We start from the raw sequence: 71,505 nt of genomic DNA, 5'->3' as shown, positions 1-71,505 counted from the left end.
TTCAAATACAATTTTACTCACACCGCTCGTGGCATAGTTGTTTTGACCTATATCTTCTATATCATATATATCACTTCAATGCTTAACCTCAACGGACTTTTGGGTTTCTGCATATACCCCGGCGAGGGGGGGGGGCGATTACGACCCCTCTCGTCTTTTCGCCCCTAATTGAGCTAGCGCCTTGCGGATAAAACTGAGCGCGTGCATCGTATGGAGCAGCAGCTGGTGCCCGAGTTGAATGTCTCAGGTCAACCAAACTCTGAGGTCAGTATAAGTGCTCCAAGTCGCGGGATCGGTTTGGTAAACAACTTCACCATAGTGGATACAGAGCCAAGGTAATGGCACCATCGCGTTTGCATGCTCAAGCGCATCGAATAATATACGCTTTGTTTTTGTTGAGGTCAATTTAAGGTGTTCACTTCAGGTCATGATCAGGCAGAGCCACTCAGTCACGAAGCTGGCCCAAGGAGGTCATATCGCTTATTCGATTCGGTAGTCCTCACAAGTCCTTTGGTGGCTTCCCGACTCGCTAGCTCAATTTGATCGGGACTTTTTGGTGAAAACTCCTGTGACTTTAGTGACGTCATAAATGAAGTCGCCTAAGATCAAGAATGCAAAAGGAAATGCTGGGGCTCGCAAAGATTGTATAATATCACGAATTAATGCGCTTGAGACAGCTTTAAGGCCGCCCCACACTGGACCTCGCATGCGGGTTGCGAATTTTGGGTTTTCGGGTTTCTTCAAAATCAAACAATACAATCTAAGCTGAGTGACCCACACTACCATCTAACAGGCGAGTGTGCATGTTTTTAGCTTGCGAGCGACCTTGCATCGCGTTCCAAAAGTTGGTTTTGAGTCAACTTTCGAATTTCCTCGCTGCGAGGTCTGCGAGTTCTGCGAGGTTTGCGGGTTTTTGTTAGAGTCGAATTTTGGTTCGTTGCGTTGCCTATTGCGATATATGTAAGTTTCTGAAGGTGCACTGGCTTCACTGCATTCATGAAGTTACCATAAGGGAGCGATCTAATCAATCTATGAATTAGCATTATGTCCGCAAACTCAAAAACCCGCAAACTCGCAACCCGCATGCGAGTTCCAGTGTGGGCGGCCTTAGACGGCTCCCGGCGCCAAATAACGTTTTCATAGTTCCCCATTGATAAATAATCGTGAGGTTGCGTGACCGCAACCTTCAGGAAAATACGAGATAACTACATACAAGTTGTGAGGCCTCTAGGTAGGAGATAGCAAGATTACTTTACTACTCAGGTTGGTTCACTAGGGAAATAAAGGCGCCGTAGTTACGTCACGAATTTGGTAGCAACCTGGTAGCAATTTTTGCAGACATCAATGGCGCACGTGTTGTTTGATCGTCGCCAATACTATTTACTGCATATTTTGTTATTTCACTGCAATGCATTGTACATTACATTTGAAAATAAAATAAAGAAATATTCGTAACCCAGCAAGTCAGTTATTCTTTGAGGCAGCACTCTGTCAGCATTGAGCCTTCAGAATGTGTCATTTGATAGACTTTCCCACATTTTCTACTCTTGTGGAAAACTTTCTTAGTCATCAAATGTATGCACTATGAATAATTAGAACTTCATTTTCAAAGTTTTATAGAAATAAGATTTCACATTACATTATCATAAGGCTACCTGTCCATTTCGTCCAACCAATTAAATATTCATCCAGCAGAAGGCAGGTACCTCTGAGAAGGTACTGATATCTCTTATCTACACCAATATTTCAGGAAAATGACTGAGAATGAGACTGAGACTGAAAATGAGAATGAAAATGAGAATGAAAATGAGACTGAGAAGCTATTAAAACTTCAGCGTATGAAAGGGATGTTATGGCTTATCCACATTGAAAAACATCAGATAATGCTTTTGAACCATCTCATTCACCAGCACACATCAATCCGGCTCCTGGTTCTGTCAAGGAAACATTCCAAAATAATGCATTATTTTATTTCATTGACCACCTTGCAAAAGACAAAAGCAAACACATCACCACCAAAACAAAAATAGTCAACAAGTAGGTACCAGCTGATCTAGCCATGCTGTGTCATGTGCCTTTGAAAAACTTGAGCAGTCAGGGTTGAATAAATACCCCAAACTTAGCCATTCATGCATGAACAAGTGCAAATTCTGGTCGGGCATTTTATTAAAAATGAACTAACAGCATTGTACCTAGGTTACAATTATAAAAAAACAATTACAAAAAAAAACAGCAGAGCTTACTCGACAAGGCATAACCATTAATTTTATAACTGATATCCAATTCGCATCTCCGAAGTTTAACCCACCTACCAGCCACCTGCACATTTCTGCGCACATGTGCTGCGCAATGTGCACAGTCACTACACATTACACAATAATGAGAATTAAAATAGTTTTAAACAATCAAGCAAGTCAGGACTGGTATGCAGATTCACAAGTTCTCTCAACATCTTCAATTACAACATCAAGAGCACCTTGTGATCTCAGTAACTCCGCAGATCCATCTTCTGTTTTTCCATTTTCAGTTTCAATTGAATTATAAGTTCCATCTGGGGACAAATGTTGCATCATTATGAAAACAATTATTATGCTTGAACTTTGGTTTTTCATGTGAACTTCACTTCAAAAGTTGATTCAATTTTAAAGTTGATATAATTTGTATAATGCTACGATCACGGCGCACCAAATCACAGATAACTTGAAAATAACCAAGCAAAAGCACATTCTTCAGCAAACAATGAGAGCTATCTGATCCATGCTGCGTTGAAATAATTGAAAATCGCCAAAATCAGTCAAAATATGACAATTAAATTAATATAAACTTCACAAAACTCTTATTTGTGTGGCAATGCGCAACAGAAATGCGAGGGAATATGGTAGTAATCTGGTAGCAATTATGAAGGATTTCCCCTGTCGCTGATAAAAAACACTTGAAAAAATTTTTCAACGCAGAGGAAATCCTTCATTATGAGTTGCAGGGACCATTTGATTGGCCCATTTTAGATAAATATAGGCCGAATGTTTCGATTTCAACCCCATTTATCGTAATGAGAAGAATCCATTGGCTTAGTGGTACGTCTTTTGAACACATGTAGGCCTTAGATTTCTCCTTAGCCCGCCTGAAACACACCATGCTTTGCATGCATTTCTATGGGTGAAGGAAAATTAATGCGCCGTGATGACGTCACGGTAAAGGAATTATGAAGCTCGTGAACGGGGGCTGGGAGAAAGTACTATGTAGATCATATAAGCTTCATTACCCAGTGAAAGGTCCCATGGCATGCGACATTTTGGGACCTTGCAGAGGTTCACTTTTGACGTCATTGGTCAACGGCCTGACCTTAACCTTCGCACTTGTAAGAGGGTGTCGAACAGACGCCCCACTCTCAGTTTTTTTTTTCGCAAATAACGGGCGCAAAAAGCGGCTGTTCGCGACGAAACTTTCAGTACTCTCGAGTTACTATCAATATTACGCCTACCCTTAAAATTTTTATGACCCTGACCCAAAAAAGGCCTTTGACTTGTGACCTGTTTTCCGAGACCATGTTTGGTTGGAATCGCGATTTAGCGTATTTTGGCTCACATTATGAGCGCGTTTATTGTCTTTTTTGTGGCTTTAAGCGATCACACATGTGAAAGGATGTTGATCCCATGGATTCTAGTGGGTGTCAAGGTCACGTGAAGGTCAGTCAGGTTACTGACCTTTGATGACCTTAGTTTACTGCTTCGAGTTCTACATGTTTCTAGGGTAGATTTTGGAGTTGATTTCGCATTTACAAATTGTTTGAACATTTACGAAGTAAGACTGAAGAGTCATGTCTTAATAGTTAATACCCAGGTAAATGCTTATTTGAAATTGTTTTAACGGACTTTCACTGGGTAGTGGGTAAAAGTTATTATTGGTCCCGGTACTCCGACTTGTATTGAAAAGTCTTCGATGGGGCACACATCAGACACTGATATACATGGGTCGCTGTCGTTCGGTGGTCGGCTGGGAATGATCGGTATGATCGGAATGATCGAACGACAGCGACCCATGTATATCAGTGTTCCATACGTCAAGGGTACCAGCGAGAGAATAGGCCGGATTTTAGCGCCGCATAACATCCGGATAGGACATAGCTCGAGGCCGACCCTGCGGGAGAGGTTGGTGAAGGCGAAGGATGCTGTCCCCAAAGAGCTAAGGAAAGGGGTGGTGTACAAGACCTCGTGCGAGTGTGGTGCAACGTACGTTGGTGAAACAGGGCCCCCAAGAACGTACGGCTCAAGGAGCACGCCGCGGATCTAAGGCATTGCAGGACTGACAGTTCCCCCTTGGCCGAACACTGGCTACAGTGTGGGCGGCAGTTCGACCCGAGGCAGGCCAGCACTGCAGCTGTGGAGCCGACATGGGGTCGCCGTGTGGTTAGAGAAGCGATCGAAATTCGAGTGTGCAATCCGTCTTTAAACCAGGGCGTGGGTAAATTCTCGCTTAGCCCCATATGGGACAGTGCTCTAAAACAGTAGTTTTCTTTGAAGAGGAAGTGTACCTATTGGCTGTGTTTTACATATGAGAATAGGCAAGTTGTGCATCACGTGCTGGATATTTAGAAATTCGATTGATGTGTTGCGAAAAATGGCTACCTGATTTTTGTCTGTTTTAAACCTATGTGTGCCCCATCGAAGACTTTCAATACAAGTCGGAGTACCGGGACCAATAATAACTTTTACCCACTACCCAGTGAAAGTCCGTTAAAACAATTTCAAATTTACGAAGTAGTTTTGGTTCCCTCGTAACATGTGACCTGACCTGACCTGACCCGACCTGGACTAAATGCACGAAAACATCATCTGTGATAAAAGTTAACTTGAAATTCGTGATCAGCACCCTCGCAAAACCTTATAACAGCCTCACTTTAAGAAGCTCTAACAGGTCCCCATTTCCCGACTTTTGAGTTATTGACCTGTCAATTTTGACAACTTTGTCATTTTAGACTTTTGACTTGTCAACCAATGACCTAGGAAGGACCTTAAAATTGGGCATCTGGCATGACTGGCATCAGTTATTGCTCAAAGGCTTGCGCTGACAAGAAACGAAATACTGATGGGTTATACCGGGTGGCCCAAAAAAAAAACGTTCCCAACTTTAAAGCGATTTCTTAAAAACTTGTATAGGTACAGCCTTTGAATCTTTATATTATTGATGGGTGGTTATTAGCATTATATGGTGTGATTTTTTAGTAAGTGAGTCGATAACTTTTCGTTAATTCGTGTTTTCATCATGTCATGTCAAAATGCTTTTTTTTGCCTTGGTGTTTATTTGAAAAGTGAGCGATGGGACCACCGTCAGCCTGCACCACAGCCCTTAGCCTTGGCTTCCACTGGCGGGTGCTTTTCTTCATCGTGGTCAGCGACACCTCCTCCCAGGCAGCCACGATAGCTGCCTTCAGTTCGGCGATGGTCGCGAACTTCTCACGCCGGACGGTACACCGGCTCGGAGAGCGCGTCCCAGACATGGTACTCGAGCGGACTCAGATCCGGCGAGTTCGGTGGCCACTCGCTCTTGTTATGAATCGGCAGTGTCTGGCCAGACACTCTTGCGTTGCCTTGCTCGTGTGTGACGGGGCTCCGTCCTGCTGAAGGATGAATCCCGATGGATGAAGTTTCTTGCAGGCCGGTAGTAGATTTTCCTGCAGAAGGCGGATGTAGGCAGCCGAGTTCACTTTGGCGTTCTCGGTTTCTAAGAAGATTTTCGTTTTACCACTGTAAAGCCCGTGTTACACTGCCGAATTTTGGTACACGAATGTGCACGAATTGCAAGTCATCCTATGTCGCGGACCGATTCGGATCTTTCCTCCAATGTCTGGCATTTCGCAGACCAGTCGGTGTCCACCGCGCGACTTTTCGGTTCGTCACGACCACCACGATATTTCACTGAAAAATGAAATTTCGTGCCGTTCGCCGAACTTATAATAAACGAACATGATCGCCAAACAGTTGCCGAGTCGCCGCCGACATTCGCTGCGTGCGCCGACTTGTTGCCAAGGTATCGCCGACTATTCGCAACAGATTCGCCATTCATTCGCGATGTTCGCCGAATCATGGATCAGCTTTGACCCGCGCACGATTAGGGGGGCCCCCACCCGTTTTCTGCAAATCGGGCTCTGTCGGCGAACTGTTCGCCTCTGTCGTTGAACTGTTCGCCGATTTCCTACACGACGTGATTCGGCGACAGGGTCGTGACCAAAATTCGGCAGTGTAACACGGCCTTAAGACACGCCAGCGCTTACCATCACTTTCTTCGAGAACCTGGACTTCTCATGGTACAGTCTTGTTGGTGGCACCTCACTCTTCTTGCCGCTCCCGTAAACGCGATTGTTTTGGGGGTTGATGGGCACTTCAAGGGTGAAGTCTTTTTCGTCCGTGAACACGACGCTCTGAACTTCAACGTTGCCTATCTTCTGGTACAGGTGCCTTGCCCGAGACTTGCGCTTTTGTTTGACTTTGTCAGACATAGGTGGAACGATGAGTCGCTTAAACGCCTTCATGTTTTTTGACTTCAGGTGACGTTGAACAGAAGATCGCGACTTTCCTAAAGTTCTGGCTATCTTCCGTTGGCTCAAATGTTGTCCCGGCCTTTCTTCTTGCGAGCAAGCTAGTGCTTCCACTTTACCCTTTTCATCTGCGGACAGGGCTGTTTTCGGACGGCCACTCCCTCGTTTTCTTCCGCAAGAACCAGTCTGTTCCAGTTTTTTTATCACCCGGTTGATGGACTGTTTAGTCCACTTGAAGTGGGGGAACTCAGAAACAAGTCGAGCGCCGCGCCATCCCTTCTGTTCGAAACAGGCCTTGATGGTGAAACGCATCTCATCCGTCAGCACCAGCTTGGCGAAATATTTGAACAATTGGCATAAATGAGGGGAAATGTTTGAATTTTGTAACGCACGTGCTGGTTCGCTTACACGAGTAAAAATTAATGATACTGTCATCCTAGTATGTTCAACCCAAATTTCATCATGTTTTAAGATCCGGCAAAAAAAGTACAAAGGTGGCATTTCGTTCAACATGGCAGTGCTGCCACGCGAAGGACGGTACGGATAAATAATTTGGCATACCGATGCGCAATGAAATGACGCACGCGTGGTGAAAGTTTCAGCCCCTTATCTGAGTTAGAACCACAGATATAGATCTTCAAAGTTGGGAACGTTTTTTTTGGGCCACCCGGTATAATCAATGAATGCATAGGTACACCACATCCATTCGGAAGTTTTTGGAATCATTAGTATTTATTACGGTCACGTAATTAATACTATTGACTGGAGACAGTTCCGAGCGCATATTTTCGAATGGATGTGGTAAATGCATGAGGTAGGTATACCCAGTAGGTATACCTATCGTGCACCTCAGCATAAAAGTCTTTGAAGCAAGAAATGATGCGCATGTGGAAGAATATATTACTGACCGGGCCGACGAAATTATTTGGAAACGAGGTTTGCAAAATTGACGTAGGCCCGAGTGCGAAGCACGAGGGCCGGAGTCAAATTTTGCAAGCCGAGTTTCCAAATAATTTCGTACGGCTGAGGTCAGTAAGATTTTTCCTACATGCCTCATAGCTAGGTTAGTTTCGACAGGTTTTGGTGACACTTTTATACAATTGTTTTGTCCATATTTTCCTAACAGTGATTGCGCTACTGCTGTGGATAAAGCCTTAAAGGAAATTTATAGAAGAAAATGCATCAAAATACCTCACTTCAAAAAGAATCGTGTCTGAAAATATCAACTCAGAATGGCACAACAATTAGATATCCAAGGAACATAATACTTGAATGATTTGCCACGACATAAGAACAAGAAGAAGGTATGATATTCCTAGTGATTAAACGTGAATTTTCCCAGTGCTCTTGCAAGAATCTTTGCTTCATTTATGTAATCGTACTTTGTTGATATGCCCTATGGCTAAACGTTCGTTAAATACATAATATTTTCCATATTTTACATGTTTGTTTCGAGGAAAGGACTACAACTGCCAAATAAAAACGCATTAACTTAGGCCCAAGGTATCAGTGGACATATCAAACGAAGATAAGACAACAAGCGATAACGGATTTCGATTAATAGGCGTACCTATATCTTACCATAATTTCGGCTTTGTAACCAATACAAAATATTTCAAAACCCTTGATAAGCAGAGCAGATATTTACCAAAAAATGTTAGTTTTCTAATTTTACGCGGCAAATATCATGCAATAATGATGTCAATTATACCTACATTCCCTGTCAATTATACCTCTGGACTAATGCGATAAACTGTAGTTTAGAGGTCATTGCCCTGGGCAGTAAACTCGGGCAGTAAACTTTTGTTTCCTGCCCGGCCTATCAAATAACATGGCATTTTGACACCGACAGTTTCTTGGTCATAGTTTTACTGCCCGGCTCGTGCTGTGCTTAAGACATACCCCGGCATGTAGGAACATGGTTTTGTGCACCGCATCAAGCCAGAAGTATAACATGCCCGTATGACGAATATTTCCTGAACATTTACCATAACAATCATGGCAGTTGCACGATCACGCAGATAATTCGAATAAATCATGATCGCCAACCAGATTAGCTTTTACAGCCCATACCTATATGTCCATCAGTTAGGTTTAAAAATACAAAGAGTTGAATTAAAGGCAACTAAATGTATTTATATAAAAAAAAACACCGACCGCAAAACATCTGCTCACATGTGCAATGTGCATGCACAGGTCTGGCCCACTTACATTGCGCGCGCAGGGGAAGGGAGGCGTCTCGACCGCGGGTATAGGCACGATTAGTGCGTCCCGCAGGCCAGAGGGGGCCTCACTCACAGCACGAACACCGCAGTTCACAGATTTCACTATTCACTGCACAAATTCACTTTTTACACATGTCTACACTTGTTTCACTTTTTAGAAGAGTGGCTAGTTTACGTGACCGACCCACGCGACAAGACAGCCATTTTTATCTACCTCGTGTCAGGTCAGAGGCAGGACGGTGTCAGTTTGCGTACCGAGCCCCACAGCTATACAACAGTGTGCCGGAACGGCTGACTACGCTCAGCACGGACGTCTTCAAGCGGAACTTATGGCGTACTCTGAAGTGAGAAGCGACTACTACTGTTAAAAGTTTTTCGCTTATAACTTTTGATCTAATTAAGATAGAGCAAAAAGAAAAGCACCAGTGAGCTCAGCACGTCAAGGCGCGTCGAATGATATACTTTTTGCTTACTTACTTGTACTGAAAATTTCCCTAATTATTAAGTAAACTTTAATTAATTAAGTTCAAGTTAACCAAATTGCATCATATCGCATAGCATTGGATTCGGCTGATCACCAGGAACACAATGACACCATTTTTAAGCTTTAGCGTCACTGTGTGCCACGTTATTGGCAAAAACGTCATTTGACCTCAGTTGACCTCATTTGACCTGACCCATGGATAAGTACACCAAATAAAGAAGGACCAAGTGACATGCTGTTAAGTACTGTGGTTTCAAAGCACAAAAGTGGTAGAACGAAGCGGATATCTCCAATATTTTCCGAATTGAATATTTTCCCATAGGCTTAGATAGATTAGATAGACGTATTTACAACACATCCACAGTGAAACGTGGCTTTTCGGTGTTGCACGTCAAACATTGGTTCATCACAATAGGTTGGTTCATCACATTGGTTCATCCCCACTCCAATCATTCGGCGAAATGACCTCATTAACATTACGACGTAATGACCTCTAACTGACCTCAGGTCAGTGACATAAAAAACGAACTATATGTTACACAACTCGGTGAACTTAGCACATCCTGAAAGTTTGAAGGAAATCAGTCCAAAACTGTGAGTTGGACAGGTGCATAAAGAAAAATGAAATTTGATCATGACCTTGTACCGGGTTTTCTGACCTGGTGACCTGACCCAAGGTCTCCGGGACCTGAAATTTTTTAGGTCAGATGTAAGAAGGCTGCCCCATAGGCTGTGCCAAATTTTGCGTTTTTTTTCACTATCTTTGAAAAACCTTAGGGGGTTGCATCACCCCCTGCCAGGGCGAGGGTTAAATTGATAAACGCGAGGGTAGTGAAAGTTTGGTCGCGATCAGCCGCTTTTTACGCGAGTTTTTCGCGGAAAACCGAGAGAAAACCGTTCGACCCCCCCCCCCCTATACGAGCGAGGGTTAAAGTATTGAATATCCCTTTACCAATTAGTCTGCGAATACCCAACCTAATGTGAATGTGAAAACTTACTCAGTACGTAAGTATAGTTGACTACAAAATGATGTTCCTTTTTTCACATGCAATTATTTGCCTGGAGTGGTAGGCTGTGCCGCATCACACGGGCTGAGTTCACAAATTATAGCTTTGTCCCTATGCTCACAATCGACACGCTTAATTAATTGCGTGATAAACGGCACAACTTAGCGCTCCGGTCAACTGATAGCTTCTGAGGAATGGAACATCATTCTGTAGTCGACTATACATGCAATTCAGTTTCCAACGCTCGGGTCTTAACGCTCCGGTAGATGCGCTGCGGTAGATGATGCCCGTCAACCAATATAAAGTATTTACGGTGATTTGCGGGCGTATGTCACTGTCGCACAGCATTTTCTGTGAGCTGACCGTGTTCTCTATCCTCCCGCCGACACAGGAAGGTCAACTAAGGACGAATGGTGAGTGAGATGTCCCGTTGGGAGTTGGTCGGGTATGTCACGGTCAATCCAAGCCTCTCCTTCGGTTTTCGCGCCCTCTCGATGGCCTGTTCGCAGCCCGTTGTGGAGCTACCTGGGTATACTACGTAGCTTTGTAGATAGACTGTCTTACCCTGTTTACATGAGTCATTCAGCCTAAACGGAAATATCCGATTAGCCAGGGAACGGAAAAATGCGATTCGGTGTCCCCGTATACATGAACAGCGCGGCGGCCTTATCGGAAAAATCCGTTCAGGAATGGATAATTACCTTCAGGCGCGCACACAGGATTTTTGAATGGGGGGGGGGGCACGACCTTCGAACTGGGCCCCCCATGCCGAAGGGCCCCCCCCAAAAAAAAAATACGGCCCACGGGGCTATATTTCGGTTGGTTTGAAGCTTGAGCAATTGGTTTGTCAATGCATGGTAAAACAATTATTTCGGTACCAGCTTAGTTTTCAAAACATATATATTTTTACGCTAGGCTGTTTTTTTTTTCTCAAATGCGACTCAGAGCCGGTACATATACCTAATCATCTAATTTATTACGTAAAACATTTCATTAATAAACATTTTTGCAGGTCCCTCAGAAATCAGCCCCGGGCAGCGACTGACTGCCGGCCGGCCGACCGGCCCCGGGTGGCTAGAAGCAGGGGCCGGTCACTGTTTGGCCCAGATGTGTAGGAGCGGGAGCAGCACTCCTTTTTCACGTATATTCGCATATTTTTTTAGGCACATGGACATGAAATGTCATTATATCTGATACGATGCGGGATCACAGACTAGAGATCCAGCTTATAACTTATATTTAATGCTTAACCAATGAATCAAATCAACAGGACTATGTACGATGCATGTCGGACACGTACCCAGAATTTCGCCCAAGAGCGGGTCACCTGCTGGTCACCTGACCCCGGGCCCGCGAGTCACCCGGGCGCCCGGGGTCAGCTCAGGCAAGGATGTACCCAGGACCTTTCGATGGGAGGAGGGAGGCACGGTGGGTCCAGTCTCACTGGCAGACGGGTCTCTTTAAAACGGTCTCTGCATGAGAAAATGTGGAAAATTGGCAAGCAAAAGTATCATTTATGCCCGAGGAGTGTCAAGTGTGCCTAATGTACACTAATGCCTAATTTACATGGTATTTTACGAGCGAGCGAACCCTCTGCTACCAACTGGCGCCGCAGGGCCCCTCGGTTTCGAAGGAACCCTAAACCCGAGAACGGGCACGTACCCCCTCGCCCCCTTGCTATGTCACTGAATCCAAGTGATGGGACCCTTTAGGTAATCAGGGGCGTTTCAGATGACCAGGGGTTTTCAATTGATCAGGGGCCCACCAGGTGACCATGGGCCCCTCTGGTAACCAGGCGCCCCTTAAGTAACCAGGGACCCCATCAATAACCAGGGCCCCTCAGTAAACGGGGGCCACTCAGGTAAGTGTAGGAGTCCCGCAGATAACCAGGGCCGGCAAGGTTTCTCAGGTCCGTTTTTTGACAAGGCTCTTATTGACTCAGGTGCGAGCCTTTGGCCATCAGCAGAGGGCCCTTTCAAGCCTTTTGAGGGCCGTTTAACGTCTCTTGAGTTCCCATTGAGGCCTTCTAAGGGCCCTTTGAGCAGTCGAGGGGCCTTTGAGGCTGTCACGGGTTTTCTATGTATTTTTACCAATACTCGGCAATTATCAAGCACCTAACACTGTTCTTCCAAAAACTCCCCCAAGCCAACATCCCTCTCCTTCCCGATTTTCTCTGGTCTAAATCTCTCGCGACACAGTTATACATCACGTGACATGCCGCTTGAGATCTTTCACCAATATAGGTTACACAGAGCGTGACATCACTCCCCCTTTCCAGAAAAAACTTGTTTTTTTATACCCATCATCACCAATCTTTGTCGACATGCTCATAACCACCACCGCCATGACCCGTAACGCGGAGATAAGACGGTGCGTTCTTCATTTCTTCATCTACCCGACTCGACCATGCTTCAGACGGCGCGACTCATGTAGTCGGCCTCCACGTTGTCCGCTCCCTTGATGGCCATGATATGCATGCGGTAGCTCTCCAGGAACAGGGCCCACCGCATAATCCGATCGTTCAGCAGTTTTGCCTTGTTGAGGAAGACCAACGGCTGGTGATCAGTCTGTAAGACAAATGGCCTCCCGTACAAATATAACTGGAACTTCCTCACGCCCCAGACCACCGCCAAACACTCTCGCTCCATCGTAGAGTACTTCCTCTCACGTTCTGATAACTTCTTACTTGCGTAAGACACCGGGAAGAGATCACCGTCATGACTCTGTAGCAGAACGGCGCCGATGCCCTTATCAGAGGCGTCCGTCCGTAAGACGAACTGCTTGTCCATTTCTGGCAGTCTTAGGATCGGCCTCGATGCTAGCAGTCCCTTTAGACCATCGAAGGCCTTGTCCTGAGCCGCTCCCCACTGCAGCACCCTTGGTGACCCCTTCCGCGTCAGGTCTGTTAATGGCACCGCCACTGCAGCGAAGTCGGGGATGTAGTTGCGGTAGAAGTTGGCCAGCCCGAGGAAAGACCTCAGCTCAGTCTTAGTCCTCGGCTTCGGCGCTTCCAGGATCCTGGAGACGTTGTCTTCAATGGCAGTGACGACCCCCCGCCCGATACGATGTCCGACGAACTCCACGCACGCCATTCCTATGACACACTTTGACGGTCTCGCCGTCAGTTCTGCTTCTTGCATGCGGTGAAGTAGGACATTCAGAGTGGACACGTGTTCCTCCCAGGTCTTGGTATGCACCAGTATGTCATCGATGTACGCAGTTATGTTGGGTAGACCTTCCAACAGCTTCCTGACCCCCCTGACTAGTGTTGCTCCCGAGTTGACCATTCCAAATGGCATGCGGAGAAACTCATATTCTCCATCAGGTGTGACGAATCCTATCTTCTGCACGTCTTCTTCCCTGACAGGGAACTGCCAGTACCCCCGGCTGAGATCGATCTTGCTGAAGTATCGATCTTTGCCTAGGTCCTGGAACACGTCTTCGATCTTGATCATCGGCTCAGGGTCTACTATCGTTACTTGATTTAGCTTACGATAGTCGACACACACGCGGTTGCTGCCATCCTTTTTCCTCACCAGTACCACGGGGGCCGCGTAAGGTGACCGAGACTGGCGTATCACTCCCATATCGAGCATGTTCCTGATGTCCTCGCGGAGGGACTCCCTCATGCTATATGGCAAGGGGTAGGGCTTGCATCGGATCGGCTGTGGGGACGTCACCTCGATCCTGTGCTCAATGAGTTTGGTGCGTCCGGGTTTGTCTGAGAACACTGCATGGTAGGTTTTGATCACCTCTTGCGCTTGCAGTCGCTCCTTCCTTGACAATCCCTCCCCGATTTGTACGTCTGCCAAAGATTCGTTGCCTCCTGGAACCACAAATTCCAGTAGGTCGTCATCCTCGATGGCTTCTTCTGGGGCTGCCTCGCTTCTCTCGATCACAGCCACTGCCACCACTTCCATGAGTGCCCCGCTGACACTGGCACTGACGTCTGACCTGTTCTCCTGAACGGTGCGGTCCATGTAGCGTTTCAACATGTTGATGTGGTAGGTTTTCACCTTTCCATTGACAATGATTCGGTAGTCACACTCATTTGTTTTTTCCTGCACGCTGTACGGACCTTGCCATTGCATGAGAAGCTTGTTGCTGGTTGATGGGAGAAGAATTAGGACTTTATCACCGGCTTCCAGCTTTCTGTTCCTCGCTTTGCGATCGTAGTTGTACTTGTATCGTGACTGGGCCTTCCCCAACTCCTTTTGCGCCAGTGCCATCGTATCCTCTAGCCGCTCACGGAGCTCAAATACATACTGGTAGCTCGTCTTCACCTCAGCCGTCTCGCTTTCGCTGGTCCAGAGCTCTCGTAATATCCTCATCGGTCCGCGCACCGTTCTGCCGTACAACAGCTCGAAAGGCGAGAACCCAGTGGATTCTTGTGGGACCTCCCTGTACGCGAACAGCAGTGCATTGATGTAGCGGTGCCACAGTCTTGGCTGCTCGCTACTGAGACGTTTCAGCATCATCTGTAGCGTGCCGTTGAACTTTTCCACTAAGCCATTACACATGGGGTGGTATGGTGTGGTTGTTAAATGGCGTATATTGAGTAGCTCAGAGACCTCTTCCATGCAGTTGGATACGAACTGTCGTCCCAGATCGGTGAGCATTTCATCGGGAACACCGAGCCTGCTATACAAGTCGATCAGAGCTTCAGCTACAGCTTCGGCAGTGCAGGTCTTCAGAGGGACTGCTTCGGGATACCGAGTTGCGTAGTCAACGAGGGTCAGGATGTACCGATGTCCCTCTTCGCTGGGCGGGTGAATCGGTCCGTTCAGGTCCAGGGCCACTCTCTGAAACGGGCGGTCGATCAGCGGCATCTTACCCAACGGCGCCTTACCAACTGATCCCTTTGGTACAGTCCGCTGGCACACATCGCACGAATGGCAGAATCGGCGCACGTCTGCTCCAAGACCTGGCCAGTAGAAGCTGGATAGAATTCTCTCAGCCGTCTTCTTAGCGCCGACGTGGCCGGCTAGCAGTGATTCATGGGCGACTTTCATGACGTGCTCGCGTAGCCCTGTTGGTAAAACTACCTGTCGGGTACTTTTCTTGGCGCTGCACCCCGAATCATCGAAGACACGGTAGAGAATGCCCCGACTTTTTTCGTACCTCACCATCTTTCCCTCTCTTTTCCTTGCCTCCCACCCATCAGTGAGTTTCTTCAGAGTTTCGTCCTCTTGTTGGAGTTTAATGAGCTCGTCTCGGGTCACAGTGGTACCGCCGATGAGGTCACTTTGTCTGAGCACCCCGCGTCCCTTTTGTGACTGAGCCCGGGTGATCGCGGCGCCTCCCGTCTGGCTTGCCGGCTCTGTCGCGCGCCACTCGGGATCCGGGTCGTTCGGAGCGCGAGCTCCAGGAACTTGGCCGATGATGAGGTCGTATACGGCGTCGGGCAAGCACAGAGCCTTGACTTTTCCTATCAGGAATGGCGTGTTTACGCATATCATGGCCACTGGTACGCGGCGCACGGTGTTGTCAATCAGGAGCATAAGCGATGTTTCTCCCGTCAGCTCCTCGTCCTTGACGAACTCCCGTTTCACCACTACGGTACTGCACCCGGTGTCTCGCAGGGTGTTCACCATGACGTCGCCAACCTGACCCTTCACAACGGGCATATTGGTACGTGCGTCCGTTCGACGACTCAAACTTGCGCCATTCACGATGGGAATCTACCTTCCATTGGCTAATTTGAGCTCATTATCGCTCAAACACTCAAGTATGTCTTCTTCTGTCGCCTTATTTCCACGGGCAATGACCGGCGTGGGTGACCGTGGGGATGATGTTAAGGCGGCGGCCGCCTCGTGCGGACCACCTTCGAGCGCCCCGTCGCCCCGATTGCCTTCATTGTCCTCTGTTTCTGACGGCAGAGCTTCAGCTGCAGCTCCCCTTGGCACCCAGCCCCTGCGATCGGAATCTGTGTTGCCCGGTCCATTGGTACCTCTCGGGACGGTCCCATTATTGTACCGCTGAGCCATTTGAGAATCACGCTGGCGGCACTCTACAGCGCGGTGCCCCAGCCGGTTGCAGTTGTAACATCGTATACGGCTCTGGTCCCGCCGATTATACACGGTACCGTATGGTCCGCCGCTACGCCCTGCACTTCCTGCTTGAGTGGTAGACTCGTCCCCCCTTGGCTGCGAAGATGCGAGTGACCGGTCGTGAGCAGCGAGATATTTGTCCGATATTTCTACCACTTGGGGAAGATCCGTCGGCGTTCGCTCTCGGAGATGCACGGCAAGGTCACGGGGACAGCTGTTCAAGTACTGTTCTCTTATCATCAAGTCTCGAATGCCAGCAAAAGTCTTTGCTGTGTCTGACAGTTCTATCCATCTGTTAAGGTATCCAGTCAGTCTCGAGATGAACTGTTTTGGGCATTCGCCCGTCTCAGGCTTTGATGAGCGGAATTTCTCCCGGAATCCATTTTCGGTCATAGCATAGCGTGTCAACAGCGCTTGTTTCAGGGCACCGTAGTCCTCAGCGTCCTCATCGGATATCCTGGAATACACTTCCAGCGCTCTTCCAGTCAGCAGTGCGCTCAACCGTGTGGCCCAGCTTTCTGTTGGCCAACATGAGCTCTTGGCGAATCGCTCGAAGCGCTGTAGGTAGCAATCGATGTCGTCTTTTCCGTCCACATATGTCGGTAGTTTCGGAACGGACACTACTTCGGATGCTGCACCCCCTTGCCTTTGATTTTCCGCTATATGTGCAGCCTGCAGCTCGATGTTTTTCATCTCCAATTCGTGTGCTCTCATTCTCTCTCGTTCTTCTCTTTCACGCTCTTCTCTTTCGCGTTCCCACTCCATCTCTTCCCTCCGTCTTGCTTCTTCCATCTCTGTCCTTCGTCTCGCTTCTTCCCTTTCCTGCATCCTCTCTTCTCTTTCTACCGCCTTTTGAATGAACTGCTGTAACTTCTCTCCTTCTAAGCCGAGCTTCTGTCCTGCTTCCAGCAATCGTTCGAAATTAGGAAGATCCATATTAATTATCTTTGTCGGCTAATCGTTCAGTTTGGTTGCGTTACGTTACTTACCCAGCAAAATTACTCATCTTTCATATCCCGGACGAGCCCCCAGTGTCACGGGTTTTCTATGTATTTTTACCAATACTCGGCAATTATCAAGCACCTAACACTGTTCTTCCAAAAACTCCCCCAAGCCAACATCCCTCTCCTTCCCGATTTTCTCTGGTCTAAATCTCTCGCGACACAGTTATACATCACGTGACATGCCGCTTGAGATCTTTCACCAATATAGGTTACACAGAGCGTGACAGAGGCCTTTTGAGGGTCTCTTGACGTCAGCTGAGGACCGTTGGACGCCAGCTGAGGATCGTTTTTGGGCCTTCTGATGGCCATTAGACGCCAATGGATGACCCTCTGACACCAACTGGGGCCCTCTGACACCAGCTAAGGGCACTTTAAGTTTGACGCTAGCCCAGGGCCCTCTGACATTAGCTGGGGGGCCCTTTGACATTAGCTGGGGGGCCCTCTGACATTAGCTGGGGGGCCCTCTGACGCTAGCTCAAGGCCCTTTGACGCTCTTTAAGGCCTTCTGAGGGCCCCTTGAGGTCTTCTAAGGGCCCCTTGAGGCTTTTTGTGGGCCGCTTGACGCCAACTGAGGACCGTTTGAGGCCTTCTGATGGCCATTTGGCGCCAGCTGGGGGCCCTCTGTCACCAGCTAAGGACCCTTTAGAGCCTTCGGAGAGCCATTTGACGCAAGGGCACGGCCCTCTGACGCCAGCTCAGGGACCTTTGACACCCTTTAAGGCCTTCTGCCGTCCGTTTGACGTTAGCTGAGGGCCCTTTGACTTGAGGCTATCTGAGGGCCCTTTAAGGCCATCTGAGAGTCATTTGAGGTCATCTGAGGGCTCCTAAAGGCCATCTGAGGGCCCTTTGACACCATCTAAGGGCCCTTTGACACCAGATGAGGGCCCTATGACGCTAACTGAGGGCCCTTCGAGGCCATCTGAGGGCATTTTGAGACCATCTGATCTGAGGGCCCTTTAAGGCCATTTGAGGGCCCGTTGTACACGGTCTTCGGTGGTCTAAGGATTAGTTAGAGGCCCATTTGAGGCGGCCTTCGGCCGCCTCAAATGGGCCCCTTCCTTCGAGTTGGGCCCCCCAACTCGAATGGGGGGGCACGGGCCCGTGTGCCCCCCCCCTTGTGTGCGCCCTTGATTACCTTTACGCCGGCAGCCCGAAAAAATACGGATATTTTGCGCATTTTTGCATGTCTGGCGCACCTCCTATCAAGCATTAGTTGTGCTTGTTTTAGGCTTAACCTACCTGATTCTTAGAAGTTTTATATGGAAAATTGGAAATAATCATGGCACAAGCCATTACTGTACCTGTGTGCCTGTAAAAGAACTGTGATTAACTGTCAGAAACAGCCGGTGCGCCTCGCGGCGTCCCGGCAGCCCGCCGCCATAGGGAAATTCATGTTTTTTGTCGTTTTTTCGCTTCTTATGGGTCACTTGATCTAATTCGAGCTTACCTAGGAACGAGGCGGATCACTGACGCATTTGGGAGTCGATTACGTTGTTTTGGTGCCAATACCTGGTAAACTCTATCCGCCCAATCCGAGTTTCTCAGAGTCTACACGCCCAAATTAACGTTGAGCACGGCTGTTTTCGGTCGGTTTTCCGCGACCTTTCGGCGAAATACCTAGGCCTTGACATCGACAGCAAACTGTCATGGGAAAAACAGGTCAGCAACATCAGTCAGTAGGAAGGCATCGAACACCCTGGCTTTTGTATTTCAGTTGAGACAAGTATAATAACACGGACTGCGCCATGACTGTACGCTAATCCTATTCCGTTTGTGATGCGAATTACCGGCCGTCGAGGAGTCAGCCCGGGTGAGCCAAACAAGATCCGTTTGACGTAGATAAAACGAATTAATCTCATGTAACCGGTGCCGTAGATACGTTTGTGGGGAGCTGATGCGCATTAGCGTAGGTAGTGCGTATTTGGAACGGATCGCTCATGTAACCCCGGTAATAGACCAGTGGTGGAATTGTCCAGCGCTTATTTTGGCCCGCAGCTGATGTGGCCAGTGCTCGCAGTGGCCAGACTCCATTTTGTAGGTATTGGCGGTAATACTCTGAGTCGGCGGCGCCATATCCAATCAGGAAGGGTGAGGCAGCGACGGCTATGAATCCTGACCAATCAGCGCTCACCACGTGCCAAGGAGCGGAGCATCGCATCCTGACCAATTAGTGCCAATGGGCGGGGCATCGAAAGCGTTCTGCGGCGACGGTGGGAAGTTCGAGCTATTGGTCTGATGAGCGGGGTCGTCTCCGCAACTCTGTCGGCGGTAAAGGCACGCTCCCTCACCAGAGCCCGGCACGGACCGGGGGAGGGGTAGTTTACACGGTGCGGCGGCGATGGTGTGATGGAAAATCACAAGACCCGTACTGGTTTTTGGTTTCGGAGACATGACCTTGTTTTTCAGGTCATGTCATGACCCAAATGACCAATTCTTAACATCTTGCAATGGCTATGGGTCTTGTGAGCTTTTGACACCTTGAGTTCGGATGTTTTTGCTAGTCTTACCTCCCACCTATCATGGTACATGTTATTCGATGATATGCAGATGTCAGGGTCAGGGTCAAGGTCAACCTAGGTCATCTAAAAACATTGCATTTTTGGCTTGCTGAATTTACTTTTCGTGAAGTTTTTTTTTACTGCATTTTTGGTAAAAGCTTCTCAGATCATGATATCATGTAAAAGGGACACACAAACCAATCGGTGCACACATCAGTATACACACAGACACACACAGACATACAAACACATCGTTGACCTTGACCTAGCTTGACCTGAAATGACCACAGTCAGTGAAAACCTAGTCGGATAGTGTGACAAAGAGCTGTTCTAGCTGGCCTGGCACCACATACGGCAGCGCCATCAGTATATGATGGGCACCGCATGTGATATTCCAACGGTGGCCCCAAACAGCAACATTTTTAGTTTGACCTGACTTGGAAGGTCAATGATTGACCTGGTGAGGTAAAATTGGGTACCATTGGATTCGTCTCTTCCCAAAAAATTTGTTGGTCCTTGCCGCAAAGCTCTATCTCCAGCAGGAACGAAATGGCGTGGGGGCGTTCTCTTGAGCGCATGTGTAGTAGTGGTGTCGATCGGTTACCAAAATTTCGGTATACTGATACCGAACCGAACTAATACCGATTCGGTATTCGGTATTATATACCAAAAGTATTTGGTATTTTGTCAGTATTATGAAAGTCAACTAGGGGAAGTTGGGGGAACGCCGAAGACTTTTTTTCTGACGCCCGTAGCACGCAAGGTAGACAACATACGCTATTCTTGTTGGCGTCATTCGAGAGGCCAGTCTTTTGCCTTTCAAACATACCAGGCGCATTTGATGAATTCGCATACCGTTAAGCGCACAAAGTAAAAATATCAAAGAAGTGACTTTTTCGGCGTTGCCCCGGACTGCGGGGAAAGCCGAAAATGGGAGAAATGATCTACGGGGAATGCCGACATTGATGTTTTGCCATTTTATCTCAAACTTTATCCAGAATTCATCAAAGCTGACACACGTTTCAAGAGCTTGAGGACGCGGTGCACACTGGAAGTTATAATTGTGTGATATAATAAGAACATGCCAGGTAAATCATTCCTTATAGGTAACAGGCCGTTGTGTCGGTTGAAAGTGTAATTTGTGTGACTAAAAATACGCGTTGCTATTCTACAGCGGTAAAGACCACGTAGCGTGCTTTTAACACGTGCGTAATCGCACGTTTTCGGCATTACCCCAGCCTGCCATACTTTCATTTGCAGGCCCATAACTTTTCAACGTGCTGTATAAATTTCAAATAGGCAGCACACTTATGCAAAGACATGCTAAAGATTACTTGACCGAATTGGCCAGACAAACGGTAGCATAATGAGTAAGAAATGCAGCTTCAAAGGCGCATGTAGTACAAGGGAAACGTACCTTGAAAACGCTCTTGGCGCCCTCACAGTCGAAGTATTCCAAATAACGACTCGTAACAAACATGCGATAATTGTAGTCACTTAAAGGAAGGGTGCCACCTTCCGAAATTTTTGTTCTATGAATCTATTTTACTTATTTGAATTTTTAGACGTGGTTAGCGCGTCCACAATATACAAAAAACCGAAACATTGCATTTAATACATTGGCCAAAAAAAGATCGTTGTTTATATCACCACTACAACTCAAGGTCGTTTGATGTGGCAGCTAGGACGGCTGGCATATCCTGTTGTCATGGCAACATATCATTCTGCCATTTGCATTGATGGCGCAACTGAGACAAAAAGATGAACAAATAAAAAGGAAGAAGATAACATGATTTGAACTAAGTTGTAGGTAACCAAGTAGGTAACTGTTGGCCATATTTGCCAACAGTTAAAGAACATCAAATAAGTCGAGTAAAGGTTTTTCCTTTACAATGCTTAAGAGATCTATGGAACCCTTCACCCTTCATGCAACTTACTAGAAAAACTTCCCAATTAAAATTTTAAAACTTAAGTGTATACCATAAAGAAAAAATATACCCTTTCAAAATGATAAAACATGCTTCAAAAGTATAACTTTTATACATACCTTTGCTGATTTCATGTTTTATAAAATACCCTTAACACGACGAGGAAATAGTGCTGAAGATTTTTGCCTGCCCGAATGCTGGCAGCAAAACTCGCAAATGATAACTTCACGTGCGGATTCAATGCTGACCGTCTCGAGCATAGGTAAGTGAAGCCGGTTTTTAGGTTCATGTGAGGCTAATCTTGTAAAAACTGCGTTGTGTCCAAAAGGTGGCACCCTTCCTTTAAGCTTCAGAGCATCACTGACAGGTGGCATCCATGTCTTACGGTTTTCGAAATATCTCGAATTTCGGCTTTGCCCCAACTCCGGCATTGCCCCAACTTCCCCTATGTACACTAACCTTTCAGGATCACTTGGGATTCGGTGAAAAGACAGATCAGGGTTTTTCTTCTTCGAGTTTTTGCAATTAATCGCGCCGCACCAAGAACTGCCGTCCGGCGTCCGCCGCCATTGTGGCACTGGTGGCCAGGGGGGGTTCATCGCCATAGGGACACACGTACAAGGAAATTGCTACCAAATGCTGCCAATGTGACGTAACTGGGATGCTCGAAAGCTGATTGGTCGCTGAGATTCGAGTAATGTAGTCAATTCTGGCGCACCGGCGCAGTGTTTTCCGACCGTTGCGTGTTATTACTTTGGTTGTTACGCAAAGTTTTAATATGTTTGTTTAATAATATAAACAGGTTTTCATGTGTTTGAAGGTCGCAAAAGCTAAACATAAGTGGCAACCACACTTTGTATTACGTTTCGTCTCATATATCATGAAGAACAACCAATTCTTAGGTGTTGTTTTTAAGAACACCTAAGAATCCAATTCGAATCCAAAGGCCCGGGGTTCGAATCCCCGTACAGCCCAAATCTTTAACGAGTTTGCAAAAGATGACGGATGTCATCACTGTCAACCGTGGAAGCCGAATGGCTACCCATCTACGCTGGAGTACGAAAAACATCATCTCACGAAGAACAACCAAGTATTTCAAGCTGGGATCATGCTGAGGAACCTCAACCAAGGTATTCATTTTGCAATGGATCTAAACATAATCTGGCGTTTTTTAAAGTTTCCATTTTTGCAATTAAGCTGGTAATAATTTTTCAGTGCTCGCAGTGCGCATAAGTACCTTGACCTAACATGTTACACTTAACAAATAAAATGGTTGGAGCAAACACGCAATGTAAACAAACTAGTGCTACAGTGGCAAATTGAAATATAAATGAGCTCTTTACTTTTTAGCATTAAAATTTAAATTGTATATAGTATGGTCACATACTGCGGGCTGGGTTCATCTCAATCTCGTTGCAATGTTATCAGAGCTGTAAAAATGAAAACAAATCAAAATGTTTTTGCATGGTATTATTGTTTATTTTCAAATTGGTCACTGAAGTTATTTCATGGGTAGGTGCTTAATCTTATTCAACATTTATTTATTAGTTGCTTTGCTTGTACTGGCAGCATGATGTTAGCCAAATTTGTTTGTGCTGAGAGTTTTCTGTTTACGGGAAAGCTGAGGCGAGGGCGAGTAGGTCCCTGAGGAGGACCACTGCAAAGAAAGGAGGTCAAGGAGATTCTGGGAGCAACCTGCCTGCGATCAACCTCTAGATCAGCCAGCAGGCACCTCTGACAAGTAAGTCTAATGGTTTATGTTTTCACTCACATTAAAAGTGTTCACAAATATCCATCAGTGTTAAAAGTTCTGGCCCGTCTTGAGCGACACCATCATTTTTATTCCCATTGTTAAAATGCATCAAAACATTCTTTTTGCCATGAGTAATGGTAAGTTTTTTGTCGGGATAAGGCCACTCAATCCAATAAGGTGATGTCTCAAGTCACATCCACTAAATGTTCTACTTCTGATAATGACCTATGCTGGTCCTAACTAGTGCTTAGAAAAAGCTGAGTTGTGTTTCAGTCTTGGTTGGTGTTTGAACATTTTTATACGCAGTGTTTTTTCTTCTTCTGAAAAAGTGTCATGCTAATCACGAGCGAATTTGAAGGGCATGCAGTCGCCAAACGAGACTTCAATAATCAATAGTAACGGGAAAATGGATTAATGCAAAGCCAAAGGGCATGAATTTTTCGTTGTCCGCGAAATCTGTCACTTTCAATGCGTAGACTAGGCTCATTTAAGTGTTATCGTTTTGTTGCACAATATTAAATTGCCAATGTCTTTCAAGTGATGTAGCGTAATACTGCTTTCACAGTGCCGCTGCCGGTGTCGACGCTGGCAGCCATGGCCGGCGCCGAACTGACGAGTTCCAACCTGGAAGCTCAGCGCGAGGGGCTGGCATTTGTTGCCGGCTTCGTGGCATACCTACAAGTGTCACCACATCGACGCCACCCTCGGTAGTCGGTCTCCTGACTTCTCGGGCGCCGCCGGAGACACTGAACACCGGACATGTGCATGGATCCGGGAAAATGGATCTGGGATCTGATCCCACGGATCCTGATCTCGGATCCGACGGGATCATAGATCCAGAGGGGTGTTCACGGGCACCGCACACTGCTGCGTGCGGTGTGCGCGGTGCGTCCAGCAGGCGTGGGGGTAGGGGATGGGTAGGCGGTTCTGACGTCACGGCTGCGTGCGGTGGACGGTCCGCTGTGGCCAGTCCCGACCGGCCACAGCGGTCGCTGTGTGCGGTGACGGAAGGCTGACGTAGGGACGCAGTGGGCGGAGCTTGGAGGTGTGTGCGGTCCGACCGCACACAGGGCCCGTGAACAGCCCTCAGCTCTGTAATTTATCGAGAGATCCGTAGGGATCACAGATCCGAGTCTCATTTTTTGCCTGAGATCCAGTGAGATCATAGATCCTCACTTATTTTTTGTCAACACATATATCCCAAAAAAGCGCTTGTTTCAACTCACAAACGTTCTGTTTTAGTGATTTTATGTGATCGCACGTCATAATCCATAGTTTTTTGTCACTTATTGGCATAGAAACCTTTTAAAACATGGTATCAAATGTGGTGCATGGTGGGATCCACTCAGAACATAGATCCATGTTCTTAGTTTATCGTCAGATCATATGAGATCATAGATCCAAGATGTATTTTTCACGCCGGATCCGGTGGGATCATAGATTCCAATCTGTACTTTGCTTCGAGATCCACTGAGATCATAGATCCAGCACTCGGATCCATGCACATGTCTGCTGAACACCCTGCCGAACAGCTGAATTGTGACGATCAGCCGAGGCCAGCTGTTTGTTCTGTCACAAGCCTGGATGGCCGCTGTGGAGGAGTTCGAGCGGAACTTCTGCCTGCTGCTGGGGGCAACTGCAGATCAGGGGCCGCGAGTCATACAGCGTCTCAAGCTGTTCATCGCCGTCAAGCAGCCTCAGCTCGGCACCCGCGTGTCCAGGAAGTTGGCGAGCACACGTCTCCACCTCCCCCTTCGGTCCCTTAGCCTGACTGGACGAGGTCCGGCAGCTGAAAAGAGCCGATAGAAAAGTTGGCCATCATGCAAGGAGCTCTAGGTGAGCTGGTAAACCGGCTCGTGTAGCGACTACGACTCAGCGTGGTGCTGTGTGACTCGGTGTGGTGCGGCCGGCTCTGTATGGGTGCTGTGCGACTCGGCATGGTGCCTCCGGCTGTGTGTAACGGCTTTGCGACTCGATGTGGTACGGCCAGCTCTGTTGGTGCCTCCGGCTGTGTGTAACGGCTGTGCCACTCGGTGTGGTACGGCCGGCTCTATGTGGGTGCTGTGCGACTCGGCATGGTGCCTCCGGCTGTGTGTAACGGCTGTGCGACTCACTGTGCGACTCGGCTTTGGGTAACGGCTGTGCGTTTCAATATTGTACCACCAGCTGTGAGTAACTGCCACCCGTAAGTGGAACTTATAATATTTAGTGGCAATGTTTATTCGATTTTTTTCAGCAATGCAATTTCAGTGCATCCGTTCTGAGCGCACTAGCAGGGCAGCGGAGTCGATGTAATTTCGGTGACTCCCGACCCCTAGTTCCAAAAACTAATTCCGACTCCTACTCCGGTCCGGGAGAACTGTCTATTATTCTGACCGATTCCGGCTCAGACTTCGCAGCCCTGCAGTCTGCGGAACCGATGAATTTTTGGTGACTTCGACTCTGACTCCTACTCCGACTTCCAAAATCGACTCCGACTCCGCTTACGGCTCCAGTTCGACTCCGACAATCCGATTCAAAAGTCCGGTCCGACTCCATAACCCTGCGCCCTGGGACCCATACAAGCCTCGCTGGTTTCGGCCCGCTCTTCCTGGACGTGACCTTATATCACTATTACACACTTTAAAATGCGACATATTTTCCATTTCTCGTGCGAAAAGTGCTCGCGAATGCTTTTTGGGCGTTATAACACGAAAAAAATGCCACCGGAAAGCCCGTAGTAATGTTCTATACATAGGCCGGCCGTGGCGGGAGCATCCCAGTGACGTCATCCGGGGCCGGTAGGGGGAACGTAAAAAATTCCCTAATGAACCTACCTGGTATATAGGGCCTTGCTGGTGGCACTGGCGAGATTCCTGTACGTCGATCTGCGCATGCGCAGTACCCGATGTCGCGAAAATCGGCGGAGTTTCCAATCCATAGTAGTAATCCATGGTTAAACTAACAAATATGACGCCCGTTTAGTAGAACGACAGCCGAACCTCCTTGCCGTGGCCGGCCGCCGCTGGCGTGACGTCGGCCATGACGTCAGAGAAGGGGCGGAGCGAAGTTGGTTAGCCAGCTGTTTTCACAGCGCGGCGGGCGGCGCAGTGCGGCGAGCGCGCGATTTTGTTTGTAAACAATCGTTGCCAAGGCCGTATTGGTATAGATGGTTGCAGCGTGATTGATTTTGATTGTTTGATTGATGTGATGCGACGAGTATCATGGATGAGGATACTTACGATAGAATAATTGGTATTTGGTAAACACAGTTGCCTGCAAAGTTTGAATGTCAATCAGACCGTCCGTCCACCAAGCGCCTGTGGCCAAGTGGCTATGATCCTCGCATATCACCTAGAAGAGCCGAGTTCGATTCTCGGGGCGGCGAGTTCTTCTCATGAGCTCCGACGTCTAATTGAACGGTTTTACGTAAGCCTATAAGTAATATAAAGCAAACCCCTCTTATTGACGAACGCGGTTGGCGGCTCACACGCATGTTGCAGGTCAGAGTGGGTGGTATGAAACGACGCGTCTCGACCGTCTCCGTGTTGTTTGCTAGGTGTGCACGCTGTCAGTGCACGGGTTTTGTGCATTTCGCCGAAAATCATTCTGGATTCTAATGAAATCGGACGTCTAAATAGGCCGACTCGGCGGCGCTCTGAACGGCAGACGGCTTAAAAGATCAACTTGAAACTTATACGCCCGTCTAGCGGCATCGATTTTGGCGAGGCACTTTTCGGATCTCTAACTATGCTCCAAAATGCCGAAGATCCGAAAAGTGCCTCGCCAAAATCGATGCCGCTAGACGGGCGTATAAGTTTCAAGTTGATCTTTTAAGCCGTCTGCCGTTCAGAGCGCCGCCGAGTCGGCCTATTTAGACGTCCGATTTCATTAGAATCCAGAATGATTTTCGGCGAAATGCACAAAACCCGTGCACTGACAGCGTGCACACCTAGCAAACAACACGAAGACGGTCGAGACGCGTCGTTTCATACCACCCACTCTGACCTGCAACATGCGTGTGAGCCGCCAACCGCGTTCGTCAATAAGAGGGGTTTGCTTTATATTACTTATAGGCTTACGTAAAACCGTTCAATTAGACGTCGGAGCTCATGAGAAAAACTCGCCGCCCCGAAAATCGAACTCGGCTCCTCTAGGTGATATGCGAGGATCATAGCCACTGGGCCACAGGAGCTTGGTGGACGATCGGTCTGATTGACATTCAAAATTTGCAGGCAACTGTGTTTACCAATTATGCTATCGTAAGTATAACTTGGTCTTTCGGATGAACTATTTTCCCAAACAAGATCAGGGGTTTTAGCTAGTTGTAAATATTCAACACAACATTACAATTTCTCATCGAGTAGGTAAGCTCCACGATCCGCGAGTCTTCCGCTCCGCCCCTGCACTTGACGTCACCTGCCAAGCGCCGCTACAGCCTTTCACTCCGCCCATTGGCATGACGTCACGGCTCGGTCTCCGAAGACGTGTATACAGTTTGTAAATTTGCTATCGTGCCGAGAGCGCCGGGTCTGCGAGTCGATAAGGGTCATTTCACGCTTCTGTGTGGCCGACTTTGGTCCATCGTGATACTGAGCGGTGTGATTGCGCCTTATTGTCGGCTGTGGGAGACGCATATTAATGTTTGGAAATATTGCTTCGCTAAATATTGCTCTTTTGGTGTTCAGCTTTCACTGGAACTCAAAAATACATGTTTATGTTTTCAAGAATGTCTGGGACAGCCCTTTGAATAAAAATTATTAAGTTTTTACAAAAACGCAATTTACAAAAAAAAGGCCATCGATCGATTTGGATCATTTTTGGATTCAGCTCACCGTCAGATTTCGAATGGTATATATCGTTTCTTTTGAGCCTGAGATGACCTTCCGACGAACCGTGCAAAAAGAGGGTTGGCAGACGGTTCACGGCGTGACAGATGATCGCACCACATCCGATGGATTACGCTATATTTTAAATTTAGTGCCACCGGCGCGGTACTCTGGTCGCTCAGCATAGCCTGCCGCTGGGCCAGTGTCAGGAACCACATCACGCGGCTGAGCGCTCCAACAGCGGAAGATATTGGACAGTGGTGCGGCGACTTTATTGGCCTCGTCCGTCCTCTGGGCCTCGGAATTCGACTACCGGGGTGACGGTGCCAGTGGCGGCAGTCACGATAGCCACTGCCTGCTCATGTATTACGCCTGCCAATCCGGTGCCGTTAGTCACTCTGTGCAGCATGCCACCGCGACACAGCGACTGCTCAGCGGCGGCGCCGCGGTTAGAGGTCGAGCTCGTTGGCGTCGCGTTCCAGCACAACCAGCGTGCGGCCATAGCTCGATGGTGCAGACCTGTGGACAAACAAAGGCGTCAGCAAGCGTACCTACATTTCCTACCAGCCCATAGCAGTCGGGCAAACTGCAGGGAGGCAATCTAAAATAAGATTAATCTAATTTCAGATTATGACGTCACGAAAATGGGCGGAGCGATGACCATATAAGGAGTGATAATCAATATTTAGATTATATTTCCGACATGTCCACATTAAAACCCTCCATATCGGCCGAAGAAATGCTCATATCGGTGAGATTTTTTACTGAGGTACAGACGAAGCTCGATTCTACAGATTGCGAATGGACCGGCACATTTGAAATTGGCACGGGCGTAGGAACGTCATGAATATACATATATTACTGACCGGGCCGACGAAATTATTTGGAAACGAGGTTTGCAAAATTGACGTAGGCCCGAGTGCGAAGCACGAGGGCCGGAGTCAAATTTTGCAAGCCGAGTTTCCAAATAATTTCGTACGGCTGAGGTCAGTAAGATTTTTCCTACATGCCGCATAGCTAGGTTAGTTTCGACAGGTTTTGGTGACACTTTTATACAATTGTTTTGTCCATATTTTCCTAACAGTGATTGCGCTACTGCTGTGGATAAAGCCTTAAAGGAAATTTATAGAAGAAAATGCATCAAAATACCTCACTTCAAAAAGAATCGTGTCTGAAAATATCAACTCAGAATGGCACAACAATTAGATATCCAAGGAACATAATACTTGAATGATTTGCCACGACATAAGAACAAGAAGAAGGTATGATATTCCTAGTGATTAAACGTGAATTTTCCCAGTGCTCTTGCAAGAATCTTTGCTTCATTTATGTAATCGTACTTTGTTGATATGCCCTATGGCTAAACGTTCGTTAAATACATTATATTTTCCATATTTTACATGTTTGTTTCGAGGAAAGGACTACAACTGCCAAATAAAAACGCATTAACTTAGGCCCAAGGTATCAGTGGACATATCAAACGAAGATAAAACAACAAGCGATAACGGATTTCGATTAATAGGCGTACCTATATCTTACCATAATTTCGGCTTTGTAACCAATACAAAATATTTCAAAACCCTTGATAAGCAGAGCAGATATTTACCAAAAAATGTTAGTTTTCTAATTTTACGCGGCAAATATCATGCAATAATGATGTCAATTATACCTACATTCCCTGTCAATTATACCTCTGGACTAATGCGATAAACTGTAGTTTAGAGGTCATTGCCCTGGGCAGTAAACTCGGGCAGTAAACTTTTGTTTCCTGCCCGGCCTATCAAATAACATGGCATTTTGACACCGACAGTTTCTTGGTCATAGTTTTACTGCCCGGCTCGTGCTGTGCTTAAGACATACCCCGGCATGTAGGAAAAGTGGGTGGGCCACCCTGTCAAGGGGCCTCCTTTTCCAGGGGGCCTCCAACTTTTGCCTCGTCCTGCTGGCTGCTTTCAATTATGACCTCCAAATCTAGCTTCTGAGATCGGGCAGATGTACCCAGGGGCGTAACCGCTTAAGCGAACAGTGCAGAAAGTCCGCACCATTTTTAAAACTTATTCCCCCTCCCATTTTTTTTTTTTTTAGAATGTATTTGCCGCAAACGGCGCATGACCCCTGAAAACCCTTACACAAATGTCTTCCTCGTTTCCCAGGTGCCCCCATTAGCTTCATAGGCGCCCTCTTTGGCATATAAGCGCCCTATGTATAGTCATCAGAGACATCCCTATATGTCCCACAGTCGCCCTATTGTCGCATACAATGTGCGCTTATCATAGGCGTCTCTCTTTTATGGACACTTGAAGGCACCTCTCTTTGCCATGCCGGCGCCCCTGTTTCTTATGAATGCACCCCCATGGCATTGGTCAATTGCAATTTGCAGACCTCTATTGCATGTGGACGCCCATATATGTAGGCCTCAGAGGCGCCCCTCTTTCGCAGTGAGGCGCCCCTATGGGCTTCATAGGCGCCCCTCTATTGCACGTAGGTGCCATACTGTCTCAGAACCGCTCCCCTTTGGCATGGAGACGCCCATCTTTCGTACGGAGGAGCCGCTGTGGTTCTTAGAGACGGCATGGTGCTCCCAGACGCAGATGGGGCTCTCGGAGTCGACAGTGTGGGACCTTCAGTCGCTGATGGGTGCCCGCCAGATGTGGACCCTCGGAGACGCCGGTATGGGGCCCTCAGAGATGCCGGTATGGGCCCTCAGAGATGCCGGTATGTGGCCCTTAGAGACACCGGTGTGGAACCCTCAGATACTTCAGTGTGAAGCCCTTACAATTGCTGGTGTGGAGCTATGAATGCGCTGGCTTAAATCCCTCAGAGGCCGGTACATGGACATAAGAGCTCAGTGAGAGCTTGTGTGGTGCCTTCAGTGGCCTTGTGGAGCCGTTAGACATCAACATGGTGCTCTCAAGAGCCGGTGAGTCCTCAGAGTCACCGGTGTGGGGCCTTCCGAGCTCCAAGAAACTGGTCTGGGGCCCTCAGATGTGTCGGTGTGGGTCCTTCAGATGTACCTATAGAGCCTTGAGATGCACAGGTGTGGTGGCCCACAGAGGCGCCGGTGTGGGGCCCCCAGAGCCACCGATATAGGGCCCTAAGAGACACTAGTATGACCCTCAAAGGCGCCGCTGTGTGGCGCTCATAAACACTGGTGTGGAGCCATCACAGGCGGGTGGAGCCGTTAGAGGCCGGCTTAGATGCCTATAAGGAGCCTTCAGAAGCCGGCGTGGCACGTGGGGATAAGCGTGTCTACTTAGGAGCTTTTGAGGTGCTCTCATGAGCTCTGTGGGGCCCTACCGAGCCGAAATATGGCCACTGCCAGTTGCCGCCGCATGGCTCTTCGGACTATCATTCTCAGGGGCCTCATCTGCCTAGTTTGAGTAGAAGGGCCTCTCAGACCATCAGTCTCATGGGCCTCCTCTGGCTAGTTTAAATAGAAGGGCCTGTTAGACCATCAATCTTAGGGGCCTCCTCTGGTTAGTATAAATAGAAGAGCCTCTCAGACCATTAATCTCAGGGGGCTCCTGTGGACAGTATAAATAAAAGGGCCTCTCAGACCATCAGTCTCGGGGGGCCTCCCTAGAAAAGTGTAAATGTGGATAGAGGGCCCCCTCAGATTCATTAGGAGTGGACCTCTCTGACTATCAGTCTCAGGGGCCTCGTGTGGCCAGTATGAATATAAGAGCCTCTCAGACCATCGGTCTCAGGGGCCTCTTCTGACTAGTCTGGATAGAGGGCCCTCCCAGACCACCGGTTTCAGGGGCCTCCAGTGGCCAGTTATATGAACAGAAGGGCCTCACAGCCATCAGCCTCGGGGGCCTCTTCTGACTGGTGTGAATATGAGGGCCTCTCATACCATCAGTCTCAGGGGCCTCCTCTGCCTAGTGTGAATATAAGGGCTTCCCAGGCCATCAGTCTCAGGGGACTCTTCTGACTGGTGCCGGATTGAGGGACCTCCCAGACCGAAAGTTTTGGGGGTCTCCTGTGGCCAGTATAAATAGAAGGGCCTCTCAGTCCATCAGTATCATGGGCCTCTTCTGCCTGGTGTGATTATAAGGGCCTCTCAGGTCATCAGTCTCAGGGGCCTCCTCTGACTACTGTGTAGATGGATAGGCCTCCCAGACCATCAGTCTCAGGGGCCTCTTATGACTATTGAGGATAGAGGGGCCTCCTCTGACTAGTGAGGGTAGGGGGCCTCGGCTAGACCGCCAGTGTCAGGGGCCTAAATTTATTCTGACTAGTGTGGATGGAGGGGTCTCCCAGACCACCAGTCTCAGACCTCTGACTAGTGTGGATAGAGGGGCCTCCCAGACCGCCAGTGTCAGGGGCCTCCCCAGACCAATGTCGATATTGGGGCCTCCTCAGATCCACTAGGGCCTTTCAGGCCATCAGTCTCAGGGGCTTCGACTGACAAGTATGAACAGAGGGCCTCCTTGGATCCATCACGGCCCCTTGGAGTCCGTGCGTGGGGATTCGTGGAACTTATTTTTACCGAGTTTGTTTATTCTGGAAGGTGACGACGTCCTCTCAAATCGAGAAGAGGAGCCTCGAGTAAAAAGTGGGTGGGCCAAAACACATGGTTGGCCCCCCCCCCCACCTCGAAAAGTGGGTGGGCACTTGCCCACCTGGCCCCCCTGTTCCTACGCCTATGGAAATTGGACTTTGGTAGTTAGGACATGAATAGTCGAGGTTGTGGTGCTGTGGGGCAGTTCACCACATATCAGTGACTGGATTTTACGTTAATCAGAAATGGAGAATATCAACCTGGTGCGTGTTCCACAAATTCAATCAGTTCGATCCAAACGGCCCCAAGTAAAAGAATTAATTAAAAGAGCGGGTTGTTATATTTAAATTACCAAAACGAAGTCAAAAACCAAAACAGCGAATCAGACAATGGAGCGACGAAGAGACGAGAATGAAATCCAAGTTGGCCAAATATGCCCTGCCTAATCTAAGTTATAAATCCCGGACAGAACGGGCCAAATCGCGGAGCCAGACGTGACGCGTCTGCTCGGGCCAAGAGCTCGGCCAGAAGTCCGGGGTAGCGCGCGGCCCGACGCAGCGGGCCGGGTCCAGACATGCGCAAATGGAGAATATCAACCTGGTGCGTGTTCCACAAATTCAATCAGTTCGATCCAAACGGCCCCAAGTAAAAGAATTAATTAAAAGAGCGGGTTGTTATATTTAAATTACCAAAACGAAGTCAAAAACCAAAACAGCGAATCAGACAATGGAGCGACGAAGAGACGAGAATGAAATCCAAGTTGGCCAAATATGCCCTGCCTAATCTAAGTTATAAATCCCGGACAGAACGGGCCAAATCGCGGAGCCAGACGTGACGCGTCTGCTCGGGCCAAGAGCTCGGCCAGAAGTCCCGGGGTAGCGCGCGGCCCGACGCAGCGGGCCGGGTCCAGACATGCGCAGAAGCACTCGGACACCACGTGGCTGCCGATCGGAGCGCGGATTGGTCACTGGCCGACGCACTGCGGCAGCGCAGGCCGCAGACACGCGGTCGCATCGTGATGGGACAAAGTTCACGAACAGACACGTCCTGGGCCGCCTCCCCAGCGCCGGGGCGGGGTAGCGACGTCACAAGTCGGCGCGCGAATCGGTCTGCACCGGGAACTCCCGTGCCGGCCGGCGACACACGTGGTTACCACAGTACTGACCGCCTCAGCGCGGAGCGCATACACGATAAGCCAAAACAATCACTTTTCACATCACTCGGTGCGCGACGCGATCGACACTTCACTGCGCGACGCAATAATCACTACACGGTACGGCGCAACGCAATTGTCACTGCACGGTCCTGCGCGACGCAAGAATCACTACACCGCGCGACGCAGTTATCACTTCACTGTCGGCGCCACGCGATCAGGATCGTCCTCGAACGCACGTACGCGGGCGCACTTAAAAGTATCGGAAGTCCGGTTGCGGCCGGAACTGCACGCGGCGGCCGCTGCGGGTGTGCACCGGCGCAGCCGCGGACGGCTTGTCGTCCTTGGCCGGCGATGCGGAAGACGTCACTCCAGGTTTTGAAGTCCTCTTGCTGGACGGTCTTGTAGTCGTCGGCGTATGTGTCGGCTCGTCGGGCGCCCCAGTGGCGAGGGGCCCGAGCGAGGTCGACGGTGACGGCTGCTGCTCCGGAGCCGTAGGCTCGGTACTGCTCGGACCAAGCGTGTCCTCAGGTGGCGGCATGTGTGCCGGTTTGAGTCTGTCGACGCTTACAGTGTCGTGGGCGCCAGTCGGCAGCTCCAACGTGAACACTTTAGGGCTGCGTCTGATGACTCGCATGGGGCCGCGGTACGGGGACTCCAGAGAGTGCCGCACGCGGTCAACGCGTACCCACACGTGTGTGCATGTCATGAGATCGGGTGGCACGTGCGTCGGTGGTGTGCGGGCGTGGTTCGAGCCCTGTGAGAGCGTGACGAAATCGATTTCTGACATACGCTTTGCCAGTTCTTGGACGTACTTTGTCCCGACGGGTACCTTCTCGACGGCGCAGCGGGGAAACAGCACCTGCACGCCTGTGACGGCAGTGAATGCCGAAAAACCCGACTCTGCTGGCATGGCTCTCAAACCTAGCAAAACGACGGGTAGCGCGCGCAGCCACTCTTGCCTGCGCGCCCGGATGGCGGCTTTGAGCGTTCGGTGGACTCTTTCCACCATCCCATTACATGTCGGATGATAAGCAGTGGTTCGGAGGCGATGGAAACCTATCATTGAAGACAAGTGTGCAAACAGTTCTGATTCGAATTGGGAACCGCGGTCCGTGACAACATGCAGCGGAACTCCGAATCTGGACACCCAAGTGTCGAGGAAAGCAGAGGCTACACTTTCCGCGGTGATCGAGACCAACGGCACGGCCTCGACCCGACGCGTGGCGCGATCGATGCATGTCAACAAATAACGAAATGGCGCGGTGAAGGGGTGCCCGTGGGGTACTGACGGGGGCAGCGGCCCGACTATGTCTATATGTACAGTTTCGAACCGCTGTGAGGGCACGTCAAATCGACCGGGCGGAGAACGAGTGTGCCTGTGCACCTTGGCTTCCTGGCATGCTTCACACTCCTTCACCCATCGCGCAATGTCACGGCGCATATCATGCCAGAAATAGCGAGAGCTGATGAGACGGGTGGTGCCTTTCCTACCCGGGTGTGACAGGCCGTGGAAACGATCAAACACGGCGCGCCTGCATGCCTCTGGTACGTACGGGCGTGGATGTGGTCCAGTGTTTTCACACAGGACTGTGATGTCGCCAGATAGTGTTACTGGCTCCAATCGGGAGGTGTCCTGCGGCTTTGAGCGCGATCCTGGACCTGACTCGGAATCCTGGTGCTCTGAATCGGCACTGCCGGCGTCTCTCTCCTTTTCCTGCTTCTGAGCCGCCGCGATAAAATGGAGGTCACATGCATCGAGGGACACTGCATTTACCGGGCGACTGAGGCAGTCCGCCACCACGTTGTCACTGCCACGAATGTACGAGACCTCCGTGATGTATTCCGTGATGACACACCAGTGGCGCTGTTGGCGGTCAGACTTAGCCGTGTGTGGGCTGTGAAAAGCGCGCACGAGTGGCTTGTGATCTGTTCGCAGGATAACGTGGCGGCCTTCGATCATGTCACGAAAATGGAGTGTTGCCAGATAAGCCGCGAGTAGCTCTCTGTCATACGCGGCGTACTTCTGTTGGGCCTGATTGAGCTTCCGTGAGAAGAAGCCAATGGGAACGGGTACTCCGTCCACAATCTGATGGAGCGCGGCACCCACCGCGACTTGTGATGCGTCAGTAACGAGCTCGTACTGCTCGCAGTGTGGCACTGGGTGTGGCAGAGTGCAGGCGCCAGCCAGCGCTGCTTTACTGTCACTGAACGCCTGAGTCTGTTCCTCTGTCCACGTCAGTTCTTTGCTTTTTGGATTGAGTCGAATCAGTTCGGTCAGGTGGAACGTGACATCGGCGAATCGCGGAATCATGCGCCGGTAGAAGCCGATGAGTCGCAGATAGCGACGCAGTGACTCTGAGTCATGCGGTAGAGGGAGGTCCAGAATCTCCTTCACTCTGGCCTTGGGAGGTGTGACACCTGTGCTGGTGACGTCATGACCGAGGAAAATGAGTGACTTCTTCATGAACTCGCATTTCTCCAGTGAGATGCGAAGCTTGTGCTCAGCCAGCTTGCTGAACACGAGGCGCAGATCTTTCTCATGCTGCTCCTGGTTCTCGGAAAATACCAGAATATCGTCGAGATAGACGAACACGCACGGCACGTCTCGGAAGATGCCGTCCATGACCCTCTGGAATGTGGCACCTGCGTTGCGAAGCCCCATTGGAATGAAGGCGTATTCGTACAAGCCGAAGGGCGTGGTGACGGCCGTCTTCTCTGAGTCAGCGGGGTTCATAGGCACCTGGTGATATGCACGGAGCAGATCGATTTTGCTGAACCACTGAGCGTTGTGGAGCTTGGTTGAGAGGCTCTGAATGTGCGGCAGTGGGTAGCGATCCGGTTTGGTTACGGCGTTGAGCGCGCGGTAATCACCGGTGACACGCCACTCACCAGGGGTACTCTTCGGAACCATGTGGATGGGTGAGGCCCACGGGGACCTAGACGGACGAATCACTCCTGTTTTGAGCAGCACATCGAGTGCTTGCTTTGCTGCGGTTAGTTTGTCGGGCGGCAGCTTGCGTGGGCTGGCGAACGTGGGTGGAGCGCTGCCGGTGTCGATGAAGTGAGTTGTTTTGATTGGCGAGTCTGTGTAATCCGGCTGGTTAGGGCTGAGAACAGCGGGGTGATCCTCTAGGATGGGCCGCACTGCCTCAGGCACCTGAGCGAGATCATTTATCACCAAATGAACAGACTCCCCGGTCGTCGGTACACCGGGAGCAGAGAGCAGAGTGGTGGAGTCGCGGAGAACTTGGGAACCACAATCGACAACCAACGAGTTGTGAGCGAGAAAATCGTTACCGAGTAGTGGCTCTGTCACTTCAGCCACTACAAATGTCCATGTGTAACTGCGTCTGAGTGTGGGGAGGACAATATCGAGAGTGGCCTCGCCATGCACGCGCAGTGGCTGCCCGCTGGCAGTCGTGATCGAAACAGCAGATGGGTGGATTAGAGTTCCATTCACATAGGAGGGTGGAACCAGGGATACACCAGCGCCAGTATCCACGATGAATTTCAGGGGCTGATCATTCACCTTGGCTGTGACCCTAAGGAGCGGCAGGCCGAGGGCTGCGTTTACGGCCTGCTCCTCTCGTTTCCCGACTCTGAGACTGCACGGGAGGGAGATGCAGCTCGTGAGGACGGCTGCATGGTCAGATCAGCAGCTTTGTCGGGCCAGTGACACCATGGCTTGCAAGTGCGTGCTCTGCTGCCGAAAAACAGGTGAGCACGGCATACTTTCGGCTTCTGGTCGGGGTGGAACGGCGTGAGACCGAGAGACGCCCTTGAATCACGAGCATCACGAGCAGGGGAGTGTGTGGCGGCTCGGCTCTGCGGCTGAGTGGCCTTGTGGTACCTTGGGTGCTGCTGAGCCACAAGGAACGCCTGTGAGTCAGACTGTGGGTCCTGATCCTGACAGTGAACCATGTTAGCAGCTGAGTTTTGCACAAGAGGCATTAGCTCGTCCGCGAGTTTGCCCAACTGCGACAATGAGAGCTCGCGCTGAGAAGCCAGGGCCGTAGCAATGCCTGTAGGTAGCGACTGGATAAATTTGTGCCGAACGAGATCGTCTCCGACACCAACCTTGTCGGCCACCTCTCTGAGCTCGCTTAGAAAGAGTGAGGGGCGGCCCGTCAGACGCGTTTTGCTGATCAGTTTCTCAAACATCTCTGGCTTTGTCTTTTCGTACATGTCAGTGACGGCTGTCTGTAGCTCAGAGAAATTTTTGTTGCTCAAGACAGCACGCGGAATGTGCGAGATGGTTTCCGGAGGCAGGGCAGAGAGAACGTGGTAGAATTTGGTCTGCGAGTTGGTGATTTTGGCAATGTTAACCCGCGCACCGACGGGGGTCTGCGCCAACTTAGTACCGACGGGGGGGGGGCGGATGACCGCCCCCCCCTGAGATCTCGAGAACGAAGCAAGATAGCGACAAGCGGTAAACGGCATCGGATACGCACGGTCAAGATCTACAATTTTTACTAAGGTCATTTTCAGGTCAGGTCAAAGATGACGTCACAGGGGTCGAAAAAGTCAAAATGGCGGCGCTAAATATGGAGAGAGTTTTTCTCGAATAACTTTCGAATTAGTCAAGATAGGAACAAACTAAGGGCATCATCGTGATCCTCTCGTCAATCCGCATCGAATGATATATATGTTGACCTCGAAAGGTCAAGGTCAAAGGTTGACCTCAGGTCACGTGACCTCGAGGTCATCATGTATATCATTCGATGCGTCTTGACGAGCTGAACACAATGAGACCATCCACGCGTCTGTATCTTGTTCCTGTACGGAGTTATTGGCCAAAAACCTTTGGTGACCTTTGATGACGTCACATGACCTCACAGCTGCCCAACAGCAAAACAGACCTCAAGGTAGTGAAGGTTGATCGTATATGAAGTCATGTATGGTATATGGGGCCATTCCGACCCGTTTTAGTGGTAAAAACAGGGAGTTGATTTTTCCCCCATTGACTTATAATGGGGAGGTCGCGAAATTGACCTGACCTTAGGTCACCGATATCAAAATTCCGAGATATACAAATTGTAGCTACTAATGACCTAATAACATCCTGCGACTTTCAAAGGCCTCCGACATCTACTGTAGCTCTGGCACGGTGACAAAGTTGCAAAAAAGTGACTTGAGGTTGGGTCATTCAAAGTGACCTGGTGACCTGACCTTGAAAGGTAGGAGGTTCAAACTTGCACACCATGTGTAAAATTGATAAGGGAATAGTCATACCAAATTTCGCGGCGCTACGCGCCGCGGTTTTTCCGCTATTCGCGAAAAACCTCAGGGGGGGGCGGATATCCGCCCCCCCCCCGTCGGTGCGCGGGTTAAATTGGGCGTCCATAATAGCGAACCAGCCGTCAACCGCGGTGTCCATAAAAACCGGCGGCTTGATCGACACATGATGGACCGGCTCAGCATGAGCGGGTTCCATCGTGCCCTCGTTCGTCATGATCGTTAAAGTATAGCCGGAGTTTTGCAATGCACTGAACAATTAAAATTTAAAACACCGAGTGCAAAATCCGAAAGAGCAATGGAACGCCGAAATAAAATCACCGAGAAGATAAATGCCTAACTAATCACACGGCGGAGAGATGGCACAGAAACCATCATGGAAAAGTGGCGCAGAAGCCACTGTGGAGCGACGGAATAGCAATCCATGTGGGGGAATAATATAAAATAATTGATTCGGGAATGAGCGGAGGCGACAACCCGGAAGTATGGAAAAATCGAACAAGAATCACGTCGGGCTCACCAATATGTGGTGCTGTGGGGCAGTTCACCACATATCAGTGACTGGATTTTACGTTAATCAGAAATGGAGAATATCAACCTGGTGCGTGTTCCACAAATTCAATCAGTTCGATCCAAACGGCCCCAAGTAAAAGAATTAATTAAAAGAGCGGGTTGTTATATTTAAATTACCAAAACGAAGTCAAAAACCAAAACAGCGAATCAGACAATGGAGCGACGAAGAGACGAGAATGAAATCCAAGTTGGCCAAATATGCCCTGCCTAATCTAAGTTATAAATCCCGGACAGAACGGGCCAAATCGCGGAGCCAGACGTGACGCGTCTGCTCGGGCCAAGAGCTCGGCCAGAAGTCCCGGGGTAGCGCGCGGCCCGACGCAGCGGGCCGGGTCCAGACATGCGCAGAAGCACTCGGACACCACGTGGCTGCCGATCGGAGCGCGGATTGGTCACTGGCCGACGCACTGCGGCAGCGCAGGCCGCAGACACGCGGTCGCATCGTGATGGGACAAAGTTCACGAACAGACACGTCCTGGGCCGCCTCCCCAGCGCCGGGGCGGGGTAGCGACGTCACAAGTCGGCGCGCGAATCGGTCTGCACCGGGAACTCCCGTGCCGGCCGGCGACACACGTGGTTACCACAAGGTCACCGAGGAATGGGCAAGTGCATTCATCTGTTTTTACTCCTGTTTTATCGTACTCATTAAATGTTCAGAATATTTTTTCGGCATATCTGAGATAAGAAATATTCAATTATTCAATCCCACTATGGAAAGATGTGCCAAATACAACGCATTTATTGCAATTTTGCTACGGCGATTTACGGCCGCGATCTAGCGATGTCCGTGGCGCGGTGTACCCCCTCGGTAATAATTTTTTCCCGACGGTGTTTTTCGATGGAATGGTCCTTAAATGGTACCAAATTAATGGTACCTAACATCTTATTCACCCAACAAAATTAAATTTATGAGGTGGAAGTGTGGCGTTGCCGCGCTATCAGCGTACAAAACCGGTGAGTGTGTTTGATACGAAAGTGACGCAGCTCTACCCTCAGTCATTTCAACCCAGTTTTTTTTTTTCGCGAAATATTGTAAGACATGACAATTTTTTGTTATTTTTGACAACTTTAGACATCATTAAACAAATCCTGAATCTTTGGTGCCATTTCATCAAATACCTTTGTCTGAGTGAGTAGAAATGAGTTGCTCGGACACCTCCCTGAAAATGTAAACATTGTAGGGTAACTGTGGGGAAAACGCACCCCTGGGTTAAACGCCTCCCCTAAAAAAATCGTATTTCTTATCGACGGATAGGTGTTTTATCCTGTCTTTCAGAACAGTCAGCTGCTTGTTTACGTAGGCCTCTATTTCCGGTTCTGCGTCTTGAGGAGCAGCGTGGGTAGGTGCTGATGTTGGTTTTGGGTGTTGTTTTTGTTGTTTTTACAGAAGATTCCTAATATTTTGATGCCCTCTTTATATCACAAAACTTGCTATTGTGCACATCACTCAAAACTGCGTTTTATTGTCATTCTGTTGAATGTATTATGCTGCGGCGTTAGTGGCGCGTTTTTTGTCAATATTTTGTTGACCGGAAATGGAGTGGATGGGGAAAGACGCCTACTCGATGCATGGGGCAAGACGCCCCCAGTTTTCTGAAAGGGGGCGTTTTGCACGGTGGTGAGAGTGCAGGGTAGCGCCCTGTAGGTCGGGGCCGAAAAGGCCTCTCCCCGTCCTTTTTTGCTAATATATCCTAAACAACTGCAGATATCGTCACCAAACTTTCAAGACTTTAAGGGCATCCATTTTACACATTGCGACACAATTTTATTCCAAAGGCTATGATAGGTTGACCACAAATGACGTCAGAACGACGTCAAGTTCTGCCATGTTCATCATTTTTTGTTGATGGATGGGGTGGGGGCGCTTTGCACATGGGTGTGGGCGTATTACCCAGGGTATGGGGCAAAACGCCCTTTTGTAAGGGTATGCCAAACCCGTTTTGGGGGGTTAAATACCACACGCAGGTGTCTTTTCTTGGTCTCAAAGCGTAGTAAAAAGAATGAGCTACATGATGGTGCCCAAAGGTTTAAGTAATCTGTGTTGGTTGAGTGTCAGAAGGTTTCGCGCTTAACCCGCGCCCTGCTGGGGGGGGGGGGGGGTGTTTTTTATGTAATGATTCTACTCTTTTTTCAGGTGAGGTTTTTTATATTCGCAAAAAGTACAATCATACCCTGCTCAACACATGAACACACACACACTGCAACCAAACAAACAAACATATGCATCGCCACATAAGCAACTTCTTCTCCATGCCTCCTCTTGGCACACCGGGCTTTACACAGCACCACAAAGCATTAAAGTACATCGATGATCGGCAGCGATATTTGCTGGACAACAAGTTCTCTCCCTGTTTTCGCTGCTATATATTTCTCTACGCTGAAATATTTTTTCAGGTATACCTTAAATCTGTTTAAACTTGGTTCCGTGCCCAGGTTCCTACTTTGCCATATAAATAGCTTTCCATGCATAATACACGTTTGAATAGCCTCGACATCGATGCTGTCGGTTTGTCTATGCCACAGCCCTGTTATCATGCTTTTCAAAGTGAAATATCCTATTATTCCTAGCCTATCTCTGAGGCACAACCAAAATGTTTTTGCTCGGGGACAGTCCCAAAAAATGTGAGCCAAAGTCTCTCCCTGTGCTTTACAATGCACACACGCATCAGAGTCCTTTACCCCATACAGCCTTAATAGTCTATTTGTTGGAAGTATTCGATGGATAATGCGAAATTGAAGCCATCTTAGCTTAAAGTCATCCGTCATTCTGTGCACTAGACCATAAACGTCTTTCCAGGATGATTTACACATCTGTCCGAGCTGTCTTTCCCATTTCCGTTGTGCTTTATCCGGCAATGCTTCCTGTGTCTGAGTCACAAGAATATCATAGCTCCATTTCGAAGTACGACATTTCTCTTCTAACACACTAAATTGCTCTGGCTGAACGCTTCTCAATGGTTTGTCCCTCTAAGTATTTCCTTCCATTGTCTCGGCATTACGCTTAGCAAAGTTTCCCATGTCAAAAATGATCCGAAGTTGTAATTTCTCTGTAGTGCAATGCCGCTCATCAGTGATCGTTCTGAAACGCAATACAAATCTTCTATCTTTGCGATCCCGATTTTTATGAGGGCCTTTTTGTTAACGTGCTCTTTTGTTTCCAATCCAAGCATATGATTATGCCACAAACTTATTCCTAAAAATATCACTTCCTGTCACAATTGAGCATTTATCTTTCTCAATCACCTTCCAGGCATCATAACATTCCGACCAAAAGTCGCTATTGAGATGTTTCTTCATGCTAGATGATGTTTCCATACAGTGAAAAACTGACAAATGATGGTTAATGAACAACTTGTGTCTCATTACTTCTTTCCATTTACTTTTGTGATCATGATTCAGTAACCTTTTGATCCATGGAATTTTAAGACTGTCTGCCTGCAGAGATACGTCTGGTACGTTTAGCCCACCATAATCATACTTGTTTTTCATTACCGATCGTTTTATCCTGTCTCTCTTTTTATTCCATATAAATTGAAACATGATGGTTTCTATTTTCTTTATCAGCTCTGGTCTGGGTTTTGCCAGAACCGACATCAAGTGAATTAGTTGCGACAATGCTTCTGATTTCAGTAGGTATATTTTACCGAACGGCGTTAGTCCACGGCCAAACCACGGTGAAAGTCTTGCTTCTAATTTACGTATTTTATCGGGGTAGTTCAATTCAGCCCCCGTTCACGAGCTTCAGAATTCCTTTACCGTGACGTCATCACGGCGCATGAATTTTCCTTCACCCATAGAAATGCATGCAAAGCATGGTGTGTTTCAGGCGGGCTAAGGAGAAATCTAAGGCCTACATGTGTTCAAAAGACGTACCACTAAGCCAATGGATTCTTCTCATTACGATAAATGGGGTTGAAATCGAAACATTCGGCCTATATTTATCTAAAATGGGCCAATCAAATGGTCCCTGCAACTCATAATGAAGGATTTCCTCTGCGTTGAAAAATTTGTTCCAAGTGTTTTTCAATCAGCGACAAGGGAAATCCTTCATAATTGCTACCAGATTACTACCATATTCCCTCGCATTTCTGTTGCGCATTGCCTCACAAATCAGAGTTTTGTGAAGTTTATATTAATTTAATTGTCATATTTTGACTGATTTTGGCGATTTTCAATTATTTCAACGCAGCATGGATCAGATAGCTCGCATAGTTTGCTGAAGAATGTGGCTTTTGCTTGGTTATTTTCGAGTTATCTGTGATTTAGTGCGCCGTGATCGTAGCATTATACAAATTATATCAACTTTAAAAATTGAGTCAACTTTTGAAGTGAAGTTCACATGAAAAACCAAAAGTTCAAGCATAATAATTGTTTAAACATAATGATACAATATGTGTCTCCCAGATGGAACTTATATTTCAATTGAAAACTGAAAATGGGAAACAGAAGATGGATCTGCGGAGTTACTGATATCACAAGGTGCTCTTGATTGTTGGTAATTGAAGATGTTGAGAGAACTTGTGAATCTGCATACCAGTCCTGACTTGCTTGATTGTTTAAAACTATTTTAATTCTCAAAATTGTGTAATGTGTAGTGACTGTGTACACTGCGCAGCACATGTGCGCAGAAATGTGCAGGTGGCTGGTAGGTGGGTTAAACTTCGGAGATGCGAATTTGGATGTCAGTTTTAAAATTAATGGTTATGCCTTGTAGAGTAAGCTCTGCTGTTTTTTTTTGTAATTGTCTTTTTTATAATTGTAACCTACTAGTACAATGCTGTTAGTTTCATTTTTATTAAAATGCTCGACCAGAATTTGCACTTGTTCATGCATGAATGGCTAAATTTGGGGTGTTTATTCAACCCTGACTGCTCAAATTTTTCAAAGGCACATGACACAGCACGGCTAGATCAGCTAGTACCTACCTGTTCACTCTTTTTGTTTTTGGTGGTGATGTGTTTGCTGTTTGTCTTTTGCAAGGTGGTCAATGAAATAAAATAATGCATTATTTTGGAATGTTTCCTTGACAGAAGCCAGGAGCCGGATTGATGTGTGCTGGTGAATGAGATGGTTCAAAAGCATTATCTGATGTTTTTCAATGTGCATAAGCCATAACATCCCTTTCATACGCTGAAGTTTTAATAGCTTCTCAGTCTCTGTCATTTTCCTGAAATATTGGTGTAGATAAGAGATATCAGTACCTTCTCAGAGGTACCTGCCTTCTGCTGGATGAATATTTAATTGGTTGGACGAAATGGACAGGTAGCCTTATGATAAGGTAATGTGAAATCTTATTTCTATAAAACTTTGAAAATGAAGTTCTAATTATTGATATGTGCATACATTTTTGATGGCTAAGAAAGTTTTCCACAATAGTAGAAAATGTGGGAAAGTCTATCAAATGACACATTCTGAAGGCTCAATGCTGACAGAGTGCTGCCTCAAAGAATAACTGACTTGCTGGGTTACGAATATTTCTTTATTTTAATTTTCAAATGTAATGTACAATACATTGCAGTGAAATAACAAAATAGTGCAGTAAAATAGTATTGGCGACGATCAAACAACACGTGCGCCATTGATGTCTGCAAAAATTGCTACCAGATTGCTACCAAATCCGTGACGTAGCTACGGCGCCTTTATTTCCCTAGTGAACCAACCTGAGTAGTAAAGTAATCTTGGTTCAATTGTTCTAACTTCTAAGCTGTCACTTTCTGTACTTATCTTTACACCCAGATATTCAACAGGCGCCTTATCCCACGATATTCCAAATTCTTCGCCTACCTTGTCTTCACGGTGTCTGTACTCTCCAATCCACATAGCGTGCGTTTTTTCATTATTCAACTTGAGACCAGTTATCGTTCCAAAGCTTTGAATGCACCGAATGCTCGCATTTAACGATTCATCTGACCCATCCAACACTAACGTGGTGTCATCCGCATATGAACTGATTTTGACTTCTGTATCTCCAAAGGAAACCCCCTTGATGTTCTGACTTCTCCTAATAAGATGAGATAATGGTTCTATTGCCAACAAAAACAAGTAGCAACTAAGCGGACAGCCCTGTCTCAGCCCGACATTTATGGTATATTCCCTGGACAGATGGCCGTTTACATGAACACGCGCTTGTACCGTGCATCTACCAGTTTCATCGTATATAATATCTAACCACTTCTGAACTGTTGGACCGAATCCAAATTCTTTCACGATACCTTTCATGTAACGCCAGTTAAAGGTAGTGTGCCAGCTTTCCTGGACCGTATGGAGTTAATGGCCCAGATAAGGAGAACCGGATTTTTAGAACTTATCCATACCTTCAAAACTCATGGAAACGTCTTAAATTCTTCAAATTTTGAGTACCCCAGTGCGAAATTCGCCCCGACGGGTTGTCGGTCGTACCCCAACCACATTTCACACCACTATGAACAATAAATGCACACACTGAAATCGCTATTACCGATATGCTCATCCAATCAAGTTTCGATAAACCCGTTCATCATCATCTCCTGCGGTTTCGAACACGCCTGTTAGGTGGTGCGGTAGACCGCGCCCAAAGCCAGGGCCCCGGTAACGTGAGGTAGCCGAGTCGGGGCAGCGTGCGCTGACCCAAGCCGGGGCCGCGCGTCCTCCCGGTGTCATGTGATAGCCCGGGGCTGCCCGCGGGGATGCGGTAGACCGCGCCCAAAGCTGCGGCCCCGGCTTGGGTCAGCGCACGCTGCCCCGACTCGGCTACCTCACATTACCGGGGCCCTGGCTTTGGGCGCGGCTTCCGCTCATACTTTGTGGTGCGGTGGTGGTGCGTCGGGCCGCGCGCTCTGACTTCGGCCAAGAAAAATGCGTCAGCTGATCATTGTCATTTCTGCCACTTGCGTGTGGTGAATTGGGGTCATAACTTAAGAGACGGCTTTTTCATATCAATTATTTTACATAAAATCATATTTCAAACCATAAATAATGTTCGACAGCCAAATAAAAGAAACAATACCAATTCAGGCTTACAGTTTAAGGCTCGACATTGTGTTGTCTACGATTAGACAGCTGTTAACTCATTCCCGTACGTCGTAACTCTATAATGACCTTTGCTTATTGTCACATGTGCGCCGCATTCGCGATTGTTGCCGACGCCTGTTTGCAGATCAGCCCACTACAGTTGTTATACATATCGAAAAACCGATAAACTTTTAGGCGAAAAAGGCACTATTCCAGGCCCATTTTTGATTTTTTTGCGATATTAGGTAAAAACAGAAGCTTCTTATCCTAGAAAAAATAAAATGGGAAATCTTTCAAAGGTGGCACACTACCTTTAATAGAATCATAGGCTTTCTTCCAATCGCAGAAAAGAAGTAGGCCTGGCTTGTTCAACTCTGCTGAACTTTTTATAATGTCTAAAATGAGTCTTATGTTCTCACTTATATGACGGCCTTTCAAACACCCTGTTTGATCCTCATTGATCAGGGATTTAATTACTAACTCAATTCTGTTGGCAAGTGTTTTTGTCAATATTTTGAAAAGAACATTTAACAAGCTGATAGGTCGCAGAGACTCGAGCAGAGAAGAATCCTTTCCCTTTTTGGGAATAAGTATCGTAACACTCTCTTTAATTCTTGCCGGTATCTCCCCTTTATCAAAGAACTCTGACACTGCTCCAAGAATGATGCCTTTCAACTCTCCCCAAAACGTTTGATAAAATGGCACTGTAAAACCATCCGGACCAGGGCTTGTAGATGTTTTCATGGCAAACAATGCTTTTGTCACTTCAATCTCAGTGAATCGCCCTTCACAAGCCTGCCTTTGTTCATCATCCAGAAGTGGCGCATCTATTAACAAACTCCCAAGATTTGTTTCCTCTACCTTTCTAGAAATGTTTCTATTTTCCGAATAAAGCTGTTCAAAAAATAGCGCACTTTCTTCTAGCATTGCTTTAATGTCACTAGACTTATTCCCTGGATTAGAGATTTTCAGTTCTAAACATTTGATGCCACTCAATGAATACCAGCCCATGAAAATATTTGGTCCCTCTCTCTGCGTATTGTCTCCATCTCACCCTACAATTGAACATGTTTTTCTTTGTTTCTTCTGAGATCAAACCATCTCTTTCCTCTATTAACTGTGTTCGCAATTCGCTCGCGCTATTTATTTCCTGCAGCATGTTCAGCTTGCTTTCAATGTCTTTCAATCGTTTCTCTGTCTTCTTCTTTTTCAAGGAAGCGTACTGAATGATCCAACCTCTGAGGACGCAAAGTACCGTTTGCAAGAGGATAATCTGGGAGGTATCCGGGCTTTCGTTCTCTTTTACTATTTTCTCTATCTGCTGTTTTGCTTCGTTCACAAAGGTCTCGTCTTGTAACAGCTGATTATTGAAACTTGCACATTAGCTTTCTTTGTAAGACAATTATCCTCATGGTATTGGAATTTGCTAGCACTGATCAGTTGCCATTTCACATTGGTAGACTAATGTGTTTCACTGTTTCACATTAGGGAAGAGTGGGGTAATTTGGCCGCTTTTTTTTTAGAAAACGATGTAACTAAAAATCGACGACACATTTCTGCATTTTCTCAACGCTAACAGGTGTGGCATACATTTTACTTTCTTGGACAGTAAACTTGAAATGATAGAGTAACTACTTATATTGAAATTGTGACGCATTACAAAGGTCTGCAAAGCGGCCAAATTGCCCCACTAGCAGGGTTATTTGGCCGGGGGTGTGGGGCAATTTGGCCGGTGTTAGTTTGAGGCCATGATTTTTGTTATAGGCGAGTCAGCTTCACATTCAGCAATGACGCGTGTCCTACGACGCATTTGAAGCATTTTGGAGGTTGACTCAGCCGTCACAGGGGTCGAAAATAGTCAAAATAACGGCTCTAGAATCTAGATGCGATGACAGTTTTTTTACGAATAGCTTTTGGAGTAATCAAACTAGGCCAAAACTAAAAGTACCATCGTAATTCTCTCGTCATTCCGCATCGAAACATCGATAGGCGTTATCACAAGTGTATTCGCGGCCATTGGCGCGACGTAAGAAAAGAAGAAAACAACTGGCCCCAAGAACTTTAAATTATCAGTTAGCATGCACCTTTTCCTTGATATGTAGAGAATTTACCATTAATTGTTAGAGAAAATTGCATTTAAAATCTTCCATTTATGCTTTTTTCATCGTTTGCACAGTATGTTCTTTTACTAAGCTAGAAACACTAATTAGAAATAGTTCCCGCATCATCAAGAACAATAGGGAAGACTTGAAGTGAATACAATCATCTAAACGGTTTTGTAGTCCATGTGAAGACACTTCTAAAATTGCCTGTAGAAATATTAAAGGCAAAAGTTCAACTTTTTCACAAGACGGATGGCTATAAACCTATTCAACGTGTGACAACTCGGCCGGTATTTCGTCGCCTACAGCCCAGCTTTCCCTAGTGACCGATAGAGGCGCTGCTATCGATGTCCGCCCGTGCCGCCTAACGTGTATATGTTGACCTCGAGAGGTCAAGGTCAAAGGTTGGCTTCAGGTCACGTTACCTCAAGTCGCTTGACCTCAAGGTTACTTGAGTTCAAGGTCTTTGATGACGTCACATGCCCTTACAGCCGTCCAATAGGAAATATGGCATCAAGGTAGTCAAAGTTGGTCATGAAGTATGTCCTTTATTGTATAATTGACCATGACAACTCGGCCGTCCCCGCATAGTGACTCTGAGCGCACCGGCCAAGTTGCCCCGCTAGTCCCGGCCAAATAACCCCACATTGCCATTCTGAAATGTTTTGTCTATAAAGTCTGTAAAATAAGGCTGTACAGAACTAGATGAAAATGCTCTTGGAACCGCTTAACACCCTCAAAAATGGCGCTATAATGCTGGAATTCGTTTACAGCCCAAATACTACATGTTATACAAATTTTTAAACGGAAGTAAAAGTTACCATTTTCTAACGAAATTCACCTTTTATTAATTTTGAATAAAACTAAGAGGGGAAAGTTTTGACATTTGTTCTCGAGTTAGTTCTGCCGACGACAAATGAATAGAGACTAAAGTTATTTCATTCACTTATCAGCTTTCATACAGGTGGGGGCGGCCAATTTACACCACCGGCTAAATTACCCCACTCTCCCCTACAGTTAACGTGTTTGCCCATTTGTTACGACATCATGCATTTGGGGGAAATGTGTCATGATTGCCATTTTTCCTTCATCCAATGTCATTTCAAATCAAATTTGAGTTCAGAAGGTTTATCAAAAATGCTTTCAAATCTTTTATGGCAGTAGGGGAAGTTGGGGCAATGCCGGAGTTGGGGCAAAGCCGAAATTCGAGATATTTCGAAAACCGTAAAACATGGATGCCACCTGTCAGTGATGCTCTGAAGCTTAAGTGACTACAATTATCGCATGTTTGTTACGAGTCGTCATTCGGAATACTTCGACTGTGAGGGCGCCAAGAGCGTTTTCAAGGTACGTTTCCCTTGTACTACATGCGCCTTTGAAGCTGCATTTTTTTACTCATGCTACCGTTTGTCTGGCTAATTCGGTCAAGTAATCTTTAGCATGTCTTTGCATAAGTGTGCTGCCTATTTGAAATTTATACAGCACGTTGAAAAGTTATGGGCCTGCAAATGAAAGTATGGCTGGCTGGGGTAATGCCGAAAACGTGCGATTACGCGTGCGATTACGCACGTGTTAAAAGCACGCTACGTGGACTTTACTGCTGTAGAATAGCAACACGTATTTTTAGTCACACAAATTACACTTTCAACCGACACAACGGCCTGTTACCTATCAGGAATGATTTACCTGGCATTTTCTTATTATATCACACAATTATAACTTCCAGTGTGCACCGCGTCCTCAAGCTCTTGAAACGTGTGTCAGCTTTGATGAATTCTGGATAAAGTTTGAGATAAAATGGCAAAACATCAATGTCGGCATTCCCCGTAGATCATTTCTCCCATTTTCGGCTTTCCCCGCAGTCCGGGGCAACGCCGAAAAAGTCACTTCTTTGATATTTTTACTTTGTGCGCTTAACGGTATGCGAATTCATCAAATGCGCCTGGTATGTTTGAAAGGCAAAAGACTGGCCTCTCGAATGACGCCAACAAGAATAGCGTATGTTGTCTACCTTGCGTGCTACGGGCGTCAGAAAAAAAGTCTTCGGCGTTCCCCCAACTTCCCCTAGTTGACTTTCATAATACTGACAAAATACCAAATACTTTTGGTATATAATACCGAATACCGAATCGGTATTAGTTCGGTTCGGTATCAGTATACCGAAATTTTGGTAACCGATCGACACCACTACTACACATGCGCTCAAGAGAACGCCCCCACGCCATTTCGTTCCTGCTGGAGATAGAGCTTTGCGGCAAGGACCAACAAATTTTTTTGGAAGAGACGAATCCAATGGTACCCAATTTTACCTCACCAGGTCAATCATTGACCTTCCAAGTCAGGTCAAACTAAAAATGTTGCTGTTTGGGGCCACCGTTGGAATATCACATGCGGTGCCCATCATATACTGATGGCGCTGCCGTATGTGGTGCCAGGCCAGCTAGAACAGCTCTTTGTCACACTATCCGACTAGGTTTTCACTGACTGTGGTCATTTCAGGTCAAGCTAGGTCAAGGTCAACGATGTGTTTGTATGTCTGTGTGTGTCTGTGTGTATACTGATGTGTGCACCGATTGGTTTGTGTGTCCCTTTTACATGATATCATGATCTGAGAAGCTTTTACCAAAAATGCAGTAAAAAAAAACTTCACGAAAAGTAAATTCAGCAAGCCAAAAATGCAATGTTTTTAGATGACCTAGGTTGACCTTGACCCTGACCCTGACATCTGCATATCATCGAATAACATGTACCATGATAGGTGGGAGGTAAGACTAGCAAAAACATCCGAACTCAAGGTGTCAAAAGCTCACAAGACCCATAGCCATTGCAAGATGTTAAGAATTGGTCATTTGGGTCATGACATGACCTGAAAAACAAGGTCATGTCTCCGAAACCAAAAACCAGTACGGGTCTTGTGATTTTCCATCACACCATCGCCGCCGCACCGTGTAAACTACCCCTCCCCCGGTCCGTGCCGGGCTCTGGTGAGGGAGCGTGCCTTTACCGCCGACAGAGTTGCGGAGACGACCCCGCTCATCAGACCAATAGCTCGAACTTCCCACCGTCGCCGCAGAACGCTTTCGATGCCCCGCCCATTGGCACTAATTGGTCAGGATGCGATGCTCCGCTCCTTGGCACGTGGTGAGCGCTGATTGGTCAGGATTCATAGCCGTCGCTGCCTCACCCTTCCTGATTGGATATGGCGCCGCCGACTCAGAGTATTACCGCCAATACCTACAAAATGGAGTCTGGCCACTGCGAGCACTGGCCACATCAGCTGCGGGCCAAAATAAGCGCTGGACAATTCCACCACTGGTCTATTACCGGGGTTACATGAGCGATCCGTTCCAAATACGCACTACCTACGCTAATGCGCATCAGCTCCCCACAAACGTATCTACGGCACCGGTTACATGAGACTAATTCGTTTTATCTACGTCAAACGGATCTTGTTTGGCTCACCCGGGCTGACTCCTCGACGGCCGGTAATTCGCATCACAAACGGAATAGGATTAGCGTACAGTCATGGCGCAGTCCGTGTTATTATACTTGTCTCAACTGAAATACAAAAGCCAGGGTGTTCGATGCCTTCCTACTGACTGATGTTGCTGACCTGTTTTTCCCATGACAGTTTGCTGTCGATGTCAAGGCCTAGGTATTTCGCCGAAAGGTCGCGGAAAACCGACCGAAAACAGCCGTGCTCAACGTTAATTTGGGCGTGTAGACTCTGAGAAACTCGGATTGGGCGGATAGAGTTTACCAGGTATTGGCACCAAAAACAACGTAATCGACTCCCAAATGCGTCAGTGATCCGCCTCGTTCCTAGGTAAGCTCGAATTAGATCAAGTGACCCATAAGAAGCGAAAAAACGACAAAAAACATGAATTTCCCTATGGCGGCGGGCTGCCGGGACGCCGCGAGGCGCACCGGCTGTTTCTGACAGTTAATCACAGTTCTTTTACAGGCACACAGGTACAGTAATGGCTTGTGCCATGATTATTTCCAATTTTCCATATAAAACTTCTAAGAATCAGGTAGGTTAAGCCTAAAACAAGCACAACTAATGCTTGATAGGAGGTGCGCCAGACATGCAAAAATGCGCAAAATATCCGTATTTTTTCGGGCTGCCGGCGTAAAGGTAATCAAGGGCGCACACAAGGGGGGGGGGGGCACACGGGCCCGTGCCCCCCCATTCGAGTTGGGGGGCCCAACTCGAAGGAAGGGGCCCATTTGAGGCGGCCGAAGGCCGCCTCAAATGGGCCTCTAACTAATCCTTAGACCACCGAAGACCGTGTACAACGGGCCCTCAAATGGCCTTAAAGGGCCCTCAGATCAGATGGTCTCAAAATGCCCTCAGATGGCCTCGAAGGGCCCTCAGTTAGCGTCATAGGGCCCTCATCTGGTGTCAAAGGGCCCTTAGATGGTGTCAAAGGGCCCTCAGATGGCCTTTAGGAGCCCTCAGATGACCTCAAATGACTCTCAGATGGCCTTAAAGGGCCCTCAGATAGCCTCAAGTCAAAGGGCCCTCAGCTAACGTCAAACGGACGGCAGAAGGCCTTAAAGGGTGTCAAAGGTCCCTGAGCTGGCGTCAGAGGGCCGTGCCCTTGCGTCAAATGGCTCTCCGAAGGCTCTAAAGGGTCCTTAGCTGGTGACAGAGGGCCCCCAGCTGGCGCCAAATGGCCATCAGAAGGCCTCAAACGGTCCTCAGTTGGCGTCAAGCGGCCCACAAAAAGCCTCAAGGGGCCCTTAGAAGACCTCAAGGGGCCCTCAGAAGGCCTTAAAGAGCGTCAAAGGGCCTTGAGCTAGCGTCAGAGGGCCCCCCAGCTAATGTCAGAGGGCCCCCCAGCTAATGTCAAAGGGCCCCCCAGCTAATGTCAGAGGGCCCTGGGCTAGCGTCAAACTTAAAGTGCCCTTAGCTGGTGTCAGAGGGCCCCAGTTGGTGTCAGAGGGTCATCCATTGGCGTCTAATGGCCATCAGAAGGCCCAAAAACGATCCTCAGCTGGCGTCCAACGGTCCTCAGCTGACGTCAAGAGACCCTCAAAAGGCCTCTGTCACGCTCTGTGTAACCTATATTGGTGAAAGATCTCAAGCGGCATGTCACGTGATGTATAACTGTGTCGCGAGAGATTTAGACCAGAGAAAATCGGGAAGGAGAGGGATGTTGGCTTGGGGGAGTTTTTGGAAGAACAGTGTTAGGTGCTTGATAATTGCCGAGTATTGGTAAAAATACATAGAAAACCCGTGACACTGGGGGCTCGTCCGGGATATGAAAGATGAGTAATTTTGCTGGGTAAGTAACGTAACGCAACCAAACTGAACGATTAGCCGACAAAGATAATTAATATGGATCTTCCTAATTTCGAACGATTGCTGGAAGCAGGACAGAAGCTCGGCTTAGAAGGAGAGAAGTTACAGCAGTTCATTCAAAAGGCGGTAGAAAGAGAAGAGAGGATGCAGGAAAGGGAAGAAGCGAGACGAAGGACAGAGATGGAAGAAGCAAGACGGAGGGAAGAGATGGAGTGGGAACGCGAAAGAGAAGAGCGTGAAAGAGAAGAACGAGAGAGAATGAGAGCACACGAATTGGAGATGAAAAACATCGAGCTGCAGGCTGCACATATAGCGGAAAATCAAAGGCAAGGGGGTGCAGCACCCGAAGTAGTGTCCGTTCCGAAACTACCGACATATGTGGACGGAAAAGACGACATCGATTGCTACCTACAGCGCTTCGAGCGATTCGCCAAGAGCTCATGTTGGCCAACAGAAAGCTGGGCCACACGGTTGAGCGCACTGCTGACTGGAAGAGCGCTGGAAGTGTATTCCAGGATATCCGATGAGGACGCTGAGGACTACGGTGCCCTGAAACAAGCGCTGTTGACACGCTATGCTATGACCGAAAATGGATTCCGGGAGAAATTCCGCTCATCAAAGCCTGAGACGGGCGAATGCCCAAAACAGTTCATCTCGAGACTGACTGGATACCTTAACAGATGGATAGAACTGTCAGACACAGCAAAGACTTTTGCTGGCATTCGAGACTTGATGATAAGAGAACAGTACTTGAACAGCTGTCCCCGTGACCTTGCCGTGCATCTCCGAGAGCGAACGCCGACGGATCTTCCCCAAGTGGTAGAAATATCGGACAAATATCTCGCTGCTCACGACCGGTCACTCGCATCTTCGCAGCCAAGGGGGGACGAGTCTACCACTCAAGCAGGAAGTGCAGGGCGTAGCGGCGGACCATACGGTACCGTGTATAATCGGCGGGACCAGAGCCGTATACGATGTTACAACTGCAACCGGCTGGGGCACCGCGCTGTAGAGTGCCGCCAGCGTGATTCTCAAATGGCTCAGCGGTACAATAATGGGACCGTCCCGAGAGGTACCAATGGACCGGGCAACACAGATTCCGATCGCAGGGGCTGGGTGCCAAGGGGAGCTGCAGCTGAAGCTCTGCCGTCAGAAACAGAGGACAATGAAGGCAATCGGGGCGACGGGGCGCTCGAAGGTGGTCCGCACGAGGCGGCCGCCGCCTTAACATCATCCCCACGGTCACCCACGCCGGTCATTGCCCGTGGAAATAAGGCGACAGAAGAAGACATACTTGAGTGTTTGAGCGATAATGAGCTCAAATTAGCCAATGGAAGGTCGATTCCCATCGTGAATGGCGCAAGTTTGAGTCGTCGAACGGACGCACGTACCAATATGCCCTGTTGTGAAGGGTCAGGTTGGCGACGTCATGGTGAACACCCTGCGAGACACCGGGTGCAGTACCGTAGTGGTGAAACGGGAGTTCGTCAAGGACGAGGAGCTGACGGGAGAAACATCGCTTATGCTCCTGATTGACAACACCGTGCGCCGCGTACCAGTGGCCATGATATGCGTAAACACGCCATTCCTGATAGGAAAAGTCAAGGCTCTGTGCTTGCCCGACGCCGTATACGACCTCATCATCGGCCAAGTTCCTGGAGCTCGCGCTCCGAACGACCCGGATCCCGAGTGGCGCGCGACAGAGCCGGCAAGCCAGACGGGAGGCGCCGCGATCACCCGGGCTCAGTCACAAAAGGGACGCGGGGTGCTCAGACAAAGTGACCTCATCGGCGGTACCACTGTGACCCGAGACGAGCTCATTAAACTCCAACAAGAGGACGAAACTCTGAAGAAACTCACTGATGGGTGGGAGGCAAGGAAAAGAGAGGGAAAGATGGTGAGGTACGAAAAAAGTCGGGGCATTCTCTACCGTGTCTTCGATGATTCGGGGTGCAGCGCCAAGAAAAGTACCCGACAGGTAGTTTTACCAACAGGGCTACGCGAGCACGTCATGAAAGTCGCCCATGAATCACTGCTAGCCGGCCACGTCGGCGCTAAGAAGACGGCTGAGAGAATTCTATCCAGCTTCTACTGGCCAGGTCTTGGAGCAGACGTGCGCCGATTCTGCCATTCGTGCGATGTGTGCCAGCGGACTGTACCAAAGGGATCAGTTGGTAAGGCGCCGTTGGGTAAGATGCCGCTGATCGACCGCCCGTTTCAGAGAGTGGCCCTGGACCTGAACGGACCGATTCACCCGCCCAGCGAAGAGGGACATCGGTACATCCTGACCCTCGTTGACTACGCAACTCGGTATCCCGAAGCAGTCCCTCTGAAGACCTGCACTGCCGAAGCTGTAGCTGAAGCTCTGATCGACTTGTATAGCAGGCTCGGTGTTCCCGATGAAATGCTCACCGATCTGGGACGACAGTTCGTATCCAACTGCATGGAAGAGGTCTCTGAGCTACTCAATATACGCCATTTAACAACCACACCATACCACCCCATGTGTAATGGCTTAGTGGAAAAGTTCAACGGCACGCTACAGATGATGCTGAAACGTCTCAGTAGCGAGCAGCCAAGACTGTGGCACCGCTACATCAATGCACTGCTGTTCGCGTACAGGGAGGTCCCACAAGAATCCACTGGGTTCTCGCCTTTCGAGCTGTTGTACGGCAGAACGGTGCGCGGACCGATGAGGATATTACGAGAGCTCTGGACCAGCGAAAGCGAGACGGCTGAGGTGAAGACGAGCTACCAGTATGTATTTGAGCTCCGTGAGCGGCTAGAGGATACGATGGCACTGGCGCAAAAGGAGTTGGGGAAGGCCCAGTCACGATACAAGTACAACTACGATCGCAAAGCGAGGAACAGAAAGCTGGAAGCCGGTGATAAAGTCCTAATTCTTCTCCCATCAACCAGCAACAAGCTTCTCATGCAATGGCAAGGTCCGTACAGCGTGCAGGAAAAAACAAATGAGTGTGACTACCGAATCATTGTCAATGGAAAGGTGAAAACCTACCACATCAACATGTTGAAACGCTACATGGACCGCACCGTTCAGGAGAACAGGTCAGACGTCAGTGCCAGTGTCAGCGGGGCACTCATGGAAGTGGTGGCAGTGGCTGTGATCGAGAGAAGCGAGGCAGCCCCAGAAGAAGCCATCGAGGATGACGACCTACTGGAATTTGTGGTTCCAGGAGGCAACGAATCTTTGGCAGACGTACAAATCGGGGAGGGATTGTCAAGGAAGGAGCGACTGCAAGCGCAAGAGGTGATCAAAACCTACCATGCAGTGTTCTCAGACAAACCCGGACGCACCAAACTCATTGAGCACAGGATCGAGGTGACGTCCCCACAGCCGATCCGATGCAAGCCCTACCCCTTGCCATATAGCATGAGGGAGTCCCTCCGCGAGGACATCAGGAACATGCTCGATATGGGAGTGATACGCCAGTCTCGGTCACCTTACGCGGCCCCCGTGGTACTGGTGAGGAAAAAGGATGGCAGTAACCGCGTGTGTGTCGACTATCGTAAGCTAAATCAAGTAACGATAGTAGACCCTGAGCCGATGATCAAGATCGAAGACGTGTTCCAGGGCCTAGGCAAAGATCGATACTTCAGCAAGATCGATCTCAGCCGGGGGTACTGGCAGTTCCCTGTCAGGGAAGAAGACGTGCAGAAGATAGGATTCGTCACACCTGATGGAGAATATGAGTTTCTCCGCATGCCATTTGGAATGGTCAACTCGGGAGCAACACTAGTCAGGGGGGTCAGGAAGCTGTTGGAAGGTCTACCCAACATAACTGCGTACATCGATGACATACTGGTGCATACCAAGACCTGGGAGGAACACGTGTCCACTCTGAATGTCCTACTTCACCGCATGCAAGAAGCAGAACTGACGGCGAGACCGTCAAAGTGTGTCATAGGAATGGCGTGCGTGGAGTTCGTCGGACATCGTATCGGGCGGGGGGTCGTCACTGCCATTGAAGACAACGTCTCCAGGATCCTGGAAGCGCCGAAGCCGAGGACTAAGACTGAGCTGAGGTCTTTCCTCGGGCTGGCCAACTTCTACCGCAACTACATCCCCGACTTCGCTGCAGTGGCGGTGCCATTAACAGACCTGACGCGGAAGGGGTCACCAAGGGTGCTGCAGTGGGGAGCGGCTCAGGACAAGGCCTTCGATGGTCTAAAGGGACTGCTAGCATCGAGGCCGATCCTAAGACTGCCAGAAATGGACAAGCAGTTCGTCTTACGGACGGACGCCTCTGATAAGGGCATCGGCGCCGTTCTGCTACAGAGTCATGACGGTGATCTCTTCCCGGTGTCTTACGCAAGTAAGAAGTTATCAGAACGTGAGAGGAAGTACTCTACGATGGAGCGAGAGTGTTTGGCGGTGGTCTGGGGCGTGAGGAAGTTCCAGTTATATTTGTACGGGAGGCCATTTGTCTTACAGACTGATCACCAGCCGTTGGTCTTCCTCAACAAGGCAAAACTGCTGAACGATCGGATTATGCGGTGGGCCCTGTTCCTGGAGAGCTACCGCATGCATATCATGGCCATCAAGGGAGCGGACAACGTGGAGGCCGACTACATGAGTCGCGCCGTCTGAAGCATGGTCGAGTCGGGTAGATGAAGAAATGAAGAACGCACCGTCTTATCTCCGCGTTACGGGTCATGGCGGTGGTGGTTATGAGCATGTCGACAAAGATTGGTGATGATGGGTATAAAAAAAACAAGTTTTTTCTGGAAAGGGGGAGTGATGTCACGCTCTGTGTAACCTATATTGGTGAAAGATCTCAAGCGGCATGTCACGTGATGTATAACTGTGTCGCGAGAGATTTAGACCAGAGAAAATCGGGAAGGAGAGGGATGTTGGCTTGGGGGAGTTTTTGGAAGAACAGTGTTAGGTGCTTGATAATTGCCGAGTATTGGTAAAAATACATAGAAAACCCGTGACAGCCTCAAAGGCCCCTCGACTGCTCAAAGGGCCCTTAGAAGGCCTCAATGGGAACTCAAGAGACGTTAAACGGCCCTCAAAAGGCTTGAAAGGGCCCTCTGCTGATGGCCAAAGGCTCGCACCTGAGTCAATAAGAGCCTTGTCAAAAAACGGACCTGAGAAACCTTGCCGGCCCTGGTTATCTGCGGGACTCCTACACTTACCTGAGTGGCCCCCGTTTACTGAGGGGCCCTGGTTATTGATGGGGTCCCTGGTTACTTAAGGGGCGCCTGGTTACCAGAGGGGCCCATGGTCACCTGGTGGGCCCCTGATCAATTGAAAACCCCTGGTCATCTGAAACGCCCCTGATTACCTAAAGGGTCCCATCACTTGGATTCAGTGACATAGCAAGGGGGCGAGGGGGTACGTGCCCGTTCTCGGGTTTAGGGTTCCTTCGAAACCGAGGGGCCCTGCGGCGCCAGTTGGTAGCAGAGGGTTCGCTCGCTCGTAAAATACCATGTAAATTAGGCATTAGTGTACATTAGGCACACTTGACACTCCTCGGGCATAAATGATACTTTTGCTTGCCAATTTTCCACATTTTCTCATGCAGAGACCGTTTTAAAGAGACCCGTCTGCCAGTGAGACTGGACCCACCGTGCCTCCCTCCTCCCATCGAAAGGTCCTGGGTACATCCTTGCCTGAGCTGACCCCGGGCGCCCGGGTGACTCGCGGGCCCGGGGTCAGGTGACCAGCAGGTGACCCGCTCTTGGGCGAAATTCTGGGTACGTGTCCGACATGCATCGTACATAGTCCTGTTGATTTGATTCATTGGTTAAGCATTAAATATAAGTTATAAGCTGGATCTCTAGTCTGTGATCCCGCATCGTATCAGATATAATGACATTTCATGTCCATGTGCCTAAAAAAATATGCGAATATACGTGAAAAAGGAGTGCTGCTCCCGCTCCTACACATCTGGGCCAAACAGTGACCGGCCCCTGCTTCTAGCCACCCGGGGCCGGTCGGCCGGCCGGCAGTCAGTCGCTGCCCGGGGCTGATTTCTGAGGGACCTGCAAAAATGTTTATTAATGAAATGTTTTACGTAATAAATTAGATGATTAGGTATATGTACCGGCTCTGAGTCGCATTTGAGAAAAAAAAACAGCCTAGCGTAAAAATATATATGTTTTGAAAACTAAGCTGGTACCGAAATAATTGTTTTACCATGCATTGACAAACCAATTGCTCAAGCTTCAAACCAACCGAAATATAGCCCCGTGGGCCGTATTTTTTTTTTGGGGGGGGGGGGGGGGCCCTTCGGCATGGGGGGCCCAGTTCGAAGGTCGTGCCCCCCCCCCCATTCAAAAATCCTGTGTGCGCGCCTGAAGGTAATTATCCATTCCTGAACGGATTTTTCCGATAAGGCCGCCGCGCTGTTCATGTATACGGGGACACCGAATCGCATTTTTCCGTTCCCTGGCTAATCGGATATTTCCGTTTAGGCTGAATGACTCATGTAAACAGGGTAAGACAGTCTATCTACAAAGCTACGTAGTATACCCAGGTAGCTCCACAACGGGCTGCGAACAGGCCATCGAGAGGGCGCGAAAACCGAAGGAGAGGCTTGGATTGACCGTGACATACCCGACCAACTCCCAACGGGACATCTCACTCACCATTCGTCCTTAGTTGACCTTCCTGTGTCGGCGGGAGGATAGAGAACACGGTCAGCTCACAGAAAATGCTGTGCGACAGTGACATACGCCCGCAAATCACCGTAAATACTTTATATTGGTTGACGGGCATCATCTACCGCAGCGCATCTACCGGAGCGTTAAGACCCGAGCGTTGGAAACTGAATTGCATGTATAGTCGACTACAGAATGATGTTCCATTCCTCAGAAGCTATCAGTTGACCGGAGCGCTAAGTTGTGCCGTTTATCACGCAATTAATTAAGCGTGTCGATTGTGAGCATAGGGACAAAGCTATAATTTGTGAACTCAGCCCGTGTGATGCGGCACAGCCTACCACTCCAGGCAAATAATTGCATGTGAAAAAAGGAACATCATTTTGTAGTCAACTATACTTACGTACTGAGTAAGTTTTCACATTCACATTAGGTTGGGTATTCGCAGACTAATTGGTAAAGGGATATTCAATACTTTAACCCTCGCTCGTATAGGGGGGGGGGGTCGAACGGTTTTCTCTCGGTTTTCCGCGAAAAACTCGCGTAAAAAGCGGCTGATCGCGACCAAACTTTCACTACCCTCGCGTTTATCAATTTAACCCTCGCCCTGGCAGGGGGTGATGCAACCCCCTAAGGTTTTTCAAAGATAGTGAAAAAAACGCAAAATTTGGCACAGCCTATGGGGCAGCCTTCTTACATCTGACCTAAAAAATTTCAGGTCCCGGAGACCTTGGGTCAGGTCACCAGGTCAGAAAACCCGGTACAAGGTCATGATCAAATTTCATTTTTCTTTATGCACCTGTCCAACTCACAGTTTTGGACTGATTTCCTTCAAACTTTCAGGATGTGCTAAGTTCACCGAGTTGTGTAACATATAGTTCGTTTTTTATGTCACTGACCTGAGGTCAGTTAGAGGTCATTACGTCGTAATGTTAATGAGGTCATTTCGCCGAATGATTGGAGTGGGGATGAACCAATGTGATGAACCAACCTATTGTGATGAACCAATGTTTGACGTGCAACACCGAAAAGCCACGTTTCACTGTGGATGTGTTGTAAATACGTCTATCTAATCTATCTAAGCCTATGGGAAAATATTCAATTCGGAAAATATTGGAGATATCCGCTTCGTTCTACCACTTTTGTGCTTTGAAACCACAGTACTTAACAGCATGTCACTTGGTCCTTCTTTATTTGGTGTACTTATCCATGGGTCAGGTCAAATGAGGTCAACTGAGGTCAAATGACGTTTTTGCCAATAACGTGGCACACAGTGACGCTAAAGCTTAAAAATGGTGTCATTGTGTTCCTGGTGATCAGCCGAATCCAATGCTATGCGATATGATGCAATTTGGTTAACTTGAACTTAATTAATTAAAGTTTACTTAATAATTAGGGAAATTTTCAGTACAAGTAAGTAAGCAAAAAGTATATCATTCGACGCGCCTTGACGTGCTGAGCTCACTGGTGCTTTTCTTTTTGCTCTATCTTAATTAGATCAAAAGTTATAAGCGAAAAACTTTTAACAGTAGTAGTCGCTTCTCACTTCAGAGTACGCCTCAAGTTCCGCTTGAAGACGTCCGTGCTGAGCGTAGTCAGCCGTTCCGGCACACTGTTGTATAGCTGTGGGGCTCGGTACGCAAACTGACACCGTCCTGCCTCTGACCTGACACGAGGTAGATAAAAATGGCTGTCTTGTCGCGTGGGTCGGTCACGTAAACTAGCCACTCTTCTAAAAAGTGAAACAAGTGTAGACATGTGTAAAAAGTGAATTTGTGCAGTGAATAGTGAAATCTGTGAACTGCGGTGTTCGTGCTGTGAGTGAGGCCCCCTCTGGCCTGCGGGACGCACTAATCGTGCCTATACCCGCGGTCGAGACGCCTCCCTTCCCCTGCGCGCGCAATGTAAGTGGGCCAGACCTGTGCATGCACATTGCACATGTGAGCAGATGTTTTGCGGTCGGTGTTTTTTTTATATAAATACATTTATTTGCCTTTAATTCAACTCTTTGTATTTTTAACCTAACTGATGGACATATAGGTATGGGCTGTAAAAGCTAATCTGGTTGGCGATCATGATTTATTCGAATTATCTGCGTGATCGTGCAACTGCCATGATTGTTATGGTAAATGTTCAGGAAATATTCGTCATACGGGCATGTTATACTTCTGGCTTGATGCGGTGCACAAAACCATGTTCCTACATGCCGGGGTATGTCTTAAGCACAGCACGAGCCGGGCAGTAAAACTATGACCAAGAAACTGTCGGTGTCAAAATGCCATGTTATTTGATAGGCCGGGCAGGAAACAAAAGTTTACTGCCCGAGTTTACTGCCCAGGGCAATGACCTCTAAACTACAGTTTATCGCATTAGTCCAGAGGTATAATTGACAGGGAATGTAGGTATAATTGACATCATTATTGCATGATATTTGCCGCGTAAAATTAGAAAACTAACATTTTTTGGTAAATATCTGCTCTGCTTATCAAGGGTTTTGAAATATTTTGTATTGGTTACAAAGCCGAAATTATGGTAAGATATAGGTACGCCTATTAATCGAAATCCGTTATCGCTTGTTGTCTTATCTTCGTTTGATATGTCCACTGATACCTTGGGCCTAAGTTAATGCGTTTTTATTTGGCATTTGTAGTCCTTTCCTCGAAACAAACATGTAAAATATGGAAAATATTATGTATTTAACGAACGTTTAGCCATAGGGCATATCAACAAAGTACGATTACATAAATGAAGCAAAGATTCTTGCAAGAGCACTGGGAAAATTCACGTTTAATCACTAGGAATATCATACCTTCTTCTTGTTCTTATGTCGTGGCAAATCATTCAAGTATTATGTTCCTTGGATATCTAATTGTTGTGCCATTCTGAGTTGATATTTTCAGACACGATTCTTTTTGAAGTGAGGTATTTTGATGCATTTTCTTCTATAAATTTCCTTTAAGGCTTTATCCACAGCAGTAGCGCAATCACTGTTAGGAAAATATGGACAAAACAATTGTATAAAAGTGTCACCAAAACCTGTCGAAACTAACCTAGCTATGAGGCATGTAGGAAAAATCTTACTGACCTCAGCCGTACGAAATTATTTGGAAACTCGGCTTGCAAAATTTGACTCCGGCCCTCGTGCTTCGCACTCGGGCCTACGTCAATTTTGCAAACCTCGTTTCCAAATAATTTCGTCGGCCCGGTCAGTAATATATATTCTTCCACATGCGCATCATTTCTTGCTTCAAAGACTTTTATGCTGACGGTGCACGATAGGTATACCTACTGGGTATACCTACCTCATGCATTTACCACATCCATTCGAAAATATGCGCTCGGAACTGTCTCCAGTCAATAGTATTAATTACGTGACCGTAATAAATACTAATGATTCCAAAAACTTCCGAATGGATGTGGTGTACCTATGCATTCATTGATTATACCGGGTGGCCCAAAAAAAACGTTCCCAACTTTGAAGATCTATATCTGTGGTTCTAACTCAGATAAGGGGCTGAAACTTTCACCACGCGTGCGTCATTTCATTGCGCATCGGTATGCCAAATTATTTATCCGTACCGTCCTTCGCGTGGCAGCACTGCCATGTTGAACGAAATGCCACCTTTGTACTTTTTTTGCCGGATCTTAAAACATGATGAAATTTGGGTTGAACATACTAGGATGACAGTATCATTAATTTTTACTCGTGTAAGCGAAACCAGCACGTGCGTTACAAAATTCAAACATTTTCCCCCTCATTTATGCCAATTGTTCAAATATTTCGCCAAGCTGGTGCTGACGGATGAGATGCGTTTCACCATCAAGGCCTGTTTCGAACAGAAGGGATGGCGCGGCGCTCGACTTGTTTCTGAGTTCCCCCACTTCAAGTGGACTAAACAGTCCATCAACCGGGTGATAAAAAAACTGGAACAGACTGGTTCTTGCGGAAGAAAACGAGGGAGTGGCCGTCCGAAAACAGCCCTGTCCGCAGATGAAAAGGGTAAAGTGGAAGCACTAGCTTGCTCGCAAGAAGAAAGGCCGGGACAACATTTGAGCCAACGGAAGATAGCCAGAACTTTAGGAAAGTCGCGATCTTCTGTTCAACGTCACCTGAAGTCAAAAAACATGAAGGCGTTTAAGCGACTCATCGTTCCACCTATGTCTGACAAAGTCAAACAAAAGCGCAAGTCTCGGGCAAGGCACCTGTACCAGAAGATAGGCAACGTTGAAGTTCAGAGCGTCGTGTTCACGGACGAAAAAGACTTCACCCTTGAAGTGCCCATCAACCCCCAAAACAATCGCGTTTACGGGAGCGGCAAGAAGAGTGAGGTGCCACCAACAAGACTGTACCATGAGAAGTCCAGGTTCTCGAAGAAAGTGATGGTAAGCGCTGGCGTGTCTTAAGGCCGTGTTACACTGCCGAATTTTGGTCACGACCCTGTCGCCGAATCACGTCGTGTAGGAAATCGGCGAACAGTTCAACGACAGAGGCGAACTAGTTCGCCGACAGAGCCCGATTTGCAGAAAACGGGTGGGGGCCCCCCTAATCGTGCGCGGGTCAAAGCTGATCCATGATTCGGCGAACATCGCGAATGAATGGCGAATCTGTTGCGAATAGTCGGCGATACCTTGGCAACGAGTCGGCGCACGCAGCGACATGTCGGCGGCGACTCGGCAACTGTTTGGCGATCATGTTCGTTTATTATAAGTTCGGCGAACGGCCACGAAATTTTCATTTTTCATGAAATATTCGTGGTGGTCGTGACGAACCGTAAAAGTCGCGCGGTGGACACCGACTGGTCTGCGAAATGCCAAGACATTGGAGGAAAGATCCCGAATCGGTCCGCGACATAGGATGACTTGCATATTCGTGCACATTCGTGTACCAAAATTCGGCAGTGTAACACGGGCTTTACAGTGGTAAAACGAAAATCTTCTTCTTAGAAACCGAGAACGCCAAAGTGAACTCGGCTGCCTACATCCGCCTTCTGCAGGAAAATCTACTACCGGCCTGCAAGAAACTTCATCCATCGGGATTCATCCTTCAGCAGGACGGAGCCCCGTCACACACGAGCAAGGCAACGCAAGAGTGTCTGGCCAGACACTGCCGATTCATAACCAAGAGCGAGTGGCCACCGAACTCGCCGGATCTGAGTCCGCTCGAGTACCATGTCTGGGACGCGCTCTCCGAGCCGGTGTACCGTCAGCGGCGTGAGAAGTTCGCGACCATCGCCGAACTGAAGGCAGCTATCGTGGCTGCCTGGGAGGAGGTGTCGCTGACCACGATGAAGAAAAGCACCCGCCAGTGGAAGCCAAGGCTAAGGGCTGTGGTGCAGGCTGACGGTGGTCCCATCGCTCACCTTTTCAAATAAACACCAAGGCAAAAAAAGCATTTTGACATGACATGATGAAAACACGAATTATACGAAAAGTTATCGACTCACTTACTAAAAAATCACACCATATAATGCTAATAAACCACCCATCAATAATATAAAGATTCAAAGGCTGTACCTATACAAGTTTTTAAGAAATATCGCTTTAAAGTTGGGAACGTTTTTTTTTTGGGCCACCCGGTATAACCCATCAGTATTTCGTTTCTTGTCAGCGCAAGCCTTTGAGCAATAACTGATGCCAGTCATGCCAGATGCCCAATTTTAAGGTCCTTCCTAGGTCATTGGTTGACAAGTCAAAAGTCTAAAATGACAAAGTTGTCAAAATTGACAGGTCAATAACTCAAAAGTCGGGAAATGGGGACCTGTTAGAGCTTCTTAAAGTGAGGCTGTTATAAGGTTTTGCGAGGGTGCTGATCACGAATTTCAAGTTAACTTTTATCACAGATGATGTTTTCGTGCATTTAGTCCAGGTCGGGTCAGGTCAGGTCAGGTCACATGTTACGAGGGAACCAAAACTACTTCGTAAATTTGAAATTGTTTTAACGGACTTTCACTGGGTAGTGGGTAAAAGTTATTATTGGTCCCGGTACTCCGACTTGTATTGAAAAGTCTTCGATGGGGCACACATAGGTTTAAAACAGACAAAAATCAGGTAGCCATTTTTCGCAACACATCAATCGAATTTCTAAATATCCAGCACGTGATGCACAACTTGCCTATTCTCATATGTAAAACACAGCCAATAGGTACACTTCCTCTTCCAAAGAAAAACTACTGTTTTAGAGCACTGTCCCATATGGGGCTAAGCGAGAATTTACCCACGCCCTGGTTTAAAGACGGATTGCACACTCGAATTTCGATCGCTTCTCTAACCACACGGCGACCCCATGTCGGCTCCACAGCTGCAGTGCTGGCCTGCCTCGGGTCGAACTGCCGCCCACACTGTAGCCAGTGTTCGGCCAAGGGGGAACTGTCAGTCCTGCAATGCCTTAGATCCGCGGCGTGCTCCTTGAGCCGTACGTTCTTGGGGCGCCCTGTTTCACCAACGTACGTTGCACCACACTCGCACGAGGTCTTGTACACCACCCCTTTCCTTAGCTCTTTGGGGACAGCATCCTTCGCCTTCACCAACCTCTCCCGCAGGGTCGGCCTCGAGCTATGTCCTATCCGGATGTTATGCGGCGCTAAAATCCGGCCTATTCTCTCGCTGGTACCCTTGACGTATGGAACACTGATATACATGGGTCGCTGTCGTTCGATCATTCCGATCATACCGATCATTCCCAGCCGACCACCGAACGACAGCGACCCATGTATATCAGTGTCTGATGTGTGCCCCATCGAAGACTTTTCAATACAAGTCGGAGTACCGGGACCAATAATAACTTTTACCCACTACCCAGTGAAAGTCCGTTAAAACAATTTCAAATAAGCATTTACCTGGGTATTAACTATTAAGACATGACTCTTCAGTCTTACTTCGTAAATGTTCAAACAATTTGTAAATGCGAAATCAACTCCAAAATCTACCCTAGAAACATGTAGAACTCGAAGCAGTAAACTAAGGTCATCAAAGGTCAGTAACCTGACTGACCTTCACGTGACCTTGACACCCACTAGAATCCATGGGATCAACATCCTTTCACATGTTTGATCGCTTAAAGCCACAAAAAAAGACAATAAACGCGCTCATAATGTGAGCCAAAATACGCTAAATCGCGATTCCAACCAAACATGGTCTCGGAAAACAGGTCACAAGTCAAAGGCCTTTTTTGGGTCAGGGTCATAAAAATTTTAAGGGTAGGCGTAATATTGATAGTAACTCGAGAGGTACTGAAAGTTTCGTCGCGAACAGCCGCTTTTTGCGCCCGTTATTTGCGAAAAAAAAAAAACTGAGAGTGGGGCGTCTGTTCGACACCCTCTTACAAGTGCGAAGGTTAAGGTCAGGCCGTTGACCAATGACGTCAAAAGTGAACCTCTGCAAGGTCCCAAAATGTCGCATGCCATGGGACCTTTCACTGGGTAATGAAGCTTATATGATCTACATAGTACTTTCTCCCAGCCCCCGTTCACGAGCTTCATAATTCCTTTACCGTGACGTCATCACGGCGCATTAATTTTCCTTCACCCATAGAAATGCATGCAAAGCATGGTGTGTTTCAGGCGGGCTAAGGAGAAATCTAAGGCCTACATGTGTTCAAAAGACGTACCACTAAGCCAATGGATTCTTCTCATTACGATAAATGGGGTTGAAATCGAAACATTCGGCCTATATTTATCTAAAATGGGCCAATCAAATGGTCCCTGCAACTCATAATGAAGGATTTCCTCTGCGTTGAAGAATTTGTTTCAAGTGTTTTTTATCAGCGACAGGGGAAATCCTTCATAATTGCTACCAGATTACTACCATATTCCCTCGCATTTCTGTTGCGCATTGCCACACAAATAAGAGTTTTGTGAAGTTTATATTAATTTAATTGTCATATTTTGACTGATTTTGGCGATTTTCAATTATTTCAACGCAGCATGGATCAGATAGCTCTCATTGTTTGCTGAAGAATGTGGCTTTTGCTTGGTTATTTTCAAGTTATCTGTGATTTGGTGCGCCGTGATCGTAGCATTATACAAATTATATCAACTTTAAAAATTGAATCAACTTTTGAAGTGAAGTTCACATGAAAAACCAAAAGTTCAAGCATAATAATTGTTTAAACATAATGATGCAACATTTGTCTCCCAGATGGAACTTATAATTCAATTGAAAACTGAAAATGGAAAAACAGAAGATGGATCTGCGGAGTTACTGAGATCACAAGGTGCTCTTGATTGTTGGTAATTGAAGATGTTGAGAGAACTTGTGAATCTGCATACCAGTCCTGACTTGCTTGATTGTTTAAAACTATTTTAATTCTCATTATTGTGTAATGTGTAGTGACTGTGCACATTGCGCAGCACATGTGCGCAGAAATGTGCAGGTGGCTGGTAGGTGGGTTAAACTTCGGAGATGCGAATTTGGATATCAGTTATAAAATTAATGGTTATGCCTTGTCGAGTAAGCTCTGCTGTTTTTTTTTGTAATTGTTTTTTATAATTGTAACCTAGGTACAATGCTGTTAGTTCATTTTTAATAAAATGCCCGACCAGAATTTGCACTTGTTCATGCATGAATGGCTAAGTTTGGGGTATTTATTCAACCCTGACTGCTCAAGTTTTTCAAAGGCACATGACACAGCATGGCTAGATCAGCTGGTACCTACTTGTTGACTATTTTTGTTTTTGGTGGTGATGTGTTTGCTGTTTGTCTTTTGCAAGGTGGTCAATGAAATAAAATAATGCATTATTTTGGAATGTTTCCTTGACAGAAGCCAGGAGCCGGATTGATATGTGCTGGTGAATGAGATGGTTCAAAAGCATTATCTGATGTTTTTCAATGTGGATAAGCCATAACATCCCTTTCATACGCTGAAGTTTTAATAGCTTCTCAGTCTCATTTTCATTCTCATTTTCATTCTCATTTTCAGTCTCAGTCTCATTCTCAGTCATTTTCCTGAAATATTGGTGTAGATAAGAGATATCAGTACCTTCTCAGAGGTACCTGCCTTCTGCTGGATGAATATTTAATTGGTTGGACGAAATGGACAGGTAGCCTTATGATAATGTAATGTGAAATCTTATTTCTATAAAACTTTGAAAATGAAGTTCTAATTATTCATATGTGCATACATTTTTGATGACTAAGAAAGTTTTCCACAAGAGTAGAAAATGTGGGAAAGTCTATCAAATGACACATTCTGAAGGCTCAATGCTGACAGAGTGCTGCCTCAAAGAATAACTGACTTGCTGGGTTACGAATATTTCTTTATTTTAATTTTCAAATGTAATGTACAATGCATTGCAGTGAAATAACAAAATAGTGCAGTAAAATAGTATTGGCGACGATCAAACAACACGTGCGCCATTGATGTCTGCAAAAATTGCTACCAGGTTGCTACCAAATTCGTGACGTAACTACGGCGCCTTTATTTCCCTAGTGAACCAACCTGAGTAGTAAAGTAATCTTGCTATCTCCTACCTAGAGGCCTCACAACTTGTATGTAGTTATCTCGTATTTTCCTGAAGGTTGCGGTCACGCAACCTCACGATTATTTATCAATGGGGAACTATGAAAACTGTTATTTTGGCGCCGGGAGCCGTCTAAAGGCCGCCCCACACTGGAACTCGCATGCGGGTTGCGAGTTTGCGGGTTTTGAGTTTGCGGACATAATGCTAATTCATAGAGTGATTAGATCGCTCCCTTATGGTAACTTCATGAATGCAGTGAAGCCAGTGCACCTTCAGAAACTTACATATAGTCGCAATAGGCAACGCAACGAACCAAAATTCGACTCTAACGAAAACCCGCAAACCTCGCAGAACTCGCAGACCTCGCAGCGAGGAAATTCGAAAGTTGACTCAAAACCAACTTTTGGAACGCGATGCAAGGTCGCTCGCAAGCTAAAAACATGCACACTCGCCTGTTAGATGGTAGTGTGGGTCACTCAGCTTAGATTGTATTGTTTGATTTTGAAGAAACCCGAAAACCCAAAATTCGCAACCCGCATGCGAGGTCCAGTGTGGGGCGGCCTTAAAGCTGTCTCAAGCGCATTAATTCGTGATATTATACAATCTTTGCGAGCCCCAGCATTTCCTTTTGCATTCTTGATCTTAGGCGACTTCATTTATGACGTCACTAAAGTCACAGGAGTTTTCACCAAAAAGTCCCGATCAAATTGAGCTAGCGAGTCGGGAAGCCACCAAAGGACTTGTGAGGACCTACCGAATCGAATAAGCGATATGACCTCCTTGGGCCAGCTTCGTGGACTGAGTGGCTCTGCCCTGATCATGACCTGAAGTGAACACCTTAAATTGACCTCAACAAAAACAAAGCGTATATTATTCGATGCGCTTGAGCATGCAAAACTCGATGGTGCCATTACCTTGGCTCTGTATCCACTATGGTGAAGTTGTTTACCAAAAACCGATCCCGCGACTTGGAGCACTTATACTGACCTCAGAGTTTGGTTGACCTGAGACATTCAACTCGGGCACCAGCTGCTGCATCTCATACGATGCACGCGCTCAGTTTTATCCGCAAGGCGCTAGCTCAATTAGGGGCGAAAAGACGGAGAGGGGTCGTAATCGCCCCCCCCCCTCGGCCGGGGTATATGCAGAAAACCCAAAAGTCCGTTGAGGGTTAAGCATTGAAGTGATATATATGATATAGAAGATATAGGTCAAAACAACTATGCCACGAGCGGTGTGAGTAAAATTGTATTTGAA

The 71,505-nt window shown here is 47.7% G+C and overlaps 2 protein-coding genes across 2 annotated transcripts; one reads left to right on the top strand and one right to left on the bottom strand.

The window, feature by feature from the left end:
* Positions 1–12,662: 12,662 nt before the first annotated feature.
* Positions 12,663–15,878, bottom strand: LOC122376290. The gene is made up of 2 exons (XM_043356087.1): positions 15,378–15,878; positions 12,663–15,053 (listed from the first exon to the last, which is right to left on the bottom strand). Exons 1-2 carry the CDS (start codon positions 15,876–15,878, stop codon positions 12,663–12,665), a joined length of 2,892 nt encoding a protein of 963 aa, XP_043212022.1.
* A 39,711-nt stretch (positions 15,879–55,589) lies between these two features.
* On the top strand, positions 55,590–58,772 carry LOC122376289. The gene is made up of 2 exons (XM_043356086.1): positions 55,590–56,057; positions 56,382–58,772. The coding sequence occupies exons 1-2, from the start codon at positions 55,590–55,592 to the stop codon at positions 58,770–58,772; spliced, it is 2,859 nt and encodes a 952-aa protein (XP_043212021.1).
* Positions 58,773–71,505: the final 12,733 nt, after the last annotated feature.

Source organism: Amphibalanus amphitrite, unplaced genomic scaffold (genome assembly GCF_019059575.1).
Source record: "Amphibalanus amphitrite isolate SeventyFive unplaced genomic scaffold, NRLGWU_Aamphi_draft 002088F_arrow, whole genome shotgun sequence".
NCBI classification, from domain to species: Eukaryota; Metazoa; Arthropoda; class Thecostraca; order Balanomorpha; family Balanidae; genus Amphibalanus; species Amphibalanus amphitrite.
Note: the sequence above shows the minus strand (reverse complement) of the source record. Positions and strands in the feature narration are given on the sequence as shown.

What these genes read in the sequence shown, in the direction of transcription:
- LOC122376290 (XM_043356087.1), bottom strand. Translation starts at nt 15,878, where the DNA reads ATGCCCGTTGTGAAGGGTCAGGTTGGCGACGTCATGGTGAACACCCTG. An exon ending in GGAAAAGAGAGGGAAAGATG is followed by an intron (nt 15,054 to 15,377) that starts GTGAGGTACGAA and finishes CGCCCGTTTCAG; the next exon opens with AGAGTGGCCCTGGACCTGAA.
- LOC122376289 (XM_043356086.1), top strand. Translation starts at nt 55,590, where the DNA reads ATGGTGAACACCCTGCGAGACACCGGGTGCAGTACCGTAGTGGTGAAA. An exon ending in GGAAAAGAGAGGGAAAGATG is followed by an intron (nt 56,058 to 56,381) that starts GTGAGGTACGAA and finishes CGCCCGTTTCAG; the next exon opens with AGAGTGGCCCTGGACCTGAA.